Source organism: Dipteris shenzhenensis, chromosome 11, assembly GCF_047967505.1.
Source record: "Dipteris shenzhenensis isolate YYH24624 ecotype China chromosome 11, Dip_SZ_1.0, whole genome shotgun sequence".
Lineage (NCBI taxonomy): Eukaryota > Viridiplantae > Streptophyta > Polypodiopsida > Gleicheniales > Dipteridaceae > Dipteris > Dipteris shenzhenensis.
In genome coordinates, this window is record NC_141606.1 from 57,662,607 (window position 1) to 57,734,695 (window position 72,089).

Consider the following 72,089-nt stretch of genomic DNA (forward strand, 5'->3'; position numbering starts at 1 on the left):
ACCATCGCCTCAAGGAAGCAGCATAATTCCTATCCACAATCATGGGGGTTAAGTGCGGCAAGAATCGATCCCTTCCACTCCACACATTTGTTTTGCTGAGTAGGAAGCTAAACAAGACTGGGCCCAACACTTAGTCATCTTCTTTACAAAAAAACTAGATGGTTCATCAGGCTAAAAATGTAAAATTCCACATTATTGGCTATAATCATAAAAAAAGAACTACAAGAAAGAGAAATGACTCTGTCCCAGTCACCAAAACCAATTGAGTTGGACATACCCTTCTCACCAGTATGGGAGCTGTCACCAACTTCTCCTACTATCACATTGATAAGTGCAGATGCCTTAGAAGAAATACCTATTCTAGAGATCAGGATTGAGGAATTGCCCCACGAGTGCTACAGCTCGGTGCACAACTGCAACCAATATATCTCCAATAACAGCAGCAACTAGAGCCTGAGGCAAGATCGGCACCAGAACCTGAGGAAAGATTGGCACCAAAGCCTAAGGCTACATCATCACTAGAACCACCCATCGACGCCATGCCAGTCAATGAGCCACAAGGGGAGCTAGTGCCAAATCAATAGTATGACTATTATACACAAGGGACTGAAATACCATTGAAACAACCTCCCCCAAGTACTATAGAATCATCGGGATGGCTACATGGGCACCACTTGTATCAGTAGTATCGCCAGACCTCATCAGTGTCTGTCATTCTCCAACATCAAGCTAGCCAAATGATCCAAATGTCAAAAATATTCACTAGCTTGGCCAAGGAAGAATATGCAAGAGAATTGGACAGACAGACTGCAATAGAAATCGAAGACCAATTCCATGCAATCGCCATAGAGGTCAAGGCACTTCGGGCGCAAATAGATGAGAAGGAGATAGAAGAAGTGCGCATGAACCAAGCTCTCCAAGCTCAAGAGAAGGCAGTGAGGGATGTGACCTTCAGCCTCCACCAAAGTCAAACACAGCTGACATCAGCAGTACAAGCAACGGCAATCCTACAGACATACTATAACTCCTTGACATCCGTACATGCTCAGCAGACGGAGATAGTGGCACAAGCTCGACTCACTCTAATACACAAAGAAGAAGAGCTCCAGGATTGCAAAGACAAGCTTGAAGAAATGAAACAATCTTTGGCAATATGTGCCTTCAGCATTGACGAGCTTACAAGGGAATGCAAAATCTTAAAGGACCAACTTGCTACCGCTCAAGAGGCCAGCACTTCACGAGCACAAATCTTGGACCAATGGTCCAATACCATTGAAGACATTCCTCAACAGGCAAAGGTCACCTTGCAAATGAGAAAGCTTAAGGAGGCATATACAACCATCTACCATCAATACAAAGAAAAAATGAATGAAATGCACTCCCAAAAGATAATCATCTCCAAGCTTGAACTCCAATTGCTAGTGCACCACAATGAGGCATTGGAAGACAACACCAATGAAGCCCCACTACAATGCACAATGGTGGTGTACCAAGAGCTTGTGGCTGCTCTACAAGTGGAAGATCACCTCAACGCACGCGTGCTTATCCAATGGAAGCAACTCCAAATCAGGATCATATCTGCTCATCCAACAATCAAATGGGAATGTTCCATAGGGACCAAAACCCTGCGCATAATTTGCCAAGACTTGTCCGAAGATGAGAAAAATATCTTCTGCCTGTCTACACATGCCGGGTTTATAGCACTCAGGACGGCCCCACTACAATGCACAACAGTGGTGTACCAAGAGCTTGTGGCTGCTCTACAAGTGGAAGATCACTTCAACGCATGCGTGCTTATCCAATGGAAGCAACTCCAAATCAGGATCATATTTGCTCATCCAACAATCAAATGGGAACGTTCCATAGGGACCATAATTTCCCAAGACTTGTTTGAAGATGAGAAAAATATTTTCTACCTGTCTACACATGCCAAGTTTATAGCACTCAGGACGGATGCTTTCATTGCATATGTATGCCTCATGGGTGACTCCCCTCAGGGTTATTGCAGGTTTGTTTCCATTGCCACAAAGGCCATCACTATTATTTGCAAGGCACGACATAACTGACATCCCACCCATGTAGCTGACTATCCCATCGCACCAGTAAAAAGGAGTGTCGATGACAGGGCCTATCTCACATCCAACTTCCCATATCTAACCACTCTTTCTGCCAACCTCATAACCTCACTTACCCTTGCTGCTACCACCCTCTTAACCCTGAGGGTAGTCCTCCCCTTAGGGTTATTGCAGGTTTGTTTCCATTGCCACAAAGGCCATCACTATTATTTGCAAGGCACGACATAACTGACATCCCATCCATGTAGCTGACTATCCCATCGCACCAGTAAAAAGAAGTGTCGATGACTGGGGCCTATCTCACATCCAACTTCCCATATCTAACCACTCTTTCTGCCAACCTCATAACCTCACTTACCCTTGCTACTACCACCCTCTTAACCTTCCTCGAGCTCCATCCTAACATCTATTCCCTCCATTGTCTCTTTGCTCATGCCTCTCACCATTTTCAACTAACCCAACAGTCACAAACTTATGAGCCCCTCACACCTAGCTTCTTCCCCTCCCTTGCTAATCCTACCCTTAAGGATTACCAAGCTGCTCAAACCATTTGCCTAGTTCTTCCCCCCCTCCCCTCTGCTCCCCTTTCTGCAACTAACACTCTTCCATATTTCTCCTCCATGTCCCCAGATTCTCTCCTTGCCCCGTCATCACCTCCGACACTACTTGTGCTTCCATCAACAGAAAATGACACAGTATTTGATTTTAAATATTAGGATCTGGATAATCCAATTCATACTCCCATGCCAAGTTCCAATGATGGGTATGATTTTGATGAGATACCACTTCCCAGTAACCCCATCAAGGAATTTTGGAGCAAACATCCTGATATGAAAACTAGAGGTGGATGGACCCTGGACAACTTTCCTACCAAGCTTCGTCAGCGTCAAATTAGTGAAGGTTGGATTCGCAAGTTGGATCCCCAACCTGATTGGTGCCGCCCCAAGCTCTTTGATGTAATCTTCTTGAAGGAGTACCTACATGCACCTCCATGTCTCAAAACCCATCCCAAGTTCTATGCAAATCCATGGCGTAAATAATGGGAAGCCAACATACACACTTTGGATGAAGATCGAACCATTAATTGGCCAATGATCGAACCATACTCTGGTGTAGAATGGAATATCCAAGGCACAATGGTCCGAACACTTCAGCAGCATGAGCAAATAATGTGCGGCAACATTGATCGCTTCCTTTGCCTAAGTGCTATATTCTGTAAAATACTGGAATTCATTCTGGAGGTTCCATGTTACCTCGATTCCCATTTGCCTCCACTCAATTTCAGGTCGATGCTCAGACTACAAGCCGACTCTATCAAAGAGTGATCTTCTTAGAAGCACGCCACATATCTCTGTTCGAGCAAATGGTGGATACAGGCTACCTGGAAACAGAGCAAAAATTGTATGGTGCCAAGGCTTTACATCAAGATCGACTGGCACAACATAAGTTCCACAGCCACTAGACTAAAGGCATGGCAATCCATGTATGTGCTCGTAATAAGCCATAACCCAAGGACGGCGGGTAATAAAATGGATCCGGGAGTATGTTGTCTCTGTGCCAACATGGACTTAGGTGGAACAGAATGTGTGTGTAGAGTAGTAACAAAGCTCCGCTTGTACTTGCATAAGGCTAGAAATAATCCCTCTTAGAAATCCAACTTGCATGTTCTACATGCAAGTTCTACATACGATTTCTACATGCGAGTTCTACATGCAACTTCTACATGCGAGTTCTACATGCAACTCCTACATGCGAGTTCTACATATGATTCCTACATGCGAGTTCTATATGCAACTCCTACATGCGAGTTCTACATGCGACTCCTACATGCAACTCCTACATGTAACTCCTACATGTGAGTTCTACATGCGAGTTCTACATGCAACTCTTACATGCAACTCCTACATGCAACTTCTAGGTGCAAGTTCTACATGTAGAGAGAGAATGTCTTACAATTCCTACATGTAGAGAGAGAAGCTCTCCAACTTGTATAAATACCCCATAATGGAATGAAGCCCACACTCTTTGGGGCATTGTGTTGAGTTCTACTTTGGTATTCCAAGCAATTGTCTCAAGCGTCCATGCTTCCTTGCACTCCACGTCCAAAAGCATGTCCTAACCTTGTAACTCCTCGTCCCTTCTCCTCCAATCTCTCCTCCTCCTCCTCCGTCCTCCTCCTCTCTTCTCCTCCTCCTCCTCTCTCCTCCTCCCTTCTCCTCCTCCGTCCTCCTCCTCTTGCTCCTCCTCCCTCCTCTCTCTTCTTTTCCCCATGCTCTTACACCTTCTTCCTCTTCCACAACTAGTTTGATCACTGCAACACCTATACTCTGGTGCCGAAGGTAGCTCGCAACCGAGGCATAGTGAATAATGCACCTTGTCCCAAGATTCCTCGGCACCCAGTGAACGCCAATCCCCCAACGGCCTGCCACTGCCCTTTGCGCGAAGGAACAACAACTTCCCTCCGCATGCAACTATGAGACATCTTTTGGCATGGCTAGTGAATATTTTACCTTGTTTTCATGGCAGAAGGGGACTTGACCCAACCACGCTCGGATCAACAAATCAAAGGACTGACACACCAATGTACTGTGATTTTCAAGAGAACAAGAGTCCTTGAAGCAAATGAACTGCAAGTCCAATGTGCCTGTGGAACACTAACTTGGGGTGGAGCGAAGACCTAGAAAGGAGCCGGTGCTGAATGATAGTTCCTCAGAGTCGACCAACAACACGATGCCACAGGTTCTCGACTTTATCCTGTTGATCTCTAGAGCCAACAGCGGAATGCACATCGGATGAAAGCTTGAAAGGCTAGCGTAGAAAACAAGATTGAACCAGGTTTAATTGGCTTGCCCTGTAGTTTTTGTGTCACGATAGGATGTTCTCTCAGGTACGGAGCACTAGTGGGGGTTTTGTTGCTGAAAATGTCTCACATGCATGCGCAAGCTAGAGGCAGATGGGGCGACATGGGGCGACATGTGGAACGGCACACGTGCTCGGCAAAAGGGAACTCAAAAAATAAAGCCCCCAAAAATAATTTTCGCTTTGGTTAAGGCCTCCAAAGGACAGGCCAAAAAAAATGATTTTTGGAGCGAAAAAAGAGAGTATCGATATCTACATCTACACTTGTGTATAACACTTGTTACCTTTGTCTTCATTATTTCCTCCTCATTATTATTATTATTATTATTATTCTTCTTCTTCATCATCATCATCATCATCATCATCTTCTTTCTGTTGATCGCTGCATCGATCCTGCAGCCATGGCGACCTCGGAACCGCAGCACGGAGAGCCTTCTGAATCGTAAGCTCTTTAGAGTTTTGCTTTCATACCAGCTCGTATGCAGCCTTTACGCAATTCCGGTTTCATTTTACCTCTTTGATCAGCCGTTCTTTGCTTACATAGGATGTCGTGTTTTTAAATCTCTTGCGAGACGTCGTTTTAGACTTTTCTCCTCGTTGGGGTTTCGGTGGCCGTGCAACCTTGAAACAATTTGTCCGTTTTCAACTTTCTGCAGAGTATGAGTTCATCGTCCCTTTTCCTTTACTAATCCCATCTGAGTAAAATTTTCTCACCTGTCCATATCATCGTACAGGAAAAGTGCGAAGAAAGATTACAGCACCGCTATCCTTGAACGGAAAAAGGCACCCAATCGCTTGGTTGTGCATGAGGCACTGAACGATGATAATTCCGTGGTTTCGCTCAATATGGAAACCATGGAGAAACTATCATTTTTCCGAGGGGACACCGTTTTAATTAAGGTAATGTTTCTAGGCTTGGAATGTGCATGGTGCTTACTGAGACGGACCAGTCTTATTTGGCGTTAACTTGTACGTATTTATTTTCGTAGGTGATCACAACTGCTTTTTGATCGGGCTTACGAATTATGAACGCTTGGGGGTATTGGCTATTTTGTTATAATCATGCTGTGTTTTCTTACCATCCAGGGTAGAAAACGAAAAGATACTGTCTGCATAGTTCTTGCAGATGAAACCTGTGAAGAGCATAAAATTCGAATGAACAAAGTTGTAAGAAAGAACCTAAGAGTGCGCTTGGGAGACGTGGTTTCGGTTCATCAATGTGCTGATGTAAAATATGGAAAGCGTGTCCATATTCTTCCTATCGATGATACGATTGAGGGAATCACAGGAAATCTTTTCGATGCATATTTGAAGCGTACGTATTTTGCCATATGCACTTATCGTCCAATTTTTGTTATTTATTGTCTATGTGTTAGTCGTTCGGCAACGTAATCATTAGGCTCAAAAATTTCCACTGCCATCTGTTGTGTACAGCATACTTCTTAGAAGCCTATCGCCCAGTTAGGAAGGGTGATCTGTTTTTGGCCCGTGGTGGTATGCGGAGTGTAGAATTTAAAGTAATCGAGACGGATCCAGCAGAGTATTGTATTGTTGCACCTGATACGGAAATTTTTTGTGAGGGTGAAGCCGTGAGACGAGAAGATGAAGAACGTCTCGATGAAGTGGGTTATGATGACGTAGGTGGAGTGCGCAAGCAGATGGCTCAGATCAGGGAGCTAGTAGAGCTTCCCCTAAGGCATCCTCAGCTTTTCAAATCTATTGGTGTGAAACCTCCAAAGGGCATACTCCTTTTTGGCCCTCCTGGTTCTGGAAAGACGTTAATTGCAAGAGCGGTGGCAAATGAGACAGGAGCCTTTTTTTTCCTTATAAATGGCCCTGAAATAATGTCTAAGCTTGCAGGTGAAAGTGAGAGCAACCTCCGCAAGGCTTTTGAGGAGGCTGAGAAGAATGCTCCTTCAATAATTTTTATTGATGAACTTGATTCCATTGCTCCTAAAAGAGAGAAAACTCATGGGGAGGTTGAGCGCCGCATTGTTTCACAGTTACTCACCCTAATGGATGGTCTCAAGGCTCGTTCCCATGTAATTGTTATGGGGGCCACCAACAGGCCCAACAGTATAGATCCTGCTTTGAGGAGGTTTGGGAGGTTTGATAGAGAGATAGATATTGGTGTCCCTGATGAGGTGGGACGCTTGGAGGTCTTACGCATTCATACAAAGAACATGAAACTCTCTGAAGATGTAAGTAATCTTTATTTCCTCACTTTCATTTCTTATTTCAGAGCACCTTTTCCACCTTGCAGATTCTGCTCAGTATTGAACATGTTTGATGTTCTTGCCTAAATTATATCGGTGCATTTGCCATATTTAACATTTGCAGGTTGATCTAGAAAGGATTGCTAAAGATACCCATGGTTTTGTGGGAGCGGATTTGGCTGCACTGTGCACTGAATCTGCCCTTCAATGCATACGGGAGAAAATGGATGTGATTGATCTTGAGGATGAGACGATAGATGCTGAAATCCTCAATTCTATGGCTGTGACAAATGAACACTTCCAAACAGCCTTGGGCATTAGCAATCCCTCTGCATTGCGCGAGACAGTACGCTCAGTTTTCTTTGGCTAGTCATTTTGGGATTCCATGTGTATGCCTGTTTGAGAATTGAGAAACTGTGTTGTAAGGACTTGGGTATGTGAAACTTACGTATGTTTGCTTGAGCTGTTTCAGGTGGTGGAAGTTCCTAATGTTACATGGGAGGATATTGGCGGCCTGGATAATGTTAAAAGAGAGCTTCAAGAAGTATGTCTTCATTTCAATGCACATAAAATTACCTTCTGAGTCGTTTAGCCACGAGTTTGTTGATGATAGTTAACTAAAGCTGTAGTAGTAGTCAGTTACAGTATTTTTCTTAAGTCTATTCCTTGTGTGTAGACTGTGCAATATCCAGTGGAGCATCCAGAGAAATTTGAGAAATTTGGGATGTCTCCCTCTAAAGGTGTCCTATTTTATGGACCGCCTGGTTGTGGAAAGACACTGCTTGCCAAGGCTATAGCAAATGAATGCCAAGCTAATTTCATAAGTGTTAAGGGGCCTGAATTGTTGACCATGTGGTTTGGTGAGAGCGAAGCAAATGTTCGGGACGTTTTTGATAAGGCCAGGCAATCTGCGCCTTGTGTCTTGTTTTTTGATGAACTTGATTCTATTGCAACTCAGGTAAAAGGTGTTGACTACCAATGTTGTGCTGTGCTCTTCGTCATCCTGCTTTGAGTCATCAATATGAGACCATCATTATGTAGTGATTGTATATATGTACTGTTTGTTCACCAAGGTTTAGTTTTATGGCTTTGCAGCGGGGAAGCAGTGTAGGCGATGCAGGAGGAGCGGCTGATAGGGTCTTGAATCAACTTTTAACAGAAATGGATGGGATGACTGCAAAGAAAACAGTTTTCATCATTGGTGCTACAAACAGGCCTGACATTATAGATCCAGCATTGCTTCGCCCTGGTCGGTTGGATCAGTTGATCTACATTCCATTGCCAGATGAGGCATCTAGATTGAAAATATTCCAAGCATGCCTTCGGAAGTCCCCTGTTTCCAAAGATGTGGATTTGGCTGCTTTGGCACGGTACACACAGGGATTCAGTGGGGCTGATATCACTGAAATTTGCCAGCGAGCTTGCAAGTATGCTATCAGAGAAAATATTGAGAAGGTACTGTCTCTCCATTGTGAATTACATGTGTAGCATGTGCATGAAGAGAGAGAGAGAGAGAGAGAGAGAGAGAGAGAGAGAGAGAGATTAATGTCCACAGGAGGAGACCTCACGGGTCTATGGGACAAAATACACACCAAAATCATCAACATCAGTTAGAGACTGAGAGTCTATGGGGGAGTACAGAGACTCTGAGAGAGAGAGAGAGAGAGAGAGAGAGAGAGAGAGAGAGAGATGATATGATATGATATGATATGATGGTATTAAGGCCCTTGAGACCCTTCAGGATCTATGGACTGGTGACCACTATTAAACTAATGGTGGCCCTTTTACATCGATGCTTGATAAGATGTGAGTATTTGTTAGCTAACTTGTGTGCTAGCCTGATGACTTTGCTGTGGTGCTCCAGGACTTCCTTTAGGTAGCCCCTGAGCCTTTTGGCTGGTTGTTCCAACAGGGTTTTAGGCTGTCACTTGCTGTGACTTACCCCCCCCCTGATGTGGGCATAGGCTTGATTGTGTGGGAGCTGGTCCTTATTTTGCAGTTCAAATGCCTTTTAAACATTGATATATCCTCCCAAGGTATTTTTGTCCATTGGGTCATATCCTGTTTGTAGAACTGCATTTTCATCCGCAGGTCTTGTAGCATTTTCTGCGTAACTAAATTTCTGATTTCACCTATATCTTCTGGAATATCAGCAGCCTTTATGTCCCATAACTCCATCCATTTCCCCCCCTCTATGCCATTCAGTGGTCTTTGTAGCCTTCATTGCTTTGCGTGGTATCCTGCTTGCATCCATCTTCTCAAGCTTGTTCATATAGACCATGTATTGGCACCAATTTCACCCAGTAGGATGGGATAGGGTGTCTATACCTTGACCCCTAGTTCTCCTATGGGAAAGCGTTAATGTATTGTTTCTATTCTTCACCAATTCGTGCTAGCGAGCCTGGGCGCCTAGGCTTGGCAAACTGTAGGGGATGACTATTTACACAAGCATGGTACATAGAAACTCTCTCGTTTCCCAGTTCCATAGGTATGTCTTCTTGCATTTATGTTCGAAGCTGTATATTGCTTTCAATCCTGCCAAAATTCTCCTTGCCATGCATGCATCCCAATTGTAATATCTTTAAATTCCAACCCTAGGTATTTCTATGTGGTGACTGTGTCTAGAGGCTCCTGTTCGAATGCGTTTCCATCAGTTTATTTTAAGTCCTGATTACCATTACTTTGTTCTTGGCTATGTTACTTGCATCCCTAAGCATTGTTATAATTATTATTATATTCTAGGCAGTGGCCAATGTAATGTAATAAGTGGGCTAGGGGCACTTTTCCCCCTTAGAGGTTTTTCCCCCTAATCACAGTCTAATCCCTAACTACGGTTAGTGATTAGATAGGGTTTTGTCACTTAGACAAAACCCCTCATCTCTTTCTTGTACTTCACTTCATTCAGTCCACCTTTTGAGTGACCTATGTTCAGCTCACTCTTTGTTCACTCTTGTTCTCATTCTTTCTCACATTTGGTATCAGAGCAGCTCTCCTTCTCGGGCTTGCTCCCTGCTCAATTTGCTGTATTTCCGAGTTTATTTGGCAAAAATGGCTCAGAATAACCCCAATGAGGTGTTTGTGAGTAGGATAAGTTGAATGGCACCAACTACTCCTTGTGGAGTTTCATGGTACGCAACATCTTGGTTGGCAGACATCTTTGGGATTATGTCAATGGAGATGAAGCTAGGCCAGATTCTGTAGCTACACCTGTCACTCCTACAGCTGGAGGTAGGGGTAGAGGTCAAAATGCTGCACAAGTAGTTGGAGTTGCTGCTTGAGGGGCTCCCACAGCAGAGCAAAAAAGATGGGATTCTAGGGATGCACAAGCTCTATCAATGATTTCTCTTTCTGTCAAGAGGTTCATTATTCCTCACATTCAGTCATGCAGGACCTCAAAGGCAGCTTGGGAGATATTAGAGAGTATGTTTGCAGCAAGAAATGATGCTAGAGTTTCCTTTTTGAAGCAAGAGCTTTCTCATACGCATATGGATGAGGGAGATTCCATGAATACTGACCTACAAAGCTTCAGGATTTGAGGGAGCAACTGCTGAATATTGATGAAGTCATTTCGGATTCAGAGATGATTACCACCACTCTGAATTCTCTTCCAGAGTCCTATCTTGGTTTCCACACCTTGCTGAACTTGTCATTGAAGGGGGGCAGCAATCCTCTCTCTTTTCACGAGTTGGTAGGACTTCTGTTGCAGGAGGAGCAGACACGAAGAAATATGGCAACCCGGGCTAGCGAGCATGCCATGCTTTCCAATGGCGAGCATGCCATGCTTTCCAAGTTCAAGCCCAAGGGAAAAGAGCAGGCAAAGCAACATGCCAATCAGCCCGCACATCAGCATAAAGCTGATCAGGACAGCCCTCTTATAAGGCTAAGGGTGATGCAGATAAGCATAAAAAGAAGGACAGCCACTAATGATGATGACCCTTATGCTTTCTTAACTTGGAGTTATGATCCTTCAAAGGATGCATGCTCTCTCAGTGTCAATGAGACACTGAATACTTGGTATTTTGACAGTGGTGCTTCAAAGCACATCATTTCTAAGAAGAGCTTGTTTACATCTCTCCATCCTCCACCTACTAAAAAGAAGGTGACTTGTGCATATAATTCTTCTTATTCAGTGTGTGGAGTGGGGGACATTATTCTCACATCCACTGATGGCACAGATTTCAGAATTTCAGATGTTCTCTATGTGCCAGGTATAAAGAAGAATTTGCTTTCAGTGTCCTCTCTTAATAGAGGAGGATTTCAGCTTGTATTTGATGATGCTAAGTGTGCAGTCAGAGACAAAGAGAATGACTATGCTTTGATGTTGTTTGGCACTTTGTATCTGGGTCTTTTTCAGCTTGATATATATGAGAAAAGACTCGATTTTGCATTTTCAGTGACTCCCACTGCTGCTATGCAGAATGCGGAGTTATGGCATGCCAGGTATGGGCACATGAGCTATGACAGCTTAATGACACTTCAGAAGCATGATATGGTTGATGCATTGCCTCCTTTAGAGTCACCTCCTCATGCATGTGAGGGTTGCATCCTTGGCAAGATGCTTAGATTTCCTTTCAAGAAGGATGGTGCAGTGAAAGCTACACGCAAATTACAGCTTATTTACAGTGATGTTTGCGGTCCCATGAGGATACTTGCTTTTGGGGGTTATCTTTATTATGTTACATTCATAGATGACTTGACCAACTACACTTGGGTCTATGGTCTTAAGGCAAAATCAGAAGTGTTTATGCATTTCAAACACTTTGTGGCTATGGTTGAGAATGAGATAGGACTCAAGGTGCAGACACTTAGCACAGATAGAGGGGGGGAGTATATGTCTCATGAGTTTGAGGCATTTTTGAAGGAGAAAGGCATCACACATCAGCTTACAGTGAGGCTTACATCTCAACAAAATGGTAAAGCTGAGCGCAAGAGTCGCACTCTTATGGAGATGGATAGATGCATGCTTACCAATAAAAAGTTGCCTCACAGGTTTTGGCTTGAAGGCCTCATGTGTGCAAACTATGTTGTAAATTGGGCTCTCACAAAGGCTTTAAAAACTCACACTCCCTATGAGGCATGGCATGGGAGAAAGCCTTCAGTGGATTACTTCAGAGTTTTTGGTTGTGTTGCATATGCCCACGTGCCTGTGGAGTTTCGACATAAGTTGTCAGCTAAGGCACTTAAATGCATTTTTGTTGGGTATAGTGCACAAAGCAAAGGCTATCATCTTACAATCCTGCTTCACGTAAGATTTTTGTGAGTAGAGATGTTATATTCTCTGAAAATTCAGCACATACACATGCTGAATTTAATATTCCAGCTTCTTTATATGATGTTTTTGAGGGGATGCTTCCTATAGCATTTGGTTCCCCAGTTGCGGTTCATGCTGAAAATTAGAATTTACAGCAACCTCCTCCTGATCCACATGCCTTGATTCAGGGACGGGTTGATTTTGTACCTTCATAGGGTGTGGATGAAGTTGTCAGGCAAGAGATTCAAGAGATACACGCAGCCAAAACAGTCCCGAATTGGTTGCTACAGACTCTCCGGGAGAGTAGGCTTGAGGCCCCATTGCGTGGCAGGACTCGTAGTGCAGTAAGGCACGCAGGGGGAGCTCTTTCAGTTGAGATAGCTTATGCAGGGACTCTTCTTGATGAAGAGGAACCTGACTCTTTTGAAGAAGCAAAGGATAATGTGCATTGGATGCATGCCATGCACAATGAATTGCAGTCCATTGAGAAAGATCAGACTTGGGATGTTGTGGATTTGCCATCAGGTAAGCATGCCATTGGTACCAAGTGGGTTTTCAAGGTGAAAAGGAAGCCAGATGGGTCCATTGACAAGTACAAGGCAAGGTTGGTTGCCAAAGGCTATGCACAGAAGAAGGGCATAGATTATGAGGAGACTTTTGCTCCTACATCCCGGATGCCTGCAAATTTTGTTTGGAATGTCCATCAGTTGGACATAAATGGGGACTTGCAGGAAGAGGTTTATGCCAAACAGCCTCCTGGATTTGAACTTTCTGGCAATGCACTTCAAGTTTGCAAGCTTAACAAAGCTTTATGTGGGCTGAAGCAAGCCCCATGTGCATGGTATGCCAAGATTGATACATTCCTGGCAAGTAAGGGGTTACATAATAGTCCCAGGGAAAGCACCCTCTACATCAAGAAGGATGAGGGGGATATTTTGGTCTTCATTCTTTATGTAGATGACATACTGCTCACAGGGTCAAATGAGGATATAATTGCAGATTTTAAGGCTGAGTTGAAAGCTGAATTTGACATGACAGGTTTGGGCAAAATTTTTATTTGGGGATCCACTTTATATAAGACAAGCGTGGCATCGTTATGTCTCAATCCAAGTATGTGCAGAAGCTCTTGGATAGGTTCAACATGCATGATTGTAAGCCTATTGCCACTCCCATGGAGCCGGGGCTGAAGCTTATTATGTATGATGTAGGTGAATTAGTGGATGTCACACTTTACAGCCAGGCTGTTGGATGACTCATCTACTTGTGCAATACACGGCCTGATATTCAGTATAGAGAATCTCAGGTGAGCAAATATATGCACAGCCCAAAGACAACACATTGGCACGCTGTAAAACGCATCTTCCGTTATTTGCAAGTCACAATGTCTTATGGCTTGATGTTTCCCAAGGGGGGTGACGTGCAGATGCATGCTTACAGTGATTCAGATTGGGTTGGAGACTATGATACCAGGCAGTCCACCAGTGGTAATTGTTTCTTTTTGAGCAAAGCTTGCATTTCTTGGCTGAGCAAGAAGCAATCTACAGTGGCTACTTCCTCATGTGAAGCTGAGTACAGGGCAGCTTTCACAGCGATAGTTGAATGTGTTTGGCTGAGCCATTTGTTCGTTGATCTTTGTCTCTTATTGGAGGGTCCTTCTCCAATTCTCACTGATAGTCAGAGTGCTATAGTAGTGGCAAAGAATCATGTGTTTCATGCTGGCACGAAGCACATTGAGGTTCATTATCATTATGTCAGAGAGAAGTTGCATGGAGGGGAGATCAGTATGATCTATGTGTCAACACATGACAATGTTGCAGACATCTTCACCAAAGCACTTCCACGTGAGAAGTTTGAGGCATTTCGCAGTGCCCAAAACTTATCTCCTTTTGGTGATGATCACTACCTTGTACACCACATTGGCACTGCAGGGGGGTGTTAGAATTATTATTATATTCTAGGCCACTAATGTAATGTAATAAGTGGGTTAGGGGCACTTTTCCCTCTTAGAGGTTTGTTCCCCTAACCACAGTCTAATCCCTAACTATGGTTAGTGATTAGATATGTACTTCACTTCATTCAATCCACCTTTTGAGTGACCTACCGTCAGCTCACTCTTGCTCTCATTCTTTCTCACAAGCATTTGCAAAAATTGCAACTCTTTCGCTCTTGCATGTCCCTCTTGTCTTTTGCAAAAGAAAACTACGTCATTTGTGTAAATGAGCAATAGCAGGGCATATCTCATGACCTGGACTCCTTTCTACTATGTTTTCTACTCTACCCTTCACATCCGGAGTGCCGACAGAAACTCAATACGAAGACTTTGTATAAATGGATGCTCAAGTATGTGTGGGTGTGTGGATTTGTATGTGTGAGAGCATATTTTTATACTATGGTCTACACCCAGTGTTGGGCGCTGATGACGTCAGTGGGGATGTCATAGTAGCTAGTCCCTGGAGAGCTCCAGGACACCGTCGCGACCTTCCCGCCTCCCTGCTGCTGCAGCCCCGTCGCCCACGGCCCCTCGCTGCCTGCGCGCCGCTTCACCCCCCTCCCCCCCCGTCTTCCTCCACTTCCCCTCCATCGCCCTCCTCCACCTCGCCTCGCACCCCTCTTCGATCTGATGGCAGCAACGGCTGGAGTTCAGCGGAACCTCCCTCGCCTGGGCCTCCGTAGACCTCGCTTGAGCAGCCTCGATCGTGTGATGGTGGGTTCACCTCTAGCGGCAGAGCTGGCCAGTGGCGGGTTGGGTGGTCTGCACCCTTTGCCCTCTTGTTGGGGCATGCTTCGTTCGCGTAGGGCTTGTAGGTGCAAGTTGCTTTCTCGTGCCACCCGTGGCTTGGGGCATTGCATCTCCTCGGAGGGGAGCATTGTTGGCTGTAGCCTGCTCCTCCGCCCCAGCGGCTTGCATCACCTGCACCTTCATCGCAGCAACAGGAACATCTTTCAGGAAGCGACGTGTGTGCTCGGGACCTTTTGTCGAGGAAAGGTTTGGTACTACCTCGAGCTCAAGGAGATAGAGATGCGAGATGCCTTCTCCCATGGTGGTCAAGAGCTCCTCTTGATGGTCAAGCTCGATAACAGAGATCCTGGCGCTTCCGATCTCGGAGCTACACCGGCTCTTGGAACCGTGCTACCTCGACGTGGCTTCACTGCTTTCCTCCCAGCAGGGGTTCTTGATCGTGGTTGGCACCTTGGTCATGGTCGGCCTCGATTGCTGGATATTGACTCAGAGGAGTCATATCAGTTGATGGTTCACTGTCTCGAAGACCTTCTTCCCACAGGGTGGCGGCTCTTGGTTCTATCCGCAGGGCTGCTGGACTTTATCCCTTCTCTTGGGGCTCTACTCTTTCTTGTTGTACCAGGAGGCACCCCAACTGGGTTGAGGCCTGCAGATGCGTGGAGTGGGCTACTGGAGTGCGGACTCGCCCCCCGCCAGGCGGTGGTTGCTCATGCAGGCGGGTCTTTTCTTGTTGGTGCCCTCGGGCGGGCTCGATGGAGGGGAGCTCAGCGGAGGAGGGATCCTGTTTTGCTTGGGTCTCCAAGCTTCTCAAGACTCAGAGCTTTTCTCGAAGATTCTTCTTCCACAGGGCGGCGGCCCTCGACTCCTTCCTCAGGGATCCCTTCTCCTTTGGCTCTACTTCTTCTTGTCGTACCAGGAGGCTCCCCTTGTGGGTTGAGACCTGCAGGTGCGTGGAGCGGGCTACTGGAGTGCGGACTCGCCCCCCGCCAGGTGGTGGTTGCTCATGCTGGCAGGTCTCTTCCTATTGGCACCCTCGGGCGGGCAAGATGGACGGGAGCTCAGCGGAGGAGGGATCCATACATGCTTGGATTACGAGTATCTCCAGGATTCACTTCATCAGGGATTATTGGTCGGCCTCGATTGTTGGATGTTGACTCAGAGGAGTCATATCAGTTGATGATTCACTGTCTCGAAGACTTTCTAGTACTTCCAGGATTCACTTCATCAGGGATCCGTAGCTTTTTTGGTTTCGCGGTTTACTGGTTTTCAGAAGACCCAGACTAGGTTTTTTGTTTTGACAGCATTTTGCAACAGTTTTTTGCTTGGCCCTGTGTGGCTTGTAGTTTCGCAGATGGGAGTTATCCCTGTGCTCCAGCATTGCTGTTGAGTCTCTTGTATGCCTTTTCTCGAAGTAATATAATTAGCCCTTCTTTTTTGGAAAAAAAAATAGTAGCTAGTCCCTGCTATGCATGATGGAGTTTATGGTTTTCAACCTTGTGAGTGACTATCATGAGATTGAAACTGCACTATGTTGTGTTTTTAGAGGATGAGTTTGGGAATGTTCCTGGATTCATCTAGGTATATGTTTTCTCATCCAAACCTTCAATTCATCAATGAATTGACCAAAGAAAGTCGTTGGGAGAGGTCTTATGATGCTTCCGCTAGAGCATGTCCCATCTACGAGTGGTTGTGCTAACTCCGCCAACACCTCCCGTGGAGTCGGTATGGGAGCCTTTCTAGTCTCTCCCATAGCTTTTATGTGGAATTGTGTTGAATGCTTTCTTGAAGTCTATTAAACAGAGTAGGCAGTCCCTTTCCTATTCTTGGCCTCCTTTGTTGACGCTCTTATAGCAACTAAATCGTCCATTGTTGAGTGCTTGGGGTGAAACCCTGCCTGGGATGGTACCCTAATCCCTCGTGTGTCCGTCCATTTTGCTGGTTTTTTGCTCAATGATGGTGCCATACGGTTTGGCCATTAGGATGCTTACCATGATAGTTCTGAAGTTTTTTGCCACCTTGCTGTCCCCTGCCTTGTGGATCGGTACAATTGTGTTCAGTTGCCATTTTGAGGAGAATCACTCCTTTGGAGCCTTGTTCGTGAGCTTGGTAAGCATTCCCTTTGCCTTCTCTCCTTGCCGTGTCAACATCTTTGCCACTAGCCTTGTGTGTCTGGGGCCTATAATGCATAAGGCAAAATACCTAGTGAAGCAAAATCAAGAACAAGACATGGTATCTGCCCTAAGTGAAAGCACCATGAAACCAACGCTACCCCTACGCTACCCCCTGCTCTCTCCCTGCGCTACCCCCTCCGCTAACCCCTCCGTACCCCCTCGCTACCTTTGCTACCCCCCCCGCTACCTCTGCTAACCCCCCCCGCTACCCCTACTACCCCCCCCCGCTACCCCCTCGCTAACCCCCTCCGCTACCCCGCGCTACCCCCTCCGCTACCTACCCCCCGCTACCCCCTCCGCTAACCCCCACGCTACCTCGCTATCCCCTGCTATCCTTCTCGCTAACCCCCCCGCTACCTCGCTACCCCCCCCGCTACCTCGCTATCCTCTCGCTAACCCCCCCGCTACCTCGCTACCCCCCCGCTACCTCGCTTCCCCCCCCCTCCCTACTCCTCTCGCTACCCCCTCCGCTACCCCTCTCTACCCCCCGCTACTCCCTCCGCTAACCCCCCCGCTACCCCCTCCGCTAACCCCTCGCTACCCCCCCTCCCCCCCCCCCCCCCCCACCACACGTTTTATTTTTATTATATTAAAAAAAAAAAAGGGGGGGGGGAAAGCAGCTTCAACCTCCTGCAGTCCCTTCTTTGCCCCCATAATGAAAGGAACAGAGGGATGAGGATAGGAGACTAGGCGGGAGACCCCTCGATCCAAATCTGCATACGCGTGGAGATGGGGAAGGGGAATGGTGACAAGGCGAAAACACAAAAGCAACTCAATCTGGAGGACTTCAACAAACGTAGCAACCGGAGTGGTTTGATAGTGGACAGCACCGCGGCCCAGAAGAAAGGGGCCCACCCAAAGCCCATGCCGCTCACCACATCCTCGACCTCTATGGTTCTTCTGCAGCAGTGGGATGGGAAAAGGGGCCATGGTCCGAGATGGTAGGTTGTTGACCGGCACCCGTCGGGCTCCCACCCGTACCCCCTAGGGGGACGGGGCCTATGAGACTCAGGTTTTCGAGACCCTAGACTGCACCATTTGGAATTGTAATGGCACCTTATGGTCAGACCCAGGGAACTTCTCGGAGTCTTATACAGGACGAGACATAGTCTTTTACACGGAGACACACCAGAGCCCAGAGCGTCCACTACCGATAGTCAGTGGCTACACATGGGAGTCAGCCTTTAGGGATGAGATGAGGGATACAGGAGGAGTTGGAGGATTAGGCGGGGTCGTAGTATTGTACAGGTCTTCCCTCGCTGGAGCCATCTCCATTGAGAGGAAGGACACACACTCCCGATTCATGTGGATCTGGATCCGATGCACAGACACCCATGACCTTTTCATAGCAATATGCTACTTCCCGCCAGACACATCCCACTTCGCCAGAGTGGCACGAGAAGAGAGTGAGACATCGCCATATGCACCCTTACATTAGGATATCCCAGACCTTTAAGCCCGCGGGGAAGTTCTCCTTGTTGGGGACTTCAACGCCAGGACGAGTACGCGACAGGCACCTTTCTTGGACTTTCGAGACGACTCTATCATGCTGCCAGACATGGACCTAGACGGAGCAGGTATGACTAGGACCTCATCGGACCGACACGGGCGTGTTACACCATATGGACATGCGCTCCTTGATTTGGGCAGGATGCATGATCTCATCATCTACAACGGGCTCGACCTATGGCCCTCCTCAGGTGGTTTTACTTGCTTCCCACACAGGGGGGGCACTAGTGTAGTAGATTACATCATGGAATCCCCTACCTTCACTTCATGTATCACCGACTTCACCGTAGCACCACTCCCTCCAGGAGCTGATCACACATACCTATTCTTCACTATTGCCACCTCATGCTTAGCCACACCACACACACCACATAGGAAGCACGACACCTACCACGACATACACTTTGATCATAGCCTCTCACCGGCCTACTCTGGACGCCTAAACAGACTCCTAACCTACATCGATCACATACCACTCATAGAGGACCATGCTGCTCTGATTAGTCGCACACTCCACTAGGCTGTCCTCCAAATCTTTCCTCACACCACACGGTCCACTAGACCACCACCTCTTGGTTCTGTACCCTGCAACAATTGGTACGATGCGGAGTGCAAGGCTTATCGCCGACAGCTCCGACTTGAAACTAGATGTCACCTCTCGAACACACTAGACACGGTACGTAAGTACCGACGTCTCGTACGTTGGAAGAAGCAGGCTTTTCTTCATCAAAATAAGGAGGAGCTGCTGCACTCTTGTACAGCAACAACTCTAAGGATTTTTGGCGGAGATTCCTTGAGCGTAGGTCCCCATCACCCCTCACCGACACGAGAGTCTGGCACACGTATGCACACCATCTATATAATGTCCCACACCAGTCCACTCCAGACCTCATACACACACCTCGTCCCACCACTTGCACGTTGTTTACCAGAGGGGGAGTCAAGGACGCGACATTGAAACTGCACAATGGGCGAGCTAAGGATCACGAGGGGCTATGCACTGAGTTTATCGCATATGGGATTGACACGTTAGCCCCGATCCTAGCAAAGCTATTTAATGACGTTGTTTGCCTTGGCTTCCCCCGTACTTGGACACTCAACACCATCACCCCCATCCACAAGGTAGGGGATCCCATGGACCCGAGTAACTACAGGACTATCATGATTGGACATGTGATGTCCAAGATCTATGCAGCTGTATTGGATGCATCGATCAGCCTGTTCGCAGAGATGAGAGGGCTTAGAGCAGAGGGTCAGGCGAGACCATGGGACTATGGATCACATACTCACACTTAGGAGTGTCATTGAGGAGGCCAGATCACGGAAGGAGAGGGTATACTGTTGCTTTGTGGATTTTTGCAAAGCCTTTGACACAGTACCTCGAGCTCGTCTTATCACACGCCTATAGACACTGGGGATTGATCAGGAGATCATGTGGGCAGTCATGGCACTGTATGAGAGTCTCAGCCCGAGTTCGTACAGGTGCAGGTTGGACAGATGAGATCCTGAGTACCATAGGGGTCAAACAGGGTTGTTCCTTATCACCGACCCTGTTTGGCCTCTACATCGATGAGCTTGAGACTTTCATGGGGACGTTCGGAGGGACCGGTTGCTCACTTGCCGGGATCATCATCAGGATTCTTCTTTATGCAGATGATGTGGCACTCTCGTCGTCCACACCCGAGGGGCTCCAGCGACACCTGGATGCATTGCAGGCTTTTTGTTTATACCATGATTTGGAGGTCAACCTTGGCAAGACCAAGGTCATGATCTTTAACACCTCTCGAGCAAACATGCAACGGAAACAGTTTACTTTTACTTTGGGTGGGTCACCAGTTGAGATCGTATCCTCATACACTTACTTGGGGGTCATATGTGATACAGACAGTGCTCTATGGAGTAGCGGTGTGGGGTGGGAGTATATTATCCTCGAAATGGAATGATTTGGAAAAAATGCAAAAATCTTTTATTAGGAGACACCTTGGCATCAAGGCTACTACACCCTACTCTCTGCTACTTCTAGAGACAGGATGCTTACCCATAGAGTTACATGCTTTAAAGAAGGTACTCAGATACATTACAAAGGTCAAAGGCATGGATGGTGAAAGGCTGCCAAAGAGGGCATGGGGAGAAAGTCAAAAGCCCCAAAAGACAAACAAGAGCAAGATTTTGGCATCTGGATGGGCACTAGATGTGAGAAATTGGTTCAGGAAGTGGGAGGTAGAGGAGTACTAAGATGCTTTTCATCGTGACCTGCTGAATGCATTACACAAGAAATGGCAAACAGCTAAAAATAGAGATAAGTTTGAGTACTACTGCACATTTATCAACCCCCAATATTGGCCCACTTATACGGCAGAGGAGTCAGCCACGCAGAAGTACATTTGCACACCTATGGCAATGCATAAGCGGAGGGCTTTGGCTTCACTTCGCACTTGATCACACCAGCTGCAAATTGAAATAGGAGGATGGAAAGACATGCCAAGAGAGAGCAGAATATGCCAATTATGTGACCAGGGTATGCAAGAAACAGAAGCACACATGGTAATGATATGCCCTTACTATGCACACATTAGGAAAAAGTTCAGCTCTCTTCTTGAGGGACATAACAGACTGGCTGATTTGCTACATAAGGCGTCACCCTCAGCTTTAGGAACATTTGTATCTAAGCTTTTCAAGCACAGAAACTCACCTAGACATAAAGGTAGTTTCTCTTATTACCCTCCCCTTTGAGGGAGGAGTCTTTATGTATGTAAGGTTTTGTATTGTTTCAGGTCCCATAGGCCGATTTTTGGTCTTCAGAGGACGATAATATATTCTTCTTCTTCTTCTTCTTCTTCTTCTCCGGCCCGATCTTCACGATGAGACCAGCGATGCAGGCCAGACTGAGCAGGGGATACGCCTCACTGGCTCGGCTAGAGAGACAGTGCTTTCACTCCCACTGTCAGGACCCTCGGACCAAGGCTCTTCTCTTCGACTCCTTGGTCTGACTAGCCGGTATGTATGGCAGCCCTTGTTGGGGGCCTGACTTGTCAGAGATAGAGTGGACACGGGTAGAGCGCTTGCAGATCCTCATGCTCTCACGGATGATCCGGGGGAAATCGTCTGTACCACATCACATCATTTAGGCCGAGTTTGGTGCTTCTCCACTCCAGCTAGATGGAGCCTTTCCGACCATCACATATCTACACCGGGTTAGATCATATGAGGGAGACAGAGGTTGCCATGGTTGGCTCTCGATTCCTCCATGAGGTTGGCAGCAGAGGGAGACGAGCGATGCTGGTATGCACGGACTCATAGATGGTTTGTGAGACTAGGGTTCCACATCGATAGGATACCTCCTTTTCAGTACAGTTTAGATGCCCCTCCGGTACTCCCATCCACCATCCCGATTGGGCCACATACCAACCAGGTCATTCGAGAGGATCTCCTGCAGCTACACACCTTTAGGACCTGGTTGGAGCCGAGGGAGCTTCCAGTGAAACTGAGTTTCTATAGAGATTACTGTCTTCGCATTTCGGAGGAGGGATTTATCACACCACCGGGGTACATTGAGCTTCATATGCCTCACTTACTACGGATCTCCATCGGACAGTTTCGGGTATCATCACACCACCTCCGCATAGAGAGCGGCAGAGCAGAGGGGATTCCTAGGGAGCATCGCTTATGCATATTGTGCGACTGTCAGGAGGTTGAGTCGGAGGAGCATTTTATTTTCAGGTGCCCAGTGTACTACAAGATCCGAGGTCGCTACCACTGCCTCTTCAGAGACGGCTCCGGGCTCCTTTCCAGATTCCTCGCCTACCCAGATCAGAGATGCCTCGCGGCCTTCATTCACGAGGGAGTCCGACATAGAGAGTACTTACTCAGGCGACGGGGCTTGGCCACATCATCAGACACCTCTCAGAGCAGGGTCACAGAGGAGTTCCCATCGAGTGACATTAATCGTCCAGTCTCTAGTTACCGACGTGAGAGAGACCCCGACCTGACGATCGCAGCACGACACACGAGACATCGAGGGGACACACAGATCACTCTGGGGGACCTCCCGTCATTGTTTAGACCTGAGATTCGTTCCACGGGAGTCACGGTGGCTTTGGTCTTGCGTTGAGCCTCGTCCAGGAGACCGAGACGCACGGCACCTCTTGACAGGCACCAACGTCCCATCACCGGCTGTGCACCAGCCAGGGGGACATGACATATGGAGGATTCTGCTCCGCTCCAGTCCTTTTCTTTTCATTGTTACATCTGATGGGATATCTCAAGGTGTATGCCCCAGGCACACCTTGGGTTCTATGTGTGTGTGCTAGAGGCACAGTTAGGTGCCCATAAGCACTGTTAGGTGGTGGTAGATGCCACATAGGATGATTGAGAGATTCTAGGAGCTGATTGAGGAGATGATTGTGGAGCTTGGTGGCTCTTGTAGAGGTGCCTACACATGGACCTCACCCTTCTTCATTCTATAAGCAAGCATTCTCTTGTTTCATGTTCAGCTTTATGCTTTCCTTTCACTTCTTCAACAACATCCAGATGCTTTGTCTCGAAGACTTCAAGTCAACAATGTGACTTGCTTATCATCAGGACCTGGAAGATATGAGAGAGCAATATGCAAATGATGCAGATTTTGGTGAGATTTTACAGCAAATGCAAGAGGGGCAGTCCACCAGTCACTATTCCCTGAAAGATGGGTATTTAATGAAAGATGATTGCCTATGCATCACCCAAGAGATGAGGAAATTTTTTTTGGAGGAATACCATGCACCTCCCTATGCTGGACATAGAGGAATTACGGCAACAACTCAAGCACTAGAGAGGTATTTCTTTTGGCCAGGGATGCGGAGAGATATACATTAGTTTGTTACTGAATGCCTTACGTGTCAGAAAGTGAAGTATGATAGACCGATTGCACCTGGCCTACTTATGCCCCTTCCCGTGCCTCAGGCACCGTGTGAAAGTATTGCAATGGACTTCAATTTTGATTTGCCAAGATCATGTTGGGGTAAAGGCACATTGCCTACCCTTATATTAAAGAATTAAAGTTAGGACACCTATGACTGTCTTAAGACAGTCATAGGGTAAACCTAATCCTAATAAAACTTAAGTGAGTTTGTGGTGTGGCTCACTCATCTCTTCACACCCGCAATAGTGTGTCACTCTCACTCTCACTCTCTTGCTCCCTTTTCTCTTGTCTTCCCCCCCTCAACTGGTATCAGAGCCTACTTTGCTCCACTCTTCCCTACCCAGCCCCCTCTTCCTCGACCTAACCCGTACCGTACGGACGTACGGACAGTTCCGTACTGCCGTACTTCGTCCGTACGACCGTACGGACCAGGGCGTAGAGCCGTACGGCGGTCGCGAACTGCAGGGCGGCCAGATCTGCGCGGGCATTGTCAGAGCACCAGGGCGGCGCAGCAGTCGACGGCGCGGGAGCAGTCCAAGGCGGCGGCGAGCAGCTAGGGCATCAGAGCGGTGCGTTTTCGAGGGCTTCACGGGTGGCGGCGGCGCGTTTTCGAGGGCTTCACGGGTGGCGGCGGCGCACTTCGCAACTAGGGCACGGGTGGCGGCGGCAAACTTCGCAGCTAGGGCGGAGCTGCACCAAAGGCAGCTGCCAGCAGCTGCTGTACACCGCGACGCTGCATCTGCAGCTGTCTAGCTGCTGTGTGCAGCTAGTCTTACTACAACCGTACGGGCTGTCCGTACAGTCGTACGGACTGCCGTACAACTGTACGGACGACAGTTTTTCACCCAGGGAGCTGGATCTCCTTCGACGTGCGTGTGCGCGCGTAGGGAGCCAGGCAGAGACTCGTTTTTCTTGGGAAGTGTGCCTACAGCAAGTCGAAAATTTTTTTTTTGGGGGAAAGTGTACCTGCTGCAAGGACAGAAGTACAGCAGGACAGCAGGAGTTTCTATGCATTTACTGAGTAAAAATCTCAGTTTTGGGTGATTTTATCAAAGGGCTTTTGCCCGGAAAGTGATGCATTGTATGCCTTGAGGCAGTGTGGTGCCAGAGAGCACACTTTTGTCTTGATTTCCGCAGTGTTGAGGAGACATTTCCTTGCAGATCACATTTCTTGTGCAACACTCAGAGAACCTCAGTTGAGCCACGCTTGGCCAGGGCGCATCGAGTTTACTCGGTCCCTAACTGTCCATCGTTGACAGTGCTCAAAAGGTTCCTCATTGCGTGTTTGTACGTTGGGATCTGTGTATGTCATTTCTACACAGGGCAGTATATGCATTACACTGGTAAATAATTTTTGTCAGAGAGATTTTCACATTGCATGCTACCTCAGTGTTGAGGTGTTCTCCACTTGATTCAGGTGTCAGATCAAGGGGCTTTTGCCCAGACTTTGTTTGATTGCACTTGGGTTACCGACAGAGATCTTCAGATGCATTTTCTCCCCTTGGTATAAGGGTGATTGCTTGGGATTTATCCCATTTCCTGTTGCAGGTTTTGTGTGACAGGCTGAAGAGTCATTTACTGTTTTTTGGAGTGTCTTCTGCAATTTGAGACAGTGACATACCTCATCTGAGGTGGGAGAAGTGATCAGTACAGTCAGTACAGCAGTGTTTACAGCAGTCTGAGTGGTTTTGTCAGATAATTATGCACTGTTAAGCTCTTGTTGAGCAGCAGCAGCAGTCTGAAATTACTGTTTTTATGCCTCTTTGAGCTCAGAACAGTTTGTCAGAAGGTACAGTACTTGCAGGGACATTTACTGTTTTGCTGCAGATTTTACTGACAGTAAAAAACAGCACTTTTGAGAGTGCTACTGGCTCTTGAATAGAGCAGACTTTTCTGAGAAATCAGAACTTTATTATTCAGTCTTTTTACTTCCAGGGAGTCAGGTACTTTCCTCATCTGATATGGCATCAGGAGGAGGTGATTCTTCAATCCTGAACATAAAGAAACTGGAAGGAGCACATAACTATGCATTATGGGCAGAACAGTGCTTGAATGTACTTCTGTTGAAGAAGATTTCTAAGCCCATAAGGCTCAAGGGTGTCAAGCCAGCTGACATGGCAGCTGATGACTGGGAAGAGCTTGATTTGTCCGCAAGGGCAGCTATCATGCTCACTATTTCAGACACTCTTGTGTTTAATGTTCAGGCTGAAAAGACCTCTTATGGTCTTTGGCAAAGACTAGAAGATTTGTATGCCCAAAAGAGCTCAGCCAGTAAGGTTTATTGGCTGAAGAAGCTGGTTGATCTTCGCATGAAGGAAGGTACAGCTATGACCTCACATCTGAGTGAGTTTAATGCTATCTTTACACAGCTTACAGCACAGGGACTGAACCTTGATGAGGAGTTCAAGGCTACTTTCATGTTGTGTACCCTCCCTGAGAGTTGGGACACTTTCAAGACTACCCTGTCAAACTCAAATGTTATTCTTATGTATGCTGATGTGGAGAGCTCTCTCCTTATGGAGGAGATGAGCAGGAAGAATAATGCGGGCAGCAAGTCTTCAAATGCTTTGCAGGTACAGGATAGAGGCAGGACTCAGTAGAAGGGGAAATCTGCTAGTAAGTCCAAATCCCGCAGTCAGTCCCGTGGTAAAAAGGACATTGAATGCTTTTATTGTGGCAAGAAGGGACATGTGAAGTCGAAATGCTTCAAGTTCATACGGGATCAGAAAGCCAAGAAGGCTGAATCACAGGATGCAGCAAATGCAAGCAAAGGCAAAGGCAAGGCCACGCTAGTTGAATTGGATGCAGTGAATGTTGCAGCAGAGGACAGTGACAGTGACATACATGATGTTTTATGCTCTTCTGCTGTAATAGCACATGCTTTGGTTATTGATGGCCATGACATGCACACCTGGCTCTTGGATTCAGGTGCCTCTTTTCATGTTACACCTCACAGGGAGTGGTTTACTTCCTACACAGGTACTCATGGAGTTGTTCATCTTGGGAACAACTATGCATGTCAGATTGCAGGGATTGGTAGTATAAAGATAGTATTTCCTGATGGACAGTCATTTATGCTTGATGGTGTTCGCCATGTGCCGGAAATCAAGAAAAATCTGATTAGCACTGGCTTATTAGATGACAGTGGTTACCACACCACATTTGGGGATTCCAAATGGGTGATTACTGATGGCCAGACAGTAGTGGCTGAGGGTTTTAAGAGTGATACCTTGTACCCTCTTTATGTTTCCAGTGTGGGTAATCATGTTGTTGCCATAACCGAGCTGCCAAAGGTTTCATTGTGGCATAGCCGGTTGGGACACATGTCTGTTAAAGGAATGAAAGAACTGTCACGTTTGGGTTATCTGCCGTCTCTTTCATTTTCAGATTTGCCTACTTGTGATCATTGTATTTTTGGCAAGCATTCTGTGACTCCTCATAAAAGGAGAACTCCCCAGAATAGAGCACCACTTGATCTAGTGCACACTGATTTGTGTGAGATGCCACAGTTATCACTAGGGGGTGCCAAATATTTTATTACTTTCATTGATGATGCCACACGCAAGGTGTGGGTCTATTTCTTGAAGCATAAGGGAGATGCCCTAGATGCTTTCAAGAGGTTTGTCGCTCAGGTTGAAAATCGGACAGGTCGTAGGCTGAAATGCCTCAGATCCGATAATGGGGGTGAGTATGTGTCACATGCTTTTGTGCAGTTTTGCCAAGCTAAGGGCATCAAACAGGAACTCACAGCCCCTCATAATGCATCTCAAAATGGTGCAAGTGAGCGGATGAATCGAACTGTTCAGGAAAAGGTTCGATGTATGTTGTCTTATGCTGCATTACCCCATGGCTTTTGGGCAGAAGCCGTGCAAACAGCAGTTCACATTATTAACAGGTCACCAAATAAGGCTTTGGAATTGAAAGTGCCAGAGGAGGTGTGGTCTGGCAAGCCACCCTCATATAAGCACTTACGGGTATTTGGCTGCGAGTGCTTTGCTCATGTACGCAAAGATCTCCGCACCAAACTGGATCCAAAGTCTATCAGATGCATCTTTATGGGATATGGTGATGAAGGTGAAATGGGGTACAGATTATGGGATCCCGTTAAACGGAAGATTATACGCAGCAATGATGTCATCTTTAAAGAAGATTGTGTACACAAGGAACCCGTGCAACCTGTGGAATACAGGCGGGTTATTTATGATGATGTTGGACAGCAAAGAATGCCTATTTATATGCAGCAGCAGCCTGCTGCAGATCACCCTGTTCAAGAGGGTATACAGGCTGATATTCAGCCAGAAAATTTTGCCAATAATGCACCACTGGATGTGCCAACAGATGGGGCTGTAGAACAGCCAGTTACGGTGGTACAGCCACCTGTTTTGCATGAACAACAGGCTGGACAGCAGCCTAATCCGGAACAGTTTGTTAGGAGGAGCACCCGTGCACAACGGCCTCCTGCCAGGTTTGTTCCAGGAGCCAATAATGTGGCTGATTTTATCATGCTAACAGATTGTGGTGAGCCTTCCAGCTTCAAGGAAGCTATGGGAAGAACAGAGAAAAAGAAGTGGGAGAAAGCCATGCAGTCAGAAATGGACTCTCTACTTCAGAATGATACATGGGACTTGGTGCAGTTACCTGCAGGCAGAAAAGTTTTGCCATGTAAGTGGGTTTACAAAGTCAAAGTGGATTCAAATGCTTTACCGAGGTATAAGGCCAGATTGGTTGCCAAGGGATTTAAGCAGGAGAAGGGCATTGACTTTGATGAGATCTTTTCCCCTGTAGTCAAGATGACTACTTTGAGAGCAGTGTTGGCTCTTGTTGCTCATGCTGACATGGATTTATGTCAGATGGATGTGAAGACAGCTTTTCTTCACGGAGATCTCCATGATGAGATCTATATGAGTCAGCCAGAGGGATATGCTGTTAAAGGGAAAGAGCAGCTTGTGTGTAAGCTCAAAAGGAGCTTGTATGGACTCAAGCAGGCGCCAAGAGAATGGTACAAGAAGTTTGATGCATTCATGCAGTCCCAAGGGTATCATAGGTGTGAGACTGATCATTGCTTGTACACCAAACAGGCAAAGGATGGCAGTTTGATGCTACTCATTCTATATGTGGATGACATGCTTATTGCCAGTAAATCTCAGCATGAGATTAGTGCTTTGAAGAAACAACTGCATAAGTCTTTTGATATGAAAGACTTGGGTGATGCAAATCATATTCTTGGCATGCGTATTACTCGTGACAGGTCCAAGGGACTTTTATTTCTGTCACAGAAAGAATACATTGACAAAGTACTGCAGAGGTTTAAAATGGAGGGGGGGAAGTCCATTAGTACCCCGTTGCCTCCACATTTAAAACTCAGCAGTAAGGACAGCCCCAGATCAGATGATGATAAGGCTGAAATGGCCAAGGTTCCGTATGCATCTGCAGTTGGATCTTTGATGTATGCCATGGTTGCCACTCGTCCGGATATTGCTTTTGCGGTGGGAGTCATCAGCAGGTATATGGCAAATCCAGGCAAGCGGCATTGGGAAGCAGTGAAAGGTGTCTTGAGGTATCTCAAAGGTACCAAAGACTTGTGCATATGCTATGGTAGGCAGGATGCATTGGTGCATGGTTTTACAGATTCAGACTATGCAGGGAATGCAGATAACCGGAAGTCTACTACCGGTTATATTTTTACATTTGCAGGAGGTGCTATATCATGGGTGTCTCGGTTGCAGAAATGCGTTGCACTATCAACCACAGAAGCTGAATATGTTGCAGCCACTGAGGCTTGCAAGGAAGCAATATGGCTTACTCGGCTGGTGGAAGATTTGGGCATTACAGGAGATATGCCAGTTCTGCATTGTGATAGTCAGAGTGCTATCATGTTGGCAAAGAATCCGGTCTTTCATCAGAAGACCAAGCACATAGAAGTGAAATATCATTTCATCAGGGAGGTACTGGAAGACAAGCGTCTTGAGCTTGTGAAAGTACATACTGATGATAATCCTGCAGATTTGCTCACTAAGAGCTTGCCTACAGAGCGGTTTGCACATTGCCGCCACATCATGGGATTAGGATGAGACCATTCTTACTTTATGGTCTTGTATACAGTAACTGTATATTGCTGTATTTTTATTCTTTTCTCCCCTTTAGGCATATTGGCCTTTAGGTGGGAGGTTGTTGGGGTAAAGGCACATTGCCTACCCTTATATTAAAGAATTAAAGTTAGGACACCTATGACTGTCTTAAGACAGTCATAGGGTAAACCTAATCCTAATAAAACTTAAGTGAGTTTGTGGTGTGGCTCACTCATCTCTTCACACCCGCAATAGTGTGTCACTCTCACTCTCACTCTCTTGCTCCCTTTTCTCTTGTCTTCCCCCCCTCAGATCAAAGTCAGGGAATGATGGGATTTGGATTATCATTGATAGATTCAGCAAGCAAGCTCATTTCATTCCGGTTGGTAAAACCATAAAGGCAGATCATATGGCTAAGCTTTTCATGGCATAGATCTTTAAGCACCATGGTATGCCTAAGTCCATTGTCAGTGATTGAGATCCCAGAATGACGAGTCTATTCTGGAGAGCTTTATTTAATAATATGGAGACGAATCTGAATTTTTCTTCTTCTTTCCATCCCCAGACACAGATGGCCAAAGTGAAGTAGCAAATTCTACAGCATTGGATATGCTGAAATGCTACGTGGGTGACTAAGGTTCAGACCTGGAAAAGTACCTACCATTGGTAGAGTTTGCTTACAATAATACAGTACACAGCTCTACAGGGAAAGCCCCCTTTGAGGTCATCTATGGGAAGGTGATTCTGCCACCTATCCTGAGGACCAAAGACGAAATATTTGCAGCTGATCCGTTTGTGAGAGACCTCCAGACAGCTTACGGCCAAGGGACCAAAGACGAAATATTTGCAGCTGATCAGTTTGTGAGAGACCTCCAGACAGCTTACGGCCAAGTTTGGACAGCAATTGAAAGGTCTCAAGAGAAGCATAAAAGATATGGGGATAAGCATAGGAGACAGTTAAATCTCAAGGAAGGGGATTGGGTACTTTTAAAGTTTGAGAAAGCTAGGCTCTGCAAGTTTAAAGGCAAACAAAAAGTGTATGCAAAGTTATCTTTCAGATATTATGGCCCTTTCAGGGTTACATAAATAATAAATGAGGTTGCATACAGGTTGGCATTGCCAGAGCATTGGAGGATTCACAATGCATTCCATGTGAGTCTTCTAAAGAAATTCCAGGGGCCAGAGCCTACAGAGCCAATATCAGAGGATTCACCAGAAGTGGATGAGCTGGAGGAGGTCACCAGAAGTGGATGAGCTGGAGGAGGTCCTTCAGCCAGAGCAGATTGCGTACCATATTGTACGCAAAGGCCCTCAGGGCAAGGAGTTTTATAGATATCTTGTAAAATTCAAGAATTATACGGCATTGGATGCCAAGTGGATAGATGAAGACATGTTCTCCGATCATCCACAGCTTTTGGATGTTTACGAGAAAGCTTTTCAGTTGAGATCAACTGAATAGAAGCTGAGGGGATGTTATCACAATGTAAATATCCTAAGTCAAAGTACAGTTGACCATTTATCTGATCATAATTAAAGAGTGTTCATATGTGTTAATTATGGTCAAAGAGTTCTTTTAATGGTCAAAGAATTGACTACTGTCAAAGATACTCGACTCTGATCAAGTAAGCCTGACTTCGGTCAGGGAGACTTGGTTTATTACCAAGAAGGTTAATTGCGGTTAACCAGAGAACCACAGAGCTGACTACGATCAGAGAGAACATGTTGACTTCGGTCAACGAGACTTGGCATGTGCCAAGAGGGTTAACTACAGTTAACCAAGTTGTTCCAACTTCAGTTGGAGAGATGTGCCAGCTTCGGTTGGAGAGACTTGGCCATAATTAAGGCGCCACAACCATCGGTCAAAGCTCCTTAATTACGACCAAGAGGGCTGACTTCGGTCGACCAAGAATTGTGTTCTATGTTTTGTTCACATGTTTTTTCAGTGGGGATGCCCACCTGTGACTAGGATTAGTCCACAGTCTATTATATGCATGCAAAGCGCTAACAATTAATCGGTGCCATGGTGGTGCGCTTTAATAAATTGTTGCAGGTACTAGGAAGAGTTATTTTCCTAAGCGCAATGGAGCCTAACAAGAGTCTAGGAGGCGGTTCGCGTGTCCTAAGTGCTTCGAAGACTCCAGAGTTGCCCTTAGTGGCATGTAATTAGGAAAGTAATGTGGAGTTTGACAAGTGGCTTGTTGCCAAGAAAAAGAGCCTAAGAGCTCATGTAATGATTCATTTCACGTTTGGATTTTGTATGAATAGCTTCCACGCTGAACTCATGTACTCCATTTTTCTCTCTGATGAATAAAAACCTTCAGGGGGGTCCAACTCGACGATTGTTCTGGGCCCTAGTGTATCTATTGAGAGAGGGAGAGCAAATGAGAGTGTCTTTGCTGTCTTTTACGAGGAAGTTTTTGTCACGGAGGCGTGAAATTCTAAGTACTAATGTACTACAAGACCGTGACAAAGGGCCAAAAGCCCTGGAAGTGTGGGCCAAAGTGCCCAAGTTTTGTGAGCCCTTAAAGGGCTGGTTGGGCTGAGCCAACCAGGTCGGTTGGGCCAGCCAACGTGGTCTGTCCAGTCGGCCCAGATTGGGACAGACTGGTCGGGCTTTTGACAGGCCCCTAGGCCTATAAAAGGAGGGGCTTCATGCCCCATTATTCATCCAGCAACCAGCAGTTCCAGGAGGCAGAAAGGAGCAGCAGGAAGCCACCCTCTGGATTTATATCCAAGAGGTGAGAGGGTGCTTGAAGGGCTGCAGACTTAGCCAGGAAGGGCTGGACCTTGGCTGTCTTCTAGGGCAGCAAGGTGCTGAGATCATCATCTTCTGGAGCAGCACAAGCAGGTTGGAGCAGTGGAACAGGGACGTGTGTGCTGCAGACAAAGCTTGGCAGGGGCTGCCCACCTAGGCTGATTCACAGGCAGTAAGGTGGAGAAGAACACATTGGACGGAAAGTCTACAGACGCTCGAGGTGGAGCACGCGGGCTCGAGTCTAGAGATAGCCAGCAGATAGGAGGACCTTGTGGTTAGATCAGAGGACCACACCATTGGTGGGACTCTGGATCTATCTCTCTTGTATTGTGTCCATAGTTTTGGATGGAAATATATATTTTGGTGGTTTCTCTATCTGGCTGGTTCATTGTCTATTGATGAGTCTGCACACCTATTTTATGCACATAAGTAAAGAAGTTTGTGATTCCACACCCACACCGCACACTGTGTGAGCTCATGGGCATTACTATAAGTCTTCCTGTCACGGGGGCGTGAAATTCTAGGTACTTTAATGTACTACAAGACCGTGACAACTTTGGTTTTAAAAGTCCAAGCGTGGGCTTAATAATGTGTAATTAAACGCGGCATGGTGCCTAGCACATAAGCGTAATTAATCCCTAGGCCCAAAGGCATTCCAAGGAATTAAAAGAGTGGTTGTTGGGAAATGATGACGTGGCATTTTTAATGGGCCCCCTAGAGGGCCATGTACCTTCAGTGGCCCCCCTAGAGTTCCAGGTGGCTCTAGTGCCTTCTACATGCTCCTTTGCCATTCCTGGACCTTCCTGGGCCTTCTAAACTTCACATGTGTGGTTTTCTCTCTCATCTTCTCCCTTTGTTGAGATTTTGGACTGGTTTTTCAGCCTCCTTCAGCTGAATTCCGTTTTTCTTCATAACTCCTCACCCGTTTGGATTCCTCGACTTCCGTTTGGCCCGATGGCTTCCCCTCTGCCTCCCCTTCGTAGTGATATGCTTTTCCCTCCGTGCGTTTGGTAGAACGGGCAGAGCTGAGCACTTCTTTTGCTGGACGAATTTGCAAAAGTGGCTTTTTCTGGACCTTTTTGCTTCTACCGCCTCCTGGGCCTCTCCTCTTGCAAAGCTACAGCTTTCTGTTGAATTTCGAGTGGTCCGACGTGCTGGTTGACTGGTTTTTCTCAGTTTTGGAGGACTTTCCGGCGATGAAACTTCTCCAAAACCTTCTCAATGCATTCCTCTCTGAAGCACGCTTCTTTTGAGCCCAAGAACTCCCACTTCTTCGCGACAGAAGTGTTTCTTTTCGCATTTTTCAGTGGAATTCTTGCTGGTCGGCTCTTGTAAATGCTCTTTCTTCATGCCTTTGCACTCCTCTTTGGCTGAGAATGCAATTGGGCATTGGCTACTATGTCCTCTTGGCGATTGAGGACTTGGTTCGAGTCTTCAGGGCTTGGTGAGTTGTGATTTTGCTACTGCAATTTCTTTTTGCCATAAGCTATTGGTTGGCCTCGTGTGCCGCCTCTTTCTTGGCTCACAGGTGCCCAGGCAGTGCTACATGAGTCATTCTTTGGTTGGGTACTTTGCTGATTTTATTTCGGAGCTTTGAAAAGCTTTGTGAATGCCATCTGGAAACCACTCAAGGAGAGTGCAGCTGGGGTGCAGTGTGATTGCATCTGGACAGCCAATGGAATTGCACTCGGAAAAGAGAATGCCTTTGGGATGAGCCTACGGGTTAAGTGCACTTATGTGATGGTGTTATATGCTTGAAAGCCTTGCGAAGGCTTAGTGAATTGGGGCTGCGTGCTCAGTTGTAGGGAAGGTCTCCCAGATGCAACTTGTAATCATTTCACTGTGAAATATAAAGAAATACCGAAAGGGGCGCCACGGTGTTTGGGGCCAATCGGGTGCACTTGTCTATGTCTGTTGAGCAGGGGCATTCTAGCCTCCATCCCTTTTTCAGTGGTTTTGTTTGTGAACAAATGGGTAAATGCCAAATGGTGATCATGCAATGGTTAATGGTTGTGATATATGCTTTGTGAGCTGTAAATAAGTGCTGAAGTGATTAAAGGTTTAGTTCCACTGCCCTCTGAGTGATTAGAGGCCGGTTTCATTGGTTCCGTTGCCGGGATACCACACACTCTTTCTCAAGAGGTGGGCCTCGGTAGTTTGGTGGAAGGATATCTTTGCTGCACTTTTTGACAGCTGAATATTACAACCATGAACATGGTGAGTACCCATGAGCAAGAGAGCTCCACAACTCCTCAAAGGAGAAGGCAGGAAAGCCTTAATGATCCAGCTAGTGTACAGCTGCAGGAAGCACAACAAATGCCTTTTGAGCAGGCCACACATGAAGCTACAACTGAGCTCAACGGTGATACTAGTTCTAGCAGTGAGTCAGATGATGCTACTATGTTGAATGCACAGCTTGCAAGTGCAGTGACTGCTTTGACTCAGCTGGCTCAAAATTTGGCTCAGATTGTGCAAACAAATGCCAAGAAGAAGAAGAAATCAAGAAAGCACAAGCACGGAAAGAGTGAGTACACACATGCATCAGCTTCTCATGGCGGACCGCACACTCATGCATCAGTTTCCCATGAGGGACAACCATCAAAAATGACTCAGAAAGTGACTTCCAAGAGAGAGGAATCGCCCAAAAGAGCACTTGAGAAAGAGGTACAAAAAGTACATCCAGTGCAACAGTATGAGCAGCCAGCACAAGGCCTTGGTTTGGGTATTTCTACTCCTCAAAATAATAATGTGCAGTCCATAAATGTGGCTCAACCACCTCAGCCATATTTGAGGCAGCAACCTGAATATTTTGGTACAGATTCTATTTTTGATGCTATGTTGATTTCACCGCCAATTGGGCATAGAAAACAAGCCATGTATGACAATGTGGGAATGCAGCCAGGCATGCAAGCCACAGCATATGCTCCCATGCCTAATGTTCAGCCAAGCATGGCTCTCCCTAGTCAAGGGAATGCTGCAAATATACAGCCATCTTTGGGACAGCCAATATCAAATGTATATAAAGAATTTAAGGATGGTGGTTCTCATGTCAAGTTTGATACATATAATGGAGTACAGGACAGGTACAAAGCCCTCACATTCCTTCAACAGTTTGATGCTGCATTTCTTGGGGGTTTGTTTACAGAAGCATCCAAGATGAGGAAGGTTGCCACATTTTTGAAAGGCAATGCACTTAAGTGGTACACTAACCTTATGCTTCATGGAGATGCACCTGCTACTTGGCTGGAATTTAAGCAAGTGTTCTCTTCTACTTGGCTTACTCCAACTTTTGAAGTTGAAGTACTTTCACACTGGCATGACTTGTCATACAAACTTTGCAAGAATCTTGATGATTACACCCAGAGGTTTTGGGATGTTTTGCTGCCATTGAGCTCTTACAGGCATGTTTCTTTGAAAGAGCAAATAGAGAGGTACTGTTGTGGATTGCCTAGTGAGCTACGTGATTATTGCATCAAAACCAAGGTGGGTTCTATGACTTAATTAATTGAGAATGCAAGGACAGCATATGCATGGATGCAGGAGAAGAATTTGGGCTTTATGGACAGCAAGAAAGAAGACAACAAACGGGCTGCCAAACACCAGGATAAGGACATCGAATCTGAAAATAAAAATTATGGCAAACGACCGTTTCAAACGGGAGGAAAAGCCCAATTCAAAGCTGGTCAAAGGCATGATCACTATATGTTGAAAGAGGGTTTCATTTTGATGCATGGACGACTCTGTGTCACTGATCAGATGCGACAGAAAGTCATAATGGAAAGTCATGCTCCTCCATATGCAGGACATAGGGGAATTACATGAACAATTACAGCAGTGGAGCAATACTTTTATTGGCCATCTTTGAGGAAAGATGTGGAAGAATATGTGAGAACATGCATGGTTTGTCAGAAAGTAAAGTTTGACAGGCAGAAGGCACCTGGGTTGTTACACCCTTTGCCAATTCCTGATAGACCATGGCAAAGCATAGCTATGGATTTTGTGTTTGATCTTCCACGTACTCCTACTGGACATGATGGATTGTGGACAATAATTTGCAGGTTTAGCAAACAAGCCCACTTTGTGCCAGTAAGAAAGAAAATTACAGCAGATCAAATGGCCAGATTGTTTTTGCAGCATGGCTTCAAGTATCATGGGATGCCTGAATCCATAATCAGTGATAGAGATCCGAGGATGACCAGCCTCTTTTGGAGAGGACTGTTTGAAAATATGGGCACTACGCTGAATTTTTCGTCATCTTTTCACCCTCAGTCTGATGGACAATCGGAGCAGGAAAACTCTACCATCTTGGATATGTTTAAATGCTATGTCTCAGACCACAAAAGCAAATGGGAGCATTATTTGCCTTTGCTGGAATATGCTTACAATAATACGGTGCACACATCCACAGGTAAAGCACCTTTTGAAATAGTGGAAGGTGCCAGGAAGATACCTCCCATTTTGCATACAAAAGAGAAAATCTTCGAAGCTGATCGTTTTGTGGAAAGCCTTGAAGAGGCTTACAAGAAGATCAAATATGCCTTGCAAAGAAGTCAAGACAAGCAGAAAAGAGCAGCAGATAAGCACCGCAGGGAATTGGTATTCACAGAAGGTGATTGGGTTTTGCTGCGTTTTCAGAAGGCAAGGCTGAAAAATAAGAAAGGCAAGGAAAGGTTGTACACAAAGCTGAACATGCGTTACTATGGTCCTTTCCAGGTTTCTGAAAAGATAAACGAGGTAGCTTACAGGCTGAAGTTGCCTCCGCATTGGAACATACATAATGCCTTTCATGTGAGCTTATTAAAGCAATATCATGGAGATATTCCCGAGGATGTACCTGATGAGGTGCAGCCTGAAGTGGAAGAACATGATGAACTTCTGGTCCCAGAGCAGATTCTGGCACACAGAGATAGAAAGCTCAAGGGTAAAGTTATCCGTCGCTACTTGGTAAAATTTCAAAATTACCCATCACTTGATGCGAAATGGATGGAGGAAGGTGAACTGGCAGATTCACCTGGAATATTGCAGCTTTACCTTGATGCTTTCCAATTAGAGCCGAATGCGGTCCGGGCTCCTACAGGTAGTTCAGCAGAGCGAGCGTCTGGAGCATAACCTGATGTTCGAGAGGGGGGTAGCACCTCCACTCCCTCAGTACAGACGGGCTCACCGTGATTTCATGAGGTCGCTTGATGACACTATATGTTTCATCTGAGATACTGAGCTGACAGTATTTCTGCTGTGAGACTTCATGATATTGATGCATCTTGACTATTGATCGCCGAGGATCACATAGATTTTGAGCAGTATATATGGATGGATGCATGCCTCTCCTAGCCATATTTTCACTGTCTCTGTATACTATAGCTGCGGCTTTCTTGTATACTCTTTTATGCTATATTTCATGCTCGCTCCTGTGTTTTGGGGCAGCAAACTGTGGTTTGCTGTTTCAAGAGAGGGGTATGTCACGGGGGCGTGAAATTCTAGGTACTTTAATGTACTACAAGACCGTGACAACTTTGGTTTTAAAAGTCCAAGCGTGGGCTTAATAATGTGTAATTAAACGCGGCATGGTGCCTAGCACATAAGCGTAATTAATCCCTAGGCCCAAAGGCATTCCAAGGAATTAAAAGAGTGGTTGTTGGGAAATGATGACGTGGCATTTTTAATGGGCCCCCTAGAGGGCCATGTACCTTCAGTGGCCCCCCTAGAGTTCCAGGTGGCTCTAGTGCCTTCTACATGCTCCTTTGCCATTCCTGGACCTTCCTGGGCCTTCTAAACTTCACATGTGTGGTTTTCTCTCTCATCTTCTCCCTTTGTTGAGATTTTGGACTGGTTTTTCAGCCTCCTTCAGCTGAATTCCGTTTTTCTTCATAACTCCTCACCCGTTTGGATTCCTCGACTTCCGTTTGGCCCGATGGCTTCCCCTCTGCCTCCCCTTCGTAGTGATATGCTTTTCCCTCCGTGCGTTTGGTAGAACGGGTAGAGCTGAGCACTTCTTTTGCTGGACGAATTTGCAAAAGTGGCTTTTTCTGGACCTTTTTGCTTCTACCGCCTCCTGGGCCTCTCCTCTTGCAAAGCTACAGCTTTCTGTTGAATTTCGAGTGGTCCGACGTGCTGGTTGACTGGTTTTTCTCAGTTTTGGAGGACTTTCCGGCGATGAAACTTCTCCAAAACCTTCTCAATGCATTCCTCTCTGAAGCACGCTTCTTTTGAGCCCAAGAACTCCCACTTCTTCGCGACAGAAGTGTTTCTTTTCGCATTTTTCAGTGGAATTCTTGCTGGTCGGCTCTTGTAAATGCTCTTTCTTCATGCCTTTGCACTCCTCTTTGGCTGAGAATGCAATTGGGCATTGGCTACTATGTCCTCTTGGCGATTGAGGACTTGGTTCGAGTCTTCAGGGCTTGGTGAGTTGTGATTTTGCTACTGCAATTTCTTTTTGCCATAAGCTATTGGTTGGCCTCGTGTGCCGCCTCTTTCTTGGCTCACAGGTGCCCAGGCAGTGCTACATGAGTCATTCTTTGGTTGGGTACTTTGCTGATTTTATTTCGGAGCTTTGAAAAGCTTTGTGAATGCCATCTGGAAACCACTCAAGGAGAGTGCAGCTGGGGTGCAGTGTGATTGCATCTGGACAGCCAATGGAATTGCACTCGGAAAAGAGAATGCCTTTGGGATGAGCCTACGGGTTAAGTGCACTTATGTGATGGTGTTATATGCTTGAAAGCCTTGCGAAGGCTTAGTGAATTGGGGCTGCGTGCTCAGTTGCAGGGAAGGTCTCCCAGATGCAACTTGTAATCATTTCACTGTGAAATATAAAGAAATACCGAAAGGGGCGCCACGGTGTTTGGGGCCAATCGGGTGCACTTGTCTATGTCTGTTGAGCAGGGGCATTCTAGCCTCCATCCCTTTTTCAGTGGTTTTGTTTGTGAACAAATGGGTAAATGCCAAATGGTGATCATGCAATGGTTAATGGTTGTGATATATGCTTTGTGAGCTGTAAATAAGTGCTGAAGTGATTAAAGGTTTAGTTCCACTGCCCTCTGAGTGATTAGAGGCCGGTTTCACTTCCGCTGATTCTCCAGCATCATGCATTGTGAGTTTCAGCCCCGGCTCCATGGGAGTGGCTATGGGCTTACAATCATGCATGTTAAATCTGTCCAAGAGTTTCTGCACATACTTGGACTGAGACATAACAGTGCCGCGTCTCTCTTGAGAGAACTGGATCCCCAAATAAAAGTGAAGCAGCCCGAAATCTGACATGTCAAAGTTGATCTGCAAATCAGCTTTGAAATCTACAATATTATCTTCATTGGACCCTGTGAGCAGTAAGTCATCGACATAAAGAATGATGACTAAAATTTCCCCCCCCATCCTTCTTGATGTAGAGGGTGCTCTCAGTAGGACTATTGTGCAGCCCCTTGCTGGTCAAAAAGGCATGAATCTTGGCATACCATGCACGAGGGGCCTGTTTCAGCCCATACAAATCTTTATTCAGCTTGCATACCTGAAGTGCATTTCCTGAAATTTCAAAGCCTGGAGGTTGTTTGACATAAACCTCTTCCAACAAGTCTCCATTTAGGAAGGCTGTTTTAATGTCCAACTGATGAACATTCCACTCAAAATGTGCAGCCATTGCAATAACAGATCGGATGGTGGTCATCCGGGATGTAGGAGCAAAAGTCTCCTCATAATCTATGCCCTTTTTCTGAGCATAGCCTTTGGCAACCAGCCTTGCCTTGTATCTGTCAATGGAGCCATTTGGCTTCCGTTTCACCTTGAAAACCCATCGTGTACCAATGGCATGTTTACCTGGTGGCAAGTCTACGACATCCCAAGTCTGATTTTTCTGAATGGACTGCAATTCATCGTGTATGGCATTCATCCAATGCACATTGTCCTTTGCTTCTTCGAATGTTGCAGGCTCCTCCTCATCGAGAAGAGTACCTGCATATGCTGATTCCACTGAATTAGCACCTTCCATGTGCCTTACTGCACTGCGAGTCCTGCCAGGTAATGGAGCATCAATCTTACTCTCCTTGAGAGTCTGTAACAGCCAGTTTGGGACTGTTTTTGCTGCATGCATGTCTGCAATTTCTTGCTGAACCACTTGTTCCACTGCCTGTCAATGATCTTGCGTGTAGCAAGATTGTAGAGACGGTACCCCTTGCTTTCTGCATTGTACCCAACAAATATGCACTTAATTGCCTTATCTGACAACTTATGCCGAAATTCAACTGGCACACGAGCATATGCAAGGCATCCAAAGACACGGAAATGATCCACTGAAGGCTTTCTCCCATTCCAGACTTCATAGGGAGTTTTTGTTTTCAAAGCCTTAGTGGGAGACCGATTTAAGATGTAGTTGGCACACATTAGACCTTCAAGCGAGAATTTGTGAGGCATGTGTTTGCTTTTCAGCATACATCTGTCCATCTCCATAAGAGTTCTATTTTTCCTCTCAGCTTTGCCATTTTGCTGAGGGGTCAGCCTCACTGTGAGCTGATGCACAATACCCTTGCCTTTCAGAAAAGCATCAAAATCTGCAGACAAGTATTCCCCACCTCTATCTGTGCGCAATGTCTGTATCTTGAGTCCAGATTCATTTTCAACCATGGCTGAAAAGTGTTTAAACACCATGAACACTTCTGATTTGCGCTTCAGCCCAAAGACCCAAGTGAAATTGGAGTAATCATCAATAAAAGTAACAAAGTAGAGATGACCACCCAATGATGGAGTCCTCATGGGACCACATACATCACTGTGTATAAGCTGTAATTTTCGGACAGCTTTAATTGAACCATCCTTTTTGAAGGGGAATCTGTGCATCTTGCCTAAAATGCACCCTTCACAGGCATGTGGAGGAGGAATCTCAAGAGGTGGCAATGCATCAACCATAGAGTGCTTCTGAAGTGTCATCAAGCTGTTGTAATGCATGTGGCCATATCTGGCATGCCATAACTCCGCATTCTGCATGGCAGCAGTAGGAGTAGAAACTGCAAGAGCATGGGCTGCTTTTTTCTCAAAAAGATCAAGCTGAAAAAGCCCACGCAGCAAAGTACCAGATAATCTCAAGGCATAGTCATTTTCTCTATCTCGGACAGGACATTTGTCATCCTCAAAGATGACCTGAAATCCAGCCCTGTTAAGAGTGGACACTGAAAGGAGATTCTTGGTGATACCAGGCACATACAAGACATCTGAAAGTCTGAAAACTGAGCCATCAATGGCGGTAAGCTCAACTTCTCCTGTACCACGTACTGAATATGACGAGTTGTTGGCACAAGTGACTTTCTTACCAACGGGAGGTGGATGCAAGGAAGTGAAGAGACACTTCCTAGAAGTGATATGCTTGGAGGCACCGCCGTCAAAATACCAAGTATTCAGTGTTTCATTGACACTGAAAGCTGATGCATCCGTGGAAGGATCATAACTGCAAGTCAAAAAGGCATATGTATCATCATTACAAGTGGCTGTACTATCCCGAGCATCTGGAGCAGCCAGCCTAGAATCTGAAATGCAAGATAAAAAGGCATAATCCTGTCGAACAAAGTTGGCTGCAGCATCCCCACTGTCAGATGCATGAGGAGCTGAATCTGAAACAGCCATATCGGAGCTGTTTTTCTTCTCTTTTGCAAGCCTTTTCCTGCATTCTGCAATGTGATGACCTGGCTTTTTGCAGTAATGACAAAAACCCTTCTTCTTGGGCTTACTTGCATCATTCTTAGCCTTTTGTGAAGGCTGTCCTGACCCACTGGAAGGCTGATTTACTGATGTCCTTGCCTGTCCCTTTCCTTTTGACTTGAACTTTGAGAGCATAGCTTGTTCACCTGCACGTGAAGCCAAGTTTTTCGTGGTCTGCTCTTCTTGAAGCAGAAGTCCTATCAACTCATGAAAAGTGAGAGGATTTGCACCCCCCCTCAATGATAAGTTCAGCGAGGTATGAAAGTTGAGATAAGTCTCAGGAAGAGAATTCAGAGTGGTGGTCATCATCTCTGAATCAGGAATAATCTCATCAATGTTCAATAATTGCTCTCTGAGATCCTGTAGCTTTGTGAGGTGGACTGACATGGAGTCACCCTCTTCCATATGTGTATTACTTAACTCTCTTTTCAAGAAAGATACCCTTGCATCATTCCGGGCTGCATACATGCTTTCTAAGATATCCCACGCTGCCTTCGAGGTCTTACACGACCAGATATGCGGAATGATAAATCTTTTCACTGAAAGAGAGATGCATGACAAAGCTAAGGCATCCCGTGAATCCCATCTCTTTTGTTATGGAGTGGTGGCTACAGTTGCACCAACAACCTGTCTTGCAACTGCACCCTGTGCACGACCTCTTCCACCTCCTTGCTGGGAAGGGGTATTGTCATCGACATTATCTTTTCTTCCTGAATCTCTATTCCTACGTGCACGCAGATCACGGGCGATGGCATTCGATTGTTCCACCCAGCCTAACTCTCGTGGATCACAGATCTTCAGATTCATACGTTCCTTTGTTTTTTTCATGCTTATCCACGAGACCCTCAATTCCCTAGATAGTTCCCCTTGCCAAATGTCATCATTTTAGCCTCTCCACTTGGTGCACCTTTTTACCCCTCTCTTGGGCACATTTAAAACCACTTGCCCCTTGGCATTATTGCACATTTAGGTGCACCTAGGCCTTAGCACTCAGAACTACCTAGTCAATGCCATTTCACCCTCACCTAGGACCTTGGCAGTTACTTCTCTTGACCATTTCATATACGCACATTAACTATTACAAAAGTTGGTCCTCTAAGAGAAAATGCCCACCGATCTTTCCGAGGTCATGCTATCTCGGCTAGAGCATAACATTCCTTCCCTCTTTAAGCATCAGCGTCCTCGATGATGAAATCTGGGAACGCTCTCCGTAACTGGTATACGGATTCCCAGGTAGCTTCCGATAGAGGCTGACCATGCCATGCAACCAACACCGTGGGTATCTTCCGATTTCGTATTTACATTGTTCCTCGGTCCAGGATTCTTGTTGGCCTGCGCCTTGCAATATGCTCTATCTCCTGAAACAAAACCACACCTTCGATTAGTGAGTCACTTGTATGCAAAAATTTCTTTAAGCGCGAAACATGAAAAACCGGGTGCACCTTACATCCCTGTGGCAATTCTAATTTATAGGCTACACTGCCTATTCTCTTTAGAATTAACCACGGCCCACAGTATCGAGGTGATAACTTAGCACACTCCCCTGAAGTCAACGACTTCGAGTGCGAAGGAACTCTGAGAAAAACTTTTTCTCCTTCCTTAAATACTCTTATAGACCGTTTTTCATCCGCATACACCTTGGCTCTATCCATAGCCTGGCGGATATTAGCTCTCGCAAGTGCTAGCATCTCCCGCATCTGAACTACAAAGTTCGCGGCACTAGGCACTTTCTGAGGTACTCCAACAATAGTTGGATTGGCTGGTTTATAACCATAGTTCAGTTCAAACGGACTGAACCCGGTAGAGGAATGTTTCCTATCATTGTAGGCAAACTCCAACAATGGCAACCACTTGTCCCATGTATGTTGCCTCAATGACACATATGCTCTCAGCATATCCTCTAAAGTCTGGTTGACTCTCTCCGTCTGACCATCCGTCTCAGGATGATCCCCACTACTCATTCCCAACTCAGTCCTTAGTGTCTCAAATACCGCTGTCCAAAAATGACCGGTAAATCTGACATCTCGGTCTGACACTATGGATCTAGACAATCCATGCAGACGAAATATATGTCTAATAAACAAATCCGCCACTTGCGGGGCACTAACAGACTCTCTAGTCGGAATGAAGTGAGCCATCTTGGTTAGACGATCAACCACCACAAGGATAGAATCATATCCTCCTTGTGTCGTAGGCAGCCCTACTATAAAATCCATGGAAATGCTCTCCCACTTACTTAGTGGTATTTCCAAGGGCTGTAAAAGTCCGGGTGGCTTCACCCGCTCGGCCTTGCTTACTTGACACGAGAAACACCGTGTCACATATTCATGAATATGCTTTTTCATCTTTGGCCAAAAGAAATCTCGCTTCACGAGATCATATGTCTTCTCGACTCCTGGATGTCCCGCACACGGGCTATCATGGCACTGTCGAATGACTCTCTGCCTGAGATCATTCTGACTAGGTACTACAACCTTGCCATTTCTAACTAGCATACCATCCCTTATGGTATATCTTGCATAAGTTTGGCCTTTCCTGGATGCCAGGTCATCCTTTTCATTTTCCCCGGGTTTTAACACATGAGCTTTAGGCCACAAGCTCTGGACAAACTCGTCCACTCTTTGAGTTTCTCTTATCTCGGTCATTAGAGCACTCTCTAATACCGTGAAACTCAGGTTGTGCATAATGCGAGACAACGCATCAGCAATCTTATTGTCTTTTCCTCTTCGGTACCGAATCGTTAGATTTAACTCCTGCATGAGCTCTGCCCACCTAGCTTGGCGGCCCCTCAAGTCAGGCTGTTTACAAAAATGTTTTAGAGTATCATGATCTACATCCACATAAAACTCTGAACCATACAGATAATGCCTCCATGTTTTCAAAGCATGGATGACAGCATACAACTCTAATTCATGAGTTGGCCAATTCCTTTGAGAGGGAGAAAGCTTCTTGCTTTCAAAGGCTACTGGCCTTCCCTCTTGAAGGAGGACTGCTCCTACCGCAATGCCACTTGCATCGGTTTCTAGGAACAACAGTTTCTGGGGATCAACTATTTTTAACACCGGTCCTGAGACCACAGCTTGTTTTATGGTGTTAAAACTTTCTTGTTGATTCTGTCCCCAAATAAAAGGTACTTTATCTGAGGTCAGATCAGTCAATGGCGATACTATTCCGGAATATCCTTTGATATGCCTTCTATAAAACTGGACAAATCCCAAGAATGATCGCAACGCGGTCAGACTCTGAGGGATTGGCCAAGTTAGTATCGCAGCCACTTTCTTCGGATCCATTTCTACCCCCTGTGGAGTAATTATGAACCCTAAATACTCAAGCCTAACCATACACAGTATAGTTTTCTTTTTATTCACATAAAGACTGGCTTTCCTCAAAGTACTGAACACTATTCTTAAGTGTTCACGATGCTCAGTAACACTTTTACTGAATATCAAGATATCGTCAATAAAATGTACTACGTGACTGCTGGTTAAAATGAGATTAGGGAAATGGTACAAGCCTTATCGGCTAGACCGTCTAGAATTGATAAGGGCAAAGCTCCAGCAGAGCCAGAGCCCAGTATCCATTCATTAGAGCGCGCAAGGGTCAAAGTACCTAATATCGCTAATTATAGACCGGAGAAGTACGTTGGTCGGATGACCGAGCGCAGCTCTGATGTGATCGAGGTTTGGTTACACAAGTGGGAAGAAGCCTTCGCCATTTGTGAAATTAGATCTGATCTAAAGAAAATCCGTGAGGCCACACACTTGTTTATTGAGGCAGCGGATAGATGGTGGATAAAGCAACAGAAGGATCAAGTTGCTCCAACCACCTGGGAAGGGTTTAAAGCTGAATTCAAGAAACACTTTCTCCCATTTGATGAAGAGTCCCGAGCTTGGGATGCTTATAGAAATCTTCGTCAGAGGAGTCTGTCGGTGGCAGAGTACACCGACAAATTCAGGGAATGTGTCATGAAAATAATAGACCCTCTCCCTATGTCGGTTCAATTAAAAGACTATATCTATGGACTGAACGACAAGATCAAAATGGAAGTTCGGGCTAAATATGTGACTACATTAGATGAATCTATTGCAGTAGCCCTGAACTATGAGGATGCCAGAGGCAGATCTGGTGGATTTGTGCAGGCAGGGACTCAATATGAGTACCCGAAAAAAGGGGGATTTCAGAGGAAATGGATTTCAAAGACAAGTGTCTCGCAGCCAGGTGGCCAAACCAAGCAGGTGAAGCCGGTTGAGGGACCAGTAAAAACAAGTACCACCGTTGGGGTGAAAAGGAAAATAACTCCAATGGCAGCCCGGGCTTGGTCAAAGTCCTCGTTGACCCCTGAACAAAAAGAGAAAGCTAGAAAAGAAGGATTGTGCTTCGGCTGCCTTCAGCGACATCAGTGGAAGGATTGTCCACTGAATAAAGACCGTCGCACGGCTAATATGATAATATCTGAATGCGACGTGGAAATGCAGGAGAGTCCCAATGCGGAACATATGCAGATGCAACTGGCGGGACCTTCTCAGAGGTTAGTACCTTGTTTGTTATGTGCATCTGTTGCTAAGTTAGTGACGAGTGCACCTGATAACATCCTATCTAAGCCTACAGCAACGGGGTATACGGCCTTTAATGATACGGAGTCAATTAAAATGAAAGGGCAAGTGGCCAGTCATGATGTCATTGTGTTGTTTGACTCGGCGTCAACTCACAATGTGATTAACTCCAAGCTCGTGAAGAGGCTGAAATTAAAAACGAGCCCATCTGACTATGCGTATACAGTCAGAATGGCAGATGGAAGTTCAACTGAAGTATGGGACCAAAGGGTTACCCAGTTGGAGCTTAGGATTCAGGACTATGCTGAGAAGCTTGATTTTGAAATGACCAAGCTTGCTCATGCAGATATAGCCCTGGGTATGGCGTGGCATTCTAGGAAGAATCCAGCCATTGATTGGAAAAAGCACGTATATCAATTCAAGATGAATGATGTGCTTTATGTGTTACGAGGTGAAAAAGATATACCTCAGGGACCGTTGGTTTCCGTGATGGAAATCCGAAAAGCTCAAGTAGAGTTTTTATTCCTTTGCACAGCATCGGTAGAGCCGGTGGATGATTCTTCGGCTAGCACTGATGTTATGCAAAGTGGTGAGATGGCCAAGCTGGCTAATCTTATAACAGAGGAGTTCTCTGAATGTTTTAGGGATGAACTACCTTATGGGTTACCTCCAGAGCGGAAAGTTCAACATAAGATTGAACTGATCCCGGGGGCAGAACCTGTAAATAGACCTCCCTATAGAATGAGTTTTGCGGAAGAAGCGGAGGTGCGTAGACAACTGGAAGAATACCTCAAGTTTGGGCAGATTCAACCAAGTTTCTCACCTTTTGCTTCGCCAGTGATATTAAAGAAGAAAAAGGATGATACGTTTCGCCTCTGTATAGATTACAGAGCATTGAATAATATCACTGTTAAGCACAGGTATCCGATGGCTCGGATTGATGATTTGCTAGATGCGTTACATGGAGCCGTGATTTTTAGCAAGATAGATCTTAAGTGCAGCTACCATCAAATCCGGATTAGAGCCGAGGATGTGCATAAAACCGCTTTTAGAAGCAGATTTGGTCATTATGAGTTTTTGGTAATGCCCTTCGGACTTACCAATGCTCCAGCGACCTTCGTCATGCTTATGAACGATTTGCTACGTCCGTATATCGGAAAGTTCGTAGTACATTTTATTGACGATATCTTGATATTCAGTAAAAGTGTTACTGAGCATCGTGAACACTTAAGAATAGTGTTCAGTATGCTCAGTAACACTTTTATTGAATATCAAGATATTGTCAATAAAATGTACTACGAACTTTCCGATATACGGACGTAGCAAATCGTTCATAAGCATGACGAAGGTCGCTGGAGCATTGGTAAGTCCGAAGGGCATTACCAAAAACTCATAATGACCAAACCTGCTTCTAAAAGCGGTTTTATGCACATCCTCGTCCATCTTCACGCACAGCTTCCGTCTCTTGTCCCTTGCTCTCTCAACCTGGCTCTGATACCAACTGTCATCGACATTATCTTTTCTTCCTGAATCTCTATTCCTACGTTCACGCAGATCACGGGTGATGGCATTTGATTGTTCCACCCAGCCTAACTCTCGTGGATCACAGATCTTCAGATTCATACGTTCCTTTGTTTTTTTCATGCTTATCCACGAGACCCTCAATTCCCTAGATAGTTCCCCTTGCCAAATGTCATCATTTTAGCCTCTCCACTTGGTGCACCTTTTTACCCCTCTCTTGGGCACATTTAAAACCACTTGCCCCTTGGCATTATTGCACATTTAGGTGCACCTAGGCCTTAGCACTCAGAACTACCTAGTCAATGCCATTTCACCCTCACCTAGGACCTTGGCAGTTACTTCTCTTGACCATTTCATTTACGCACATTAACTATTACAAAAGTTGGTCCTCTAAGAGAAAATGCCCACCGATCTTTCCGAGGTCATGCTATCTCGGCTAGAGCATAACAGGTATTAGGTGCCATACTTGCTGGTCGGATCTCATCCCCATTCACATAATCCCATAAATTGCGAGAAATCAGAATATTGCGTACCATAAAACTTCATAGGGAGTAGTTGGTACCATCCAACTTGTCTTCCTGTGAAAGACCACCGAACGGGAAATCATTCTGATTTTGCTGGGCCATATCTCAGAAAGAGATTTTAGCAGATACAAAACTGAATTCCCTTACTGGGAATGAAATGCACAACTCCCATAAAACACAGCCAAGCATTGGCTGCAAATGCAACTCAGATTTCTGCACTTGCACTGTCAAAAATCTGTCCAAGCATCAAAAACTCTCCAGAATCTCAAAACACTTCAAGAAAGATAGTGTGAAATCTCCGAAATTGCTTCTCCAACACAAAAGCCCCAAAATAGACCTGAAATTGCAACCAGAAAGGGGCAAATTGAACAAAAGCCCCAAATGTTGCAAGAATTGCGCTCTGTCTGCAAAAGCCCCAAATTTCACTGCGAAATTGCAGTGTAATCACAAAATCCTCAAATTTCTGCAAGAAATTGTACTGCAAAACTGAAAGCCCCAAATTTTGAGCTTGAAACTCTGAATCTGCCAGCAATGTGTGCTTCAGAAGCAATTACAAACCCGAAAATACCCCAAATGTCTGCAAATGACTGCAAAAATAGCAGCACAAGCACCAGATCTGCAAAGAATAGCAAAAGAGCTGCAAGAATGCCTGCTCAATGAATCCTGTACGGAATCCGTACACCTGCAGTACGGCTGTACAAAATACAGTGCGGCGGCTGATGCAGGTGTGCAGTACGGAACTTGCAGGTACGGATGTACGGACGAGTAAGTACAACATAGTACGAACGGAGTGGACTGTACGGCAGTACCGTCGAAATGCAGTACGGGTTGAGAAATATGGTCGCACAGTACGGAAGCAACAAGTACGAGTAGGTACGGCAAATCTGCAGTATGGACCGAGCTGGACTGAGCGAAATCGTACGAAAATGTACGGATGGCAGAAACAGTACGGCGCAGTACGGATTTGCAGATCGTGGAGCTCGAGTAGATCTGTACGGTCGAATGCAGGTTTGTACGGGCGAGATGCAGTAGAGTACGGACTTGAGTAGCAGGGCCGTACGGACCTGTATGGAATGTACGACACACGGACTGTAGTACAGCACTATACGGGATGACGAGACTGCAGCAGACAGAGGGTACGGCCAGCAAAGGGAGCTCGCGGGAGCTAGAGTCCGGGAGCAGGGAGCAGGTCCAAGAGCACGATCTGCTCTGATACCAAATGTGAGAATGGGAGAGAGAGAGCAAATGAGAGCAAGAAGCAGGAGAGAGAGAGCTGAAAGCTTAGTTGCAAATAGATGAGAGTGAGAGAGATACAACTGAAGGAGTGAGATAAGGTTTTGTCCTAGTGACAAAACCTCAGTAGTCACTAACCATAGTTAGTGGACTAATTGCGGTTAGGGAAAAAAACCTCTTAAAGAGGGAAAAGTGCCCCTAACTAGCTTATTAAATTACATTGGTCACTGCTGAATTATATCTATAATTCTAACAAGGATAGGTACAAAGCCCTCACATTCCTTCAACAGTTTGATGCTGCATTTCTTGGGGGTTTGTTTACAGAAGCATTCAAGATGAGGAAGGTTGCCACATTTTTGAAAGGTAATGCACTTAAGTGGTACACCAACCTTATGCTTCATGGAGATGCACCTGCTACTTGGCTGGAATTTAAGCAAGTGTTCTCTTCTACTTGGCTTACTCCAACTTTTGAAGTTGAAGTACTTTCACACTGGCATGACTTGTCATACAAACTTTGCAAGAATCTTGATGATTACACCCAGAGGTTTTGGGATGTTTTGCTGCCATTGAGCTCTTACAGGCATGTTTCTTTGAAAGAGCAAATAGAGAGGTACTGTTGTGGATTGCCTAGTGAGCTACGTGATTATTGCATCAACACTAAGGTGGGTTCTATGACTCAATTAATTGAGAATGCAAGGACAGCATATGCATGGATGCAGGATAAGAATTTGGGCTTTATGGACAGCAAGAAAGAAGACAACAAACGGGCTGCCAAACACTAGGATAAGGACATCAAATCTGAAAATAAAAATTATGGCAAACGACCGTTTCAAAAGGGAGGAAAAGCCCAATTTAAAGCTGGTCAAAGGCGTGGACAGCCTAATAAACAGCCCCGTACCAAGTTATCTGATGAAGAGAAAAAGTCACTCATGGAGCAAAACAAATGTTTTATATGCAAAGGAGAGGGACACCGCTCTTATGATTGCCCATCCAAGAAAAGAGACAGGTTAGATGATGATAAGAATGGTGATAAACAGGCTGATCGGAAGGGCAAAGGCCTAAACCTTCCGCAGGACTTCTTTCAGATGTGATTGGGAGTTTGCCACATGCACATGTTGAAGAGGAAACGAAAAAGACTGAGATGTGCAGAGCATGGGGAAAAATCAGAAATCAGAATTGTTTGTTTTTCTTTGATTCTGGGGCAAAGGCGAATTTCATAACTTTTGATATGGCAGGAAGGCTTGGCATCAAGCCTAAGGAAATGGGGCCATCCGGCAAGTGTGATATGGCCAACCCTGAACTCAACACACTTGTCACTCCTATCATTGGCAAGTTGAGGATGCATATCCAGGGATATCAGGATGCAGAGGACTTCTACATTATGCCTTTGCCAAAGTGTGATGCTTTGCTGGGGATGCCTTGGATGTACAGGGTGGGGGCTGATGTGCAGATGAGAAACAAGAAGATTTCTTTAACTCATAGAGGCAAAAATCATGTACTTGATGTAAAGTTGAAAGGGGAGTCCATCCCTGTAGTTTCAGCTTCTTGTATTTCCAATGTAATAAAGCGTCATATTTCAGCGTACTCGATTTTTGTCAAAGAGGACAGCCAACCAGTTCAGGAAGGCTCTACTCTTTCTGCTTTAGATAGAGAAAGGGTTGCTTTTATTTCAGATTTTCAGGATTGTTTCTTAGATGCACTTCCTTAAGAATTACCTCCCAAGAGGCCCGAGGATCTCAAATTGATATAATTCTAGGAAGCTCACCGCCTAATATACCTCCCTATCGTGTCAGTAAGGCACAACAAGAAGAGAGAATGTCACAAGTGAAGGAACTCTTGGAAAAGGAATTAATACAGCCAAGTAATTCTCCTTACTGTTCCCCTGTGTTGCTTGTGCAAAAGAAGGATGGCAGTTGGAGAATGTGTATTGATTATAGGGCTTTGAAAAAAGTCACAATTAAGAACCGTTTTCCAATTCCACGCATTGATGATATATTGGATCGGTTGGAAGGTTCCTCAATGTTCAGTGGTATTGACCTTAAAAGTGGATACCATCAAATAAGGATACAGCCTGAAGATGTCTATAAGACTGTCTTCCGCACTTCATTTGGCTTATATGAGTTCTTTGTGATGCCTTTTGGTTTGAGTAATGCACCTGCCACTTTCAATAGAATGATGGACAGAATTTTTAGAGCACACAGAAAGTTTGTGGGCGCTTTCTTCGATGACATCATTGTGTTCTCTAAAAATGAGCAGAAGCACATGAAACACCTCACTATTGTGTTTCAAGAGTTGAAAAGACACAAGCTATTAATAAACACCAAGAAAAGTGAGTTCTTTATGCATGAGATTTATTTTCTCGGTCATATAGTGTCAAAGGATGGAGTCAAGATGGATCCTGCAAAAGTTGAGGCCATAAGGAGTTGGCCAATTTTGAAAAATCTGCATGAAGTCAGAAGCTTTCTTGGGTTGTGTTCATACTATCGGAGGTTTATAAAGTACCTTGCAGAAATTGCTTCTCCCTTGCATGCTTTACAAAAGAAAGCTGTACCGTTTTGGTGGGGACCAAAGGAAAATGCAGCTTTTGAAGAAATGAAGCAAAAGTTGTGTTCTGAACCCGTTATTATCTTGCCAGATCTTGCAAAACCCTTTGCTGTAACTTGTGATGCATGTGGGAACAGCATAGGAGGCACTTTGATGCAGGATGGCAGAGTGGTTGCATATGAGAGTACTTGCAGACATACGAGAAGGAAATGTTAGCAGTGATACATGCTTTGACCACATGGAAACATTACCTTCTTGGAGCTGATTTTTATGTGCAGACAGATCATCAGTCACTTAGATATTTTCTCACGCAGAGAAAATTATGTGAAAAGCACATGAGATGGGCTAACTTCCTCTCAATGTTTCATTTTCAAATTGTACATGTGCCGGGTAACAAAAATGTCGTGGCTGATGCACTTTCCAGGAAACCACAGCCTGAAGCAGTCTCCAAGAAACCCAGTGTTTCAGCAGTGAGCATTGCTTACAACAATGTGTTAGATGTGATGAAAGATCAATATGTTAATGATGCTGATTTTTCAATTATTTATGATCAGCTTTCTGATGGTCAAAGGCATGATCACTATATGTTGAAAGAGGGTTTCATTTTGATGCATGGACGACTCTGTGTCACTGATCAGATGCGACAGAAAGTCATAATGGAAAGTCATGCTCCTCCATATGCAGGACATAGGGGAATTACATGAACAATTACAGCAGTGGAGCAATACTTTTATTGGCCATCTTTGAGGAAAGATGTGGAAGAATATGTGAGAACATGCATGGTTTGTCAGAAAGTAAAGTTTGACAGGCAGAAGGCACCTAGGTTGTTACACCCTTTGCCAATTCCGGATAGACCATGGCAAAGCATAGCTATGGATTTTGTGTTTGATCTTCCACGTACTCCTATTGGACATGATGGATTGTGGACAATAATTTGCAGGTTTAGCAAACAAGCCCACTTTGTGCTAGTAAGAAAGAAAATTACAGCAGATCAAATGGCCAAATTGTTTCTGCAGCATTTCTTCAAGTATCATGGGATGCCTGAATCCATAATCAGTGATAGAGATCCGAGGATGACCAGCCTCTTTTGGAGAGGGCTGTTTGAAAATATGGGCACTACGCTGAATTTTTCGTCATCTTTTCACCCTCAGTCTGATGGACAATCGGAGCAAGAAAACTCTACCATCTTGGATATGTTTAAATGCTATGTCTCAGACCAAAGCAAATGGGAGCATTATTTGCCTTTGCTGGAATATGCTTACAATAATACGGTGCACACATCCACAGGTAAAGCACCTTTTGAAATAGTGGAAGGTGCCAGCATACAAAAGCCTAGGCTTTTGTGGAAAGCCTTGAAGAGGCTTACAAGAAGATCAAATATGCCTTTGCAAAGAAGTCAGGACAAGCAGAAAAGAGCAGCAGATAAGCACCGCAGGGAATTGGTATTCACAGAAGGTGATAGGGTTTTGCTGCGTTTTCAGAAGGCAGGGCTGAAAAATAAGAAAGGCAAGGAAAGGTTGTACACAAAGTTGAACATGCGTTACTATGGTCCTTTCCAGGTTTCTGAAAAGATAAACGAGGTAGCTTATAGGCTGAAGTTGCCTCTGCATTGGAAGATACATAATGCCTTTCATGTGAGCTTATTAAAGCAATATCATGGAGATATTCCCGAGGATTTACCTGATGAGGTGCAGCCTGAAGTGGAAAAACAGGATGAACTTCTGGTCCCAGAGCAGATTCTAGCACACAGAGATAGAAAGCTCAAGGGTAAAGTTATGCCTCGCTACTTGGTAAAATTTCAAAATTACCCATCACTTGATGCGAAATGGATGGAGGAAGGTGAACTGGTAAATTCACCTGGGATATTGCAGCTTTACCTTGATGCTTTCCAGTTAGAGTCAACTGCGGTCCGGGCTCCTACAGGTAGTTCAGCAGAGCGAGCATTTGGAGCATTACCTGGTGTTCGAGAGAGGGGTAGCACCTCCACTCCCTCAGTACAGACAGACTCACCGTGATTTCATGAGGTCGCTTGATGACACTGTATGTTTCATCTGAGATACTGAGTTGACAGTATTTCTGCTATGAGACTTCATGATATTGATGCATCTTGACTATTGATCATCGAGGATCACATAGATTTTGAGCAGTATATATGGATGGATGCGTGCCTCTCCTAGCCATATTTTCACTGTCTCTGTATACTATAGCTGCGGCTTTCTTGTATACTCTTTCATGCTATATTTCATGCTCACTCCTGTGTTTTGGGGCAGCAAACTGTGGTTTGCTCATCGGGGGCTTGAAGCACTGAGCCTACGGTGGGGACGTGAGCTGCTGGCTCAACCCTAATGGTTTTCTTCCTGTATGTTTCATTAATATATGATCCTTGCTCAAAGGACTACACACTATTGAAGGTTTCTTCCTGTATGTTTCATAAATATATGATCCTTGCTCAAAGGACTACACACCTGCACTATTTATTGTGCTCCGAAGGATGTGTTTGGATACTGTCATGGATTTTATCTAGATATAGGATTGAAGTTGAAGTCAGGTCATGTTGTATTTCCGCTTCGAGCTTTCTCTCGCGGGTTTTGTTCATACTTCATAGTAGTCTTTTTCATGAAAAAATGGAGGCTGTGGTTTTCAACCTTGTCACTGTCATGAGACTACTGCACTATTTGTTGTGCTTTTGAAGGATGTGTTTGTATACTGTCATAGAGTTCATCTAGATATAGGATTGAAGTTGAAGTCAGGTCATGCTTTGAGCTCTCTTGCGCGTTTTGTTCATACTTAATAGAAGTGTTTTTCATAAAAAAAAGAAGTTGAAGTCAGGAACCTAGCTGGCTCAGTACGCTGTTATGGCTCACAAAGTAGGAATGAAGTGGCATCACTGGATGGTGTTCCTGCAGCATCTGATGAGACTTAGTGGGTGCCTACATCTTTTAACGACTGTGGGTCCTCTTCTGTGAAAGAGTTTGGGCTTGGTTGGCTAACAATGCAGCGGAACTCAGCATAATAGGGCATTTGATTGGATGCTGATCATAGTCCTGTGCTTTCTCTTTCTGTTGTGATTGCTTGATTTAAAATTTACTACTTGTCCTTTAGTTATTGTTTTTAAACTATGTGTTATGTTTAGGACATTGAACTTGAAAAGAGGAGGAATGAGAATCCGGAGGCCATGGACGAAGATGAAGTTGATGAGATGGCAGAAATTAAGGCAGCTCATTTCGAGGAGTCCATGAAATTTGCCCGGAGGAGTGTGAGTGATGCTGACATTCGCAAGTACCAGGCTTTTGCTCAAACTTTGCAGCAGTCCAGGGGTTTCGGATCAGAGTTTCACTTTGCAGACAGACCCGCTGGGGGGGGTATTGCAGCTGCAGGTACAGATGCATTTGGTCAGGCTGCTGTGGCTGACGATGATGACCTGTACAATTAGGCTGTATTATTATTAGTTATCCCAGGTACCACAGTCCCAAAAGGTGGTTTCAATGAAGATTTTAAGACTCTTTTTGGCATAGAATATAGACATGTAGGCTCTTGTGCTGTGCATGGTGGAACTTTGTTCCATTGTAATGTTTTCTTTTTGGCAAGCTTTGTGTTTTGGTTACAATCTCTGCGAGTCCAGGCTGTCTCTCAATTTGTCATTGCTATGTTTGCTTTGTGCATTTTCATCCCAGGATTGATGATTGCTTTTTTAGTCCCTGGCATGATCGATTTATTGTCATCATCATGTAATTGGTCACAAAGGTACCGTGCATGCCTATGTTTTGGCGAAGATTTATTACAGAGCTCTGCTCCGTCTCATGCTTGGGTTTAAATTCAACGTCATAATAATTTCTATCAAGAACAGAGGCCACAGCAAGATTGGGTGCAGAGATGCTATGTTGCAGAAACGAAGCTCTCTATCTGCAGTAGTATTGATTAAGAATCAGATAGGACAATGTTTCAAAGGGTACTGTTTTGGAAGCTTTATAGATATTGAGGTGGGCCTGTTTGTTTGGCTGATGTCGTCGTATTTCTTATGACTAGATTGTGAGCGTTTGAATTAACTTTTGGGCTTCGCGTGTTGTCAATTGTCTACAAACCAGGCGATTGTTGTTTGATTTAATGGTTTGTGGTAGAAAGTTGATTCTCGTCAAAAAGTGGCCTGCAATATCCTAACCTTGGTCTGCAGTAAAGTGACACTTGTGTATTCGACAGCCGGTTGCAGAAAATCTCCATAATTCACTGCCCCCCATGAAAGGCAGATGGTGCTACCTATTAAGTTTTGTGAAAACTTGATTTTTTTTCCCAATACACATACATGAAGATGATGAGTGCTTTTCCTAATTTATTTCTTAGTTTTTAATAGTCAAGATGGAGAATTTGCGTATCAATGATGCAACAAAATGTATAGCGAGACAACAAGTTTTACTAGAGCATCTATTCTCCACTTACACACTCAATTGCTAACCTCTCAGTAAGACATTTAATTAACTTATATTTCCTAAACTTCTAGTTTTTTTTTTTGGGCTATCTTTATTATAAACATAGAAACCTGTTATGCGTATACGTTTGTTTGCTATATGCAGGTATGGACTTACAGAAATCTTGTCATACTATGTATGTATAAATGTATGTGTATATATGGTACATATATAGTGTGCATTACTAGTGTACCACATATATAGCAATACATACTATGCTAGCATATATGTATGTGCTATATACGCATACATTCATAGATGCATTCTACTCACATGTTGGTATATGTATTCAGTTGTGTATGCATGTATACATAAGCATCATCCATGTTTCCAGATGGGAATCTTTGTAGATATACACCGTCATACACCATGTTTCATGACATACATACATCCCTTATTTTGCTTTTTGTGCTTCCTTAACATGATGCTTTTTATTTCTATTGTTTCTACGCATCAATCTATGCACCAGGTGATAGTGCTTCCTATAAGAGGTTGATTGATTGCACGAATGGCATCATTGCTATGTTAGTATTGCTAGTGCACATGTGATTGGTGTGTAAGGGGTTTCTGTAAGAGATTACTAAGATAAGGTGTTGTAGGCATAAAGTCAATCCTATGGTTGATCAGTAGTACTTGGGTACTATATATACGAAGTACTTGTATTGTTTCATTTGAACATTTCTATTGGAGCTTTCTTGTGTGTGCACTCTTGCTCACTTGTATTCACAACCTGTCTCCACTTTGTTCTTACATTTGGTATCAGAGCGCTTCTGTCTTTAGAGCCCATTCTCGAGCATGGTTCTAGATTCTCGCAAGCTTGGTGCTCCAGTGCGCGTTCTTGGTTCTCATATTCAGCTCTCCAGCTTCTATCTCTAAAGTCCATTCTCGCGCTTGCTTTCAGACTCTCGGTTCTCACATTCAACTCTTCAACTTTTGCTTGAGGTAGCTCCAACAGTCCAGCGGTTGTTTTTTGACCTTTTGAGGTCTGATTTTAACATTTTTTGAAATTTTGAAGCTGCGCGTATGCAAACAAGCATGTCATGCACTATTTTAGGTAATTTTTTTTTCGTCTGTACAGTTCGTACAGTTGCGCGACAGTGTCGCGAGTTCGTACAACTTGTCGGAACTTGATTTTGAGCCCGTATGACTTGTTAGAAGGCGATTTGAGCAGTTTTCGATTGTTTTTGGTCGATTTTTCTCAGATCTGGACCTTTTTCAGCTCTAGTTTCTTGGATGTGTTTCAGTAACTCCAAGCGTCTCCATACTTCTCTAGGCTCTTCTCTACACGTGTATTGTGTTCAGTAGTACTACCGACAGCTTCATTCAGCTCCAAACAGCTCACTTTAGCTCCCTTGTCATCTCCAGCTTGCCCACACAGTCAGTGGACTGTTTTGTAGGTGTTTCGGACCAAGGTGCACTTTCAGTAAGTGTTTTGAGCTGTGTATTTCGCTTCGGGACTGTTTTTGCAGTTCATACTCTTGCACTCTCAGGTGCATTTGCAGATACTCTGTATTATTGGGCGCATTTGTAGCTACTTTATAGTTGTGGATGTTTTTGAGCTCCGTTGGATGCATTTGAGCACTCGTGGGTGCGCTCTTTTAAATTTGAGTTGTGCATTTTCAGTTTGGGATTGCACTTCAGATTGCAGCAGTAGTACTATCGACAGCTTCATTCAGCTCCAAATAGCTCACTTTAGCTTCTTTGTCATCTCCAGCTTGCCCACACAATCAGTGGATTGTTTTGCAGGTGTTTCGGACTAAGGTGCACTTTCAGTAAGTGTTTTGAGCTGTGTATTTCGCTTCGGGATTGTTTTTGCAGTCCATACTCTCACTCTCAGGTGCATTTGCAGATACTCTGTATTATTGGGCATATTTGTAGCTACTTTATAGTTGTGGATGTTTTTGAGCTCCGTTGGATGCATTTGAGCACTCGTGGGTGCACTCTCTTAAATTTGAGTTGTGCATTTTTAGTTTGGGATTGCACTTCAGATTGCAGCAGAGTCAGTGATTGGTTGATGTCATTTTTGTAGTGATTGCATTGTGCAGTCAGTGGCATTTCAGAGCAGCTAGTCGTACTTTGCATTTGCAGTCAGTATTAGTTTGGGATTTGTAGCTAGTTGCACTTTTGAAACTTGCAGTTCTTTTTGTAGGTACATTTGCAGCTTGTGGGTATCCCATTTTGCATCATGTCGACTCTTTCAGACAGTTTTGGTAATTTGTTCGAGGGTGACAAGCTGGATGGATCAAACTATGCCTCGTGGTCATTCATGCTTAAGAATATCTTGGTTGGTAAGGGCTTGTGGGATATTGTTAGTGGGGATGAGGTGAGGCCAGTAGACTCATCTACATCCAGCACAGCTTCTTTAGGTCAGACTATAGGCAGACAACAGACTGCTACAGTCTCTCCTGCTAGTCCCATAGCATCGACGGAGGAGCAGAAGTTCGACTATCGCAGTGTCCAAGCGATGTTTTTGATTGCCACAAATGTAAAGAAGCGCATTAAGACGACTATCAAGTCGTGCAAGGATGCAAAGGTAGCATGGGAAAGATTGGTAAACATGTATCATGTTAAGAATGAGGCAAGAGCCATTGCCTTGACAAATCGAGATGCAGGAAGGCCAAGCCATCACTGATCATATTGCTAGGATCACTGATCTATGTGATCAGCTTGTAAGTATTGATAAGGAAAGACAAGAAGCTCGTCTCTATTACTCTCAATAGCTTAGTTCCTCATATGGCACATTTGTTACTTCATTGACCATTGTTCTGAGGGCAACCCCACTCTCGTTCGATGAGTTAGTTGGGCTTTTGTTGGAGGAAGAGGAGAGATGCTCAAACTTTGTTAAAGCCTCTCGTCAAGGTGAGCAAGCGCTTGCCATGGGTGGAAAAGGTAAATTTCAGAAAAAGTTTGAGCCAAAACACAGCCATACAACTCAGCCCAAGGAGAGGAATGCAAGCAGTTTAAGCAAAAATCAGAAAAAGGGCAAATGTAATCATTGCAAGAAGCCAGGGTATTACATCGTAGAGTGTCAGAAAAGGATTACCAATGAAAAGAAGAGGCAAAGAGACAGCTCTAATAGTAATTTTGTTGCTCTTACTGAAACTCGTGCTTCAGATGCACATGGTGAAGCTCATCTTGCCCAAGGTGATAGAGATTTTGTGTTTGCTGCATTTAATGAGAAGATGGATGCTAGGGGGGATTTGAATGCTGAAAATCAATCAGGGGATGCTTCCCTTGTTACAAGTGATACATGGTATATCGACAATGGTGCTACTAAGCACATGACTCCTTGCGAGAAGTGGTTTGAGAGCATCACATCTGTTCATGGCAGACAGGTTACGTGTGCCAATGATGCTTCTTAAGACATCATCGGACTTGGGCACATTCCTATTCAGCTTGATAATGGGAAAGTTAAGTATATCCAAGATGTTTGGTATGTTTCAGATTTGAGGTAAAATTTGATTTCAGTTTCAAACATTGCCCATGATCAACATATGTTGGTCAAATTTCAGGATAACCAATGCAGGATCAAGGATCTAAAGAAAGGGTATGAGGTTGTAGCAACAAGCACATATGACAGAGGCTTATACAAGCTTGATGCCCAGCCTTATGATCAGAAGGTATTGGCTGTAGCAAACACTTCCCAGGCTGATTTATGGCATGCCAGGTTTGGACTTGTCCCCATCACAGGGCATTGTCCTACTTGTACAACAATAATATGACTCAGGGAATGCCAAAATTACAACAACCAGCAAATGAAGTATGTGAGGGGTATGCACTTAGCAAATTGCATCGCTTGCCATTCAGTAAACAAGGCAAGAATTGGGTCAAGGCAACCAGAGTGTTGCAGAGAGTGCACAGTGATGTATGTGGCCCCATGACTACTCCCACGCATAGAGGAGCAAGGTACTTTGTGACCTTTATAGATGACTTCTCTAAGTTCACATGGCTTTTTCTTATGAAGAAAAAATCTTAGGTGTTCTATTGGTTTCAGGAGTTCAAAGCTATGGCTGAGAATCAAACCAATTCTAGAATTGGAACACTCAACTCGAATAGAGGGGGAGAGTCCATGTCACATGCATTCCAGGGATTTTTGAAGCAGCATAGGATTAAACATCACTTGACATGCCCTTACACACCACAGCAGAATCCACTTCCTGAGAGGAAGAATCGTACTCTCATAGAAATGACAAGATGCATGCTGAAATTCAAGAGTTTCAAAGGCTTCTTGGGGAGAAGCAATTGTGACAGCCACTTATATTCAGAACAGATGCCCTACCAAAGCTTTGGTTAGTGACTCCATTTGAGGCTTTGTATGGCTTTAAGCCAAAGGTTAGTCATTTCAAAATTTTTGGCTGAGTGGCATATGCTTTGGTTCCAGATGCACATCGGACAAAGCTTGATGAGTGACAAGAGCATCAAATGCATTTTCGTGGGGTATAGCACTGAAAGCAGGGGATTTAGGCTTTATAATCCCGCTATCAGGAAGGTAATAATCAGCAGAGATGTTCTCTTTGCTGAGAATGAGTGCATGCAGCCCGCTAGTGCAGACTTGCCACCATACGATGACACCTCTTTGGACATCATCCAGTTGGAGGATGATGAGACGGAGTCTCTTGATGCTTGCCTTTCTACTTCTCATAGTTCAGATGGCTTGCCACATGTTGAGGATGGCTCTCCCTCAAATGTTTCAGATTTGCAGCCAAGTAATGAGAATAGATAGCCTCATGTTTGGAGGCATTATCAATGTCGTGAGGCCACTAAAGATGTTGATGCAGCCCCGAGTGATACAGCAAAGAAATCTATTCCACGTTGGGCAAGGTTGACCATTCAAGATGCTAAGGATCAGCCCACTTTGGGGGAAACCAGGGCCAGCACTCAGAAAAATAAAAAAAGGGTCAATTTTGCTTTGATGACCTCAGTGATGAAAGCTGAAAATGAGCCTCAAAGCTTCAAGGATGCTCAGCATAATCCAGCATGGCAAAAAGCTATGGAAGCTGAGATTAAATCCATTGAGAAGAATGCCACATGGGATTTGGTTGATGCGCCCATCGGGAAAAATGTGGTTGGCACGAAATGGATTTATAAGGTCAAATACAATTCAGATGGCACAGTTGAGAAATACAAAGCCCGTTTGGTTGCCAAGGGGTATGCACAAGAGGAGGGGATAGATTATGAGGAGACTTTTGCTCTAGTGGCCAAGATGACCACCATTCGTTCTGTCATCTCTCTTGCTGCGTTTTATGGTTGGTAAGTGTACTAGATGGATGTCAGGATTGCTTTCCTCAATGGAGATCTTAAAGAGGAGGTCTATGTACATTAGCCCCAAGGTTTTGAGGTGAAGGGATAAGAGCACAAGGTATGCAAGCTCAAGAAGGCTCTATACGGGCTGAAGCAAGCACCTCGTGTATGGTATCAGAAGATACATCAGTTTTGGCTATCCCAGGGCTTCATAAACACTCATACAGAGCCAAATCTGTATATTCTGCAGCAAAAATTAGAATTGGTCATGTTGGTACTATATGTGGATGACATTATACTCTCACTGGTAGTGATTTGCAGCAAATTATAGCAGTGCAATCCGCTTTATGTCACAACTTTGACATGACAGATTTGGGCCTATTGCACTATTGTCTTGGCATTGAGTTTTGGCAGACCCATGATGGGATTTCTATGTCACAGACAAAGTATTCGAAGGGGTTGTTGCAGAAATTTAAAATGGAGAACTGTAAGCCTGTGGCTACTACATTGGAAAAGGGACTCAAGATGAGTAAGCATGATACTGCTCAAAAGTTTGATGGCACTTTGTACAGGCAGTTGGTTGGCACTTTGATATATCTATGTTTCACATGGCCTGATATTGCCTATGCCACAGGGCTTTTGAGCCAGTTCATGCATTGTCCCACGATCACACATTGGAATGCAACAAAGAGGGTTCTCAAATATGTCAATGGCACTCTCTCTCTTGGCTTGCATTATGCTTCAGATTGTGATCTAAAGCTGAGTGGTTTCACCGACTTAGATTGGTCAGGGGACATTGACGACAGACGGTCCACTACTGGCTATTGCTTCTCATTGGGTTCAGCCTGTATGTCATGGCTCCGTAAGAAGCAAGAGCGAGTCTCTCTTTCCTCCAGTGAAGCAGAGTACAAAGCTACAAATTGAGCCACTACGGAGTTAATGTGGTTAAGGAAGCTTTTGCATGACTTGCATCATGCAGAAGATGGCGAAGCAAACTCTATCTTTTGTGACAGACAGAGTTGCATTGCCCTAGCCAACAATCCTGTCTTTCATGCTCGCATGAAATACATTGAAAATCATTATCATTATGTACGGGATTGTATTTCTGAAGGCTTCATTGATCTCATCTATTGTCCATCTGAGGACAATGTGGCAGATATCTTCACCAAAGCCCTATCAATAGATCTTTTCTTACGACATCGACATGGCTTGGGGATCAGATACATTCTCACAATGTCAAGGGGGGTTGTGAAGTGATTCACAATGACATTGTTTTCATGTACTCCCATAGGTTGCATATCCATCTGGATGAATTTGTGCAACCATGGTACTTTAGGTACTGCAGGGTACACCTGAGATGTTTCCAGGGTACTTTCAGCCATATCTTTGAGGGGGGATTTGTAAGAGATTACAAAGATATGGTCTTGTAGGCATAAAGTCAACCCTATGGTTGACCAATAGTATGTAACTTTTGGGTTTAAAGTGATGAATAGTATAAAACAAAGTCAAGTACGCGCATGAATACATACCACTTTACACATATGCACATAATGAATATGTATATAGTACGTAGGTACATAGATACATACCTACATACATACATGTGTACGTGTGGTTCCATGCCATAGATACATATATGTGAACACATGTACATGCGGTTGCATATCAGCACATGCTTACTCCAAGAGATTTTTGCTCTGCCTTTGTGCTCTGCATGTTGTGACTAGGGCTATTGAGCCTTATGTGGTGTGTCCATTGCTCTTATAGCTTCTTGGTTTGTGCATCTCTCCATTTTGATCTCTCTCTCTCTCTCTCTCTCTCTCTCCAAACTCTCTTTCCCACACACACAATTGTTTTCACATACTTTGCTGATGTTTCCTTGTACCTATATTGCAAGTTGCTTGTGTGCTTACAAAGTAGCAAACGGCTCCCCCAAATTGCTATAAGGGCATCTAAAAAAGCTTCTTGATCACTAAACTAAGAGCATATTAAATGAAGCAAGAAGAGGAGAAGGTCCAAGGGGAGGTAGGTCAAAAGCAGAGGCCTTAAGGAGGGAAAATGGGTCTAGAAATAAGCATGCTAAAGTGAGCACAATAGCAGCTAGTGCTATTCATTTGCATTAGCAATACAGAATGGTCTCTCTCTCACACACACACAATTGCACATCTATGCAAGCATCAACAACATAATATAGTAAAGACTTCAATTGCAACCCCAAGAAGGTCTCCATCACCATCATCAAGATTCAAACAGATTGTAGGTATACCCTAAGAAGGTTAAGATAAGCAAGCATTAAATGACTATGAGTGAAAATAGCTTTAGGACATCTTCCTCATTGCAGTCATTTATGCTTTCATCTTGGAAGTGAGGATCGATATAAGCAGAGGGGTAGAGGGAGGAAATTGTTTAAACTTCCATCTCGCTATGCGAGAGAGAGAGAGAGAGAGAGAGAGAGAGAGAGAGAGAGAGAGAGAGAGAGAGAGAGAGAGAGAGATCTATTAACGTTTGCAGAAGACCTCATGGGTTTATGAGATAAAGTATCGACATTGGAAATGACTTTCTACATCTGGATATCCAGAGACTCGAGGGAGTGTAGCTCCTCTCGAGCTATTATAGGGCATAGCCACATTCTAGTACTATCATAAAGTGGCCTTTATAATGTCAGTTTAAGATTGAGAGTCTTTGGGTTTGGGTTTGAATTTCCTAATCAATGCTTACCCATCTTGATAAACTACCCATTTTCTTGCCTTGTGTGCTTCCTTTATTGAGTTCCCTATTTCTTTGTTTGAGTTGGATCATAGTGAGCTCCTCAGATATTGGATTCTTTGTACCCTTCATCTTATTGTTTGTCTGAGACTCTTAACTCTTGCTGCCTTCCCTCTGTAGTAGACCAGTGTTTGCGTGACATTTAGACTAATATTGTAGATATCATTTTCGTCCCAATGCTTTTCTCCTCATCACCATGAAGGAAACCATCTTTCAGACCCCCAATGCGCAAGATCATCTTATTTCATGCTTTGGATTCTTGCTCTTTTACTTCTGTATAGAAATCCGTTCTATTGACTTTGTTGCTAGAATCAGCTGCCATTTCTTGCTTGATTGAGCTCACTTGATTGGTGATCATATCCTTAACCGTGGAGACAATTGTTAGTGCCGGTGGAGATGCATTACATTCATGTATGACCTCTTGAAATAATTTCTTACTTTTCGCTACTCTCCATATCCTGCACTTTCCTCTCGAGGGTTGCGAGCTGAAGTTTGAGCTCTCTGATTTCTTGTTGCAAATAAGAGATTTGCTTCTGTGGTTCAGAGATGATCCTTTGTCTGTGTATCTTTGCATAGGGGGTGGGTGTCGATAGCACTGTATACAAGGGCTTGCGTATGGGTGTGAGAAGGCAAATGAATTCACCTTAGGGAACTCCATAGTGGCTTGCATAGATTAGAGTGCCTCTTTGCTTGACCTCCCCAAGTTGGACTAGGGGTTTGCTGTGTGTGAACTGGAGTGACAAAGGGAGCACTTAACTGAGAGAAAATGGGCTGAGAGAAAATAAAAACTAACGAAATGAGTTGAAATGGTGGCGTCCTATGAATTTTCAGGACTAGATATTAACTACATTAGTTGGCACTGCCATTTGATGGATAGTGTGCCTTGGAGCCAAATGGGCCCAAGAGGATTGAAAGGAAGGAGGAATGACAGTGGTATAAAGAGATTAGGGTTTGCCCTCCCTTCAGAAGGTGACATGTATCAAAGGCCAAATAGTTGACTTTGATCTTTACTTGTTGGTTGCACACATTGGGATACAATCTTTCCTCCTCCTCTTTGGAGTTGTCTCTTGCTACCTCATAGTACCTTTTGTGAATGCCATGTTCTATTCTCCTCTTCCCTTCTTCTTCTTCTCCTCCTCCTCCCCTCCCTTCTCCACTCCCCTCTCCCCTCCTTTTTCTTCTCCCTGTGGATTCACAATTGCAACAAGCTTGGAGTCGCTAGAGTGACACTAGTGGACGTCATTTGCATGCATTGCTCTCAACCCAGAGTAGCTTGGAGGAGTACTCCATCGGCGTTCTTGCAAGATCCCCATGACACATGAGTCACCACTGGAGACTACACACTGGACCTTGGAGTAAATTTGCAAGACAATAAACTGAGTGAGAGATGAAGCTAATCTTCAAACCAAACCTCTTTCCAGATTAAGAAAGATGATATTTTGGTGTCTAGCCTAACCCATTACTCATCAAGGAAGAGTGTTGGACAAAGGGACTTAGTTCACTAAATTATCCCTAGGGTAATTTGGGTTAGGATGGTTAAAAGTTCAAAGAGTGGTAGGTAACACATGCGCGCGCGTACACACACACATGCATGCATGCATGGATGCATACATTCATACATGCATATACATATACATATACATATCTATCTATTTTTCACACACACACACACACACACACACACACATAGATATATACATACATACCTTTATACTTATACATATACATATACATGTAACACATATTTCAATAATTTTGGACTTGTCAATGTCCAAATTCATTTTTATAGGTACTTTTGGACAAGTTTTTGGACAAAATTTAATAAAAAATCCCACTATCAAAACACAAATCAAAACATAAAAATAAGCAAATTTTAAGAGTTTTTTGAAGGAAATAAAATCAAAATTATAAAATTTAATGACACAATTAAGTTGCACCAAAATAACAGAAGCGGTTGTAAACTTTCATAATATTTATAATGGTGTTAACAAATCCCTTCAAAAACTTATAGTAAGCCTCCAGATTATTATTACTGGAAGGCATTAGCATCTGCTATTTCTATCCGAGATTCAACCCAATCCTATGCTGCCACCATCTCGTCATAACTATAGAAGACAAATAAGGAATTATTGATTTTTTCATGAATAGCACTTTCTCAGTTCCGAATGGCTTTCTCTTCATGTGGTGGAAATCTCCCATGATGCGTGCTATGAGTAGTAACCTCAATTATAAACTCTACCGATTCTCTCCTATATGAAATTGAACTATTTATTTTGATAGTAGACCTACTTATTTTTTCTCTCTCCTCCCTCTCTAGGCGCTTTTGAAGAGCAAACTCCTCTTTTTTAGAATGGGTGAGTGGAGCACGTTGTCTCTTTCTCTGCTCTCTATTCACCTCCTTCTCCACAATCCAACCTTTATTGTTGTAATGGCAACGTCCACGGAGGAGATGACTCCAAAAAGATCCATGAAATATTGAGCTAAGAGAAGATGGAATTAGGAGTAAGAGGAAGTGAGGGAATAAGGCGAGAAGGAAGAAGAGAGTGAGAGTAAGGCTGCGAGATAGAGAAGAGTACAAGAGGAAGGTTGCAGATACGGGAATGGTAATAAGAGCGGAAATCCAAGGCAAGATGGAAGATTGAGTTAAGATTGAGGATAGGAGAATGATAAATGAGAGCAGACTCCAAGGCGAGGTGGAAGAAGAGTTCGAGAGTAAGGCTGTGGGTAAGATGTAAGGAGGAGTAAGGCTGAGGATAGGAGAATGGTAATGAGACCAAAAATTTGAAATGAGATAGAAGACGAATCACTAGAGAGGAATTTAGGGAAGTGCAAATTCATAATGTGAGATGAAAGGTTTAGAATAAAGTGATTTGAAGTGAAGGATTACAAACAAAGTGAGTTGCAGATTTGGAATAAAGTGAGAGGCTCAAATGTTGCTATGATGACAGTTGAAGAATGCTCTACTAGATTGTGTGAAGTAACAGATGCAAGACTAATGTGAGATGATAGATTTCGAATACATTAAAATCTATGAAATAAAGTGATTGAAGACATGAATGATATAATTATTAGATTCTTATCATGAGATATTTATTGTGTATAATAAAATAAACTTTGAATAAAGTGAAACCAATTAAATAAATTGAGAGAGGATGAGTTGTTGATTATGTAGGAGAATGGTCTACTAGGTATAAAGTGGAAGTATCATATATCACTGTGATGACTTTAGGAGAACGCTCTACTAGATAGTGTGAGGTAATTGTTGGGATATCTCAAGGTGTATGCCTCAGGCACACCTTGGTTTCTGTGTGTGTGTGCTAGAGGCACAGTTAGGTGCCCGTAAGCACAGTTAGGTGGTGATAGAAGCTACATAGGATGATTGAGAGAATCTAGGAGCAGATTGAGGAGATGATTGTGGAGCTCAGAGGTCATCAGTGATGTCAGTGATCATGTAAGAGGTGCCTACTTAAGGACCTCATCTTTCTTCATTCCATAAGCAAGAATTCTGAGTTTGTGTTTACTCCATGCTTTCTTTTCAGTTTACCAACATGGTATCAGAGCCCTTTGATCCCCCTTGAGCCCATTTGTGCTAGGAAGATTTTTCAAAGTGGTAACAACATGATCATAATCTTCAGGCATACTCTTAAGCAACACTACCATAGCATCATCTGTAGTGATAGGAGAGTTGATAGAAGCAAGTTGAGTCATGAGACTCCGCATGTAATTGACATGGGCAGCCAAAGGAGTGCCACTAACCATCTTCAATTCAAAGAAAGCAATCTTAAGTGATAATTTTGAGATGTGAGAGCTAGCACAAAAAATAATGTCAAGCTTCTGCCAAGCTTCTAAAGGAGACTCTAAGTCAGAGATGTGATGAATATAGTCATCTCCTAAAGCAAGAGCAACGATGCCATATGCTTTCTCCTCTCTAGCAGGATCTCTTGTCGGGCGTGTTGGAGATGAGGATTCTCCAGCATTGGAGGCTGTTGAAGAAGAAGTTGAAGTCGGTTTGACAAGTCCCCAGAGGTTTTCCCTCATTAATGCAAACTTGACCTTCATCTGCCATGTGTGGAAGCCCTTCCCATTGAACTTATCTATATTCAATATGGTAGCCATGAGAGGGTCTAACCCAAGAATTGGGCAGTGTCTTCTCTCTTACAACGCTAGAACAACAACTGAAAAGCTTCAAAATATAAGCATTTAATGTAGCAAAGACTTGTGACCAAATTTCAATCAATGATGCTTTCACTTAAACCCTAAACCCTAAACCCTAAACCCTAAAACCCTAAAACCCTAAAACCCTAAAACATAAACCCTAAAACCCTAACCCTAAACCCTAAACCCTAACCCTAACCCTAAACCCTAAACCCTAAACCCTAAAACCCTAAACCCTAAACTCTAAACCCTAAACCCCTAAAACCCTAAACCCTAAAACCCTAAAACCCTAAACCCTAAACCCTAAACCCTAACCCCTAACCCCTAGCCCCTAAACCCTAACCCCTAACCCTGCAAACCGGTTTAGGGTTTAGGGTTTAGGTTTTAGGGTTTAGGGTTTAGGGTCTGGGGTTTGGGGTCCAGGGTCAGGGTCATGGGTCAGGGTCCACGGGTCAGGGTCCACGGGTCAAGGGTCACGGGTCAGGGGTCACGGGTCAGGGGTCACGGTTCAAGGGTCACGGTTCAGGGGTCACGGTTCAGGGTTCACGGTTTAGGGTTCACGGTTCAGGGTTTAGGGTTTGGGGTTTAGGGGTTTGGGGTTTAGGGGTTTGGGGTTTGGGGTTTAGGGTTTGGGGTTTAGGGGTTGGGGTTTAGGGGTTAGGGTTTAGGGGTTAGGGTTTAGGGGTTAGGGTTTTAGGGTTTTAGGTTTTAGGTTTTAGGGGTTTAGGTTTTAGGAGTTTAGGGTTTAGGGTTTAGGGTTTTAGGGGTTTAGGGGTTTAGGGGTTTAGGGTTTTAGGGGTTAGGGGTTTAGGGTTTAGGGTTTAGGGTAGGTTTAGGTTTAGGTTTAGGTTTAGGGTTAAGGGTTTAGGGTTAAAAGGGTTTAGGGTTTAGGGTTTAGGGTTTTAGGGGTTTAGGGTTTTAGGGGTTTAGGGTTTAGGGTTTGGGGTTTGGGGTTTGGGGTTTGGGGTTTAGGGTTTGGGATTTAGGGTTTAGGGTTTAGGGTTTAGGGTTTAGGGTTTAGGGTCACCGTTATGTGTATGAAATCTGAGTCGATCTAAGGTTTCTGGTGTGCTTTCCGGGTGCTACTTTTACATTCAGGGGGTAAAACCTGGGGGTAGTGTTAATGGTTTTTAGAAAAAGTGAAGGTCTTATCTGGAATAGTCCAGACAGTGTCTATTTACTGTACAAAAAGGTTAGTGGCTGAACTGTTAGAGTGGAGCGCAGTACGATGTTGGATGTTGGGCCCAGTAAGGAGCACCTTCACGAGACAACATATCAGGAACAGTGTTGGTGCTGCCTTTTTTCCATTCAACCTGGAAATCGTACATCGAGAAGAACTCTTGCCACCTGGCTAGGCGGCCACGGCCAATCTGCTTATCAATTTTCCGCGTACAGAAGGTGCGGAAATTCTGGTTGTCTGTTCGAACTGTGAAAGGTTTGTTGAGGATGAACAGCTTGAGTTTTTGAATTGCCTTCTTGACCGCCAGAATTTCTTTCTCAATAGAGTGGTAGTTACGCTCAGCACCTTGAAAGATTCCAGAACGAAAAGCACAGATGACTTCCTTTTGATCCGCAGTTCGTTCTAAAAGGATTGCACCCCAGAAGTGATCTGATGCATCAGTTTCAATGATGAGGGTGGCATCCTGAGTGGGAATCGATAAGGGAGGTAAGGTGCGGATGTGCTGCTTAATGTTGGCCAGTGCTTGAGTTTGAGCTGGACCCCAGATTGGGCCATCCTTGCGTAGACATAACTGCAATACATAGCGGTCTTTAGCTAGGTGTTGGTAAAAAGGGGAAATGTAATTCAAACACCCAAGGAACCGCTGGAGCTGTTGGTGATCTCTGATTTCAAGAGGAAAAGCATCAAGTGCTTTCAACACATGATCTTGCAGTTGAATAGCTCCATTAGTGATAAGAACTCCCAAGAAATCAATGGACACTTTGCCAATCTGAATTTTCGAAGGAGAGAGGACCAGAGCATGCTTTTGAAGAAGATCATGAATGATTTGGAGGTGCTGCAGATGCTGGTGAGGGTTTCTGCTATAGATTAGAATATCATCAATGTAAACTAAGCAGAACTCATGGAAAGGGGCAAATATAGAATCCATAAACCGTTGAAATTCCACAGGGGCGGTCTTAAGACCGAAAGGGAGAACCGTCCATTCGTAGAAACCTTGTGGAACAACAAATCCAGTTTTATGCTGATCTTCAGGAAGGAGACCTATTTGCCAGAAACCAGCTTTCAAATCTAATTTTGAATATATCTGGGCTCCACTGATCTTTTGCATCAAGTACTCTTTGTTAGGGAGTGGATAAGAGATTGAAATAAGACATTTGTTCAGGGGTTTGTAGTTAATTACCAAGCTCTTCTTACCGCGCTTTTGCTCTGAATGCTTGTTGACATAAAAAGCTGCGGCAGCCCATTCAGACTTTGATTCTCTGATGAGTCCTTGTTTCAGGAGCTCATTAATTTCTGCAGTCCATAAGAGACGATCTTCATTTGTAAACCCATAAGGGCTTTCTTTGTAAGGCTTGGCTCCATCTTTGATCGGCAATCCAATTTGATGATGAAATACGTGCTTGAAAGCTTGGGGGGAATCACTGCTACAGTTATGGAGTAATTGTTGCTCCATTTCCGCAAGTGTCTCACACAGCAAGAGAGTATGAGTTTGCCGACGATGATTCTTTGCTGCGTCCTTTGCTATCAGATCTTGAACCAGGTCCTGAAGTTGTTGGTAAGTTAATAGGGGCTGTGCATCTGGAGGAGGACTGAACTGACCAGTAGCATTTGGAGGGGAAGGCGTTGGCGAAGCTTGGTATTGTTCAGGAACCGGACAATAAGGAGAGGCTTGATTAACAATCTCAAGATC

At 44.6% G+C, this 72,089-nt stretch overlaps 1 protein-coding gene across 1 annotated transcript; it reads left to right on the forward strand.

Annotated features, from left to right (window-relative positions):
* The first annotated feature begins 5,182 nt into the window (after positions 1-5,182).
* LOC147897225 (cell division cycle protein 48 homolog) lies at positions 5,183-56,203 on the forward strand. Its single transcript, XM_087381082.1, has 9 exons — positions 5,183-5,376; positions 5,669-5,834; positions 6,021-6,249; positions 6,369-7,135; positions 7,275-7,496; positions 7,623-7,694; positions 7,827-8,108; positions 8,246-8,605; positions 55,728-56,203. Exons 1-9 carry the CDS (start codon positions 5,336-5,338, stop codon positions 56,025-56,027), a joined length of 2,439 nt encoding a protein of 812 aa, XP_087237208.1. The 5' UTR covers positions 5,183-5,335; the 3' UTR covers positions 56,028-56,203.
* Positions 56,204-72,089: the final 15,886 nt, after the last annotated feature.

What these genes read in the sequence shown, in the direction of transcription:
- LOC147897225 (XM_087381082.1), top strand. Translation starts at nt 5,336, where the DNA reads ATGGCGACCTCGGAACCGCAGCACGGAGAGCCTTCTGAATC. An exon ending in ACATGAAACTCTCTGAAGAT is followed by an intron (nt 7,136 to 7,274) that starts GTAAGTAATCTT and finishes TAACATTTGCAG; the next exon opens with GTTGATCTAGAAAGGATTGC. An exon ending in TTGATTCTATTGCAACTCAG is followed by an intron (nt 8,109 to 8,245) that starts GTAAAAGGTGTT and finishes ATGGCTTTGCAG; the next exon opens with CGGGGAAGCAGTGTAGGCGA.